Source organism: Oreochromis aureus, linkage group 3 (assembly GCF_013358895.1).
Source record: "Oreochromis aureus strain Israel breed Guangdong linkage group 3, ZZ_aureus, whole genome shotgun sequence".
Classification (NCBI taxonomy): Eukaryota; Metazoa; Chordata; class Actinopteri; order Cichliformes; family Cichlidae; genus Oreochromis; species Oreochromis aureus.
The window spans coordinates 123,801,748-123,873,836 of record NC_052944.1 but is presented as its reverse complement, the minus strand read 5'-3'; the positions used below and the strand labels follow the sequence as shown (position 1 = coordinate 123,873,836).

Genomic DNA, 72,089 nt, shown 5'->3' with positions numbered 1-72,089 from the left:
TCCGCAACGGTTTCTTCCCCCGCATATCAGCCCTCTCACCCGTCACCGTCATCAGCTGGGTGTCGGTGTGCGACCAACCCTTCACCAATGGCCTGGACGTTCCAGGGAGCACGCCAGGTCGTATCAGGGAAATGGTGGACCCCGTGTCCACCAGGGCCTGGCATGGCTGGTCCTCAACACAGCAGCTCAGGTAGAGTCCCTTGAGGTGCCCAACTCGGCCCACCACCGTGCATCGTCCTTGGAGGGGGGCAGGAAGCTGGAGCGGTGGTCCCCTCGTTACACCGCTCCCTCCCCGTTTCCCCGAGGCTGTGTAGTCCTGGTCTTCGGGGCAGGTGCTGGGCAGTCACGTGCCACGTGGCCAGGCTCATCGCACCGGTAGCAGCGGTCGGTCGGTCGACGGGGACGCCTCCGGGGCACCGAGGGTTGCAGCTGGCATATCTCAGCGACCTCCCCCTCCCCGTCGCAGTCTGCGACTCTGATTTGGGGGCTGTTTGGGGGGGCCTGCTGGTTAGGTTGCAAAGTGAACACCAGCTCGGCCCTCTCAGCCTCAAGGAGCTCCTCACGGAGAGTTTGAGGCATGGCCAGGCGGACGTGTTGGCGTAGTCGCTCTGGAAAAAGTCCTCGCAGAAAAGCATGCAGGCTAAGCTCCTCACGGGCTGCTGCTGGGAACTCCGGGTAGCCACGACGAGCATGCAGCAACACGTCCGCTGCAAAGGTGCCCAGGCTCTCCCCCGGCCGACGGCTCCGGTTGGTCAGCTGCTCTCTGCTCTGATCAGTGGAGTGCTGCTGCCCGAATCGCCTCTCGAGTGCTATGGTGAGGGCCTGGAGCTCATGCTGCTCTGACGGGGCTAGGTCAAGGAGTACCTGCAGTGCATCTCCTTCCAATGCTAGCGCTAGGTGTGTAGCAGCCTCTTCGTCGCTCCAGCCATTATGCCTCGTGGCTAGCCGTACTTGTGAGAGGTAGAGCTCTAGCGGGGTTAGCCCGTTGTATTTCGGTACCTTAGCTGGCGTTGCAGGCATCACTGCTCGCTGTCGGGGGCTCGGTGTGTCGGTAGACAGAGGCAGCCCATGAAGCATTGCCCCGGTGTCTGTCGCGACGGGCCACCGCCGCGGTGCGCTCGCGCCGTCGGGACCCGTCGGGGGACTTACATGGCCGCTCGCTTCCTCTCTCCTCAATCACCAGCTTCCCAAGCAGCGGATGCTCTCCTCGACAGCTTGCTCCAGCCTCCGAATGTCTCTCTCCATTATGGCGAGGGTGAGCAATCCCACTTCTGAGACCAATGTGGTGAGCTCAGACATGGAGGAGACAGAGGTTTCTTGGGCGTACAGCTGTTTATTTCTCTCTGCGCCAGAACACTGCCGCTACCTCATTGCTCAGCGCGGCAACAGCAGAACAACAACAAAAAGGGCGCTCTCTCACCGGAAACACAGTCGCCGAGAGAGCGCGTCACCCGTCACCATAACAACATGACAACACAAACATAACTGTAATAACAAAACCCCGAACAGCCCTGGCCCGCTACAATACACTATCAGTGTTGGGGAGTAACGTAATACATGTACCGCTGTTATGTATTTAAAATACAAAATATGAGTAACTGTATTCCGTTACTGTTGCCATTTAAAAAGGTGGTATTTAGAATACAGTTACTTTGTTGAAATAAATGGATTACACGGCGGTACTTCCCTGTTTCATATTGTTGCGGGTCAGGATTGTTTGGGTTTGTTTGACAGCTACGTTCTGTTGCCCAGCTGTAAGTAAGCTATTAAAATTCGACTGTACACTGTGTTCGTGTTTTCCTCCGAAACAATAAGTTCTGTTGGAGCAGCCTTTCAACACCTCTCTCTGTCTCTTGCTAGCAAAGTTGACCCAGACAACAAAGTAAAGCTAGTTTTCAGCTACGAGATGGACACGAACCCAACGTATTTGCCAGAGGTCCCTTTACTACGGTTCGGAGCCGCGGACCTTCAGTAACAGTAATAAATCACATTCACGTAGTTGTAAACAGCATGATAATATATTAAGTAATCCAAAGTATTCAGAATACGTTACTGTCATTGAGTAACGTAATGGAATAAGTTACAGAATACATTTTGGGGCACGTATTCTGTAATCTGTAATGGAATACATTTTAAAAGTAACCTTCCCAACACTGTACACTACATACAACATAGCATACACAGTATGTGATTATGGATGGAGATTGTGGAAATGCAATAAATAATTTTAACTTTTCTACCCCTACTATTACTATGTAAGTAATGGATATCTATAAGTATCTATATGTATAGACATGTAGATCCACACACACACACACACACACACACGTATACACTAACATACATATGCATACACATATACCTGCACATTATGTTTTCTTGTTTTTATTCCTATTTGTCTTTTTTGGTTAAAACTAAAAATATTCATATCTACCTGATTATAGGTTGATCAGCATTAAATAACTAACTGAAAGCTTAGCCTCATGTGAATTATGATTCTGTTCTGTGCTTAATTACTACAATACTTAATGCTGCTTCTCTGATTCAGGATCAGATACACAAATCTGCCAAGGTTGCAGCTGACTCACACACACACACACACACACACACACACACACACACACTCAGATCAGATATTACAGTAATTTTCACTCCTAAATCATCTCTCATTTAACATATTGATCAAACTTATACTGTGATTTATCTTTGAATAAGAATAAAGATGAATTACTATTAGCTAATATGGAAAAATATTAATAGCTCTGTTTTTGCCCTCTGATTATTTGTGGTGGACTTGAATCTCTCTCTACCCCACGTCAGATGACAATATCAACAAAAAGGTTATGTTATCTTGGTGAATGAAACCTTTGTTCTGGATATAACAGTTCGGGCTTCTCTTCAAAGTTTTGAGATAATTTCCATTTTTGTTAGTGCTATGTGAAAAAATTTAAATTGAACTGAACAGAATCCAGTCTTGTTTGCCAAATCAGTGCTCCACAAACACCAAAACATCACAGAGGAATTATTTAGTTTGACCAAGCATGATTGGTGAGCATCAGCCAAGTAAAACTTACCTTTGGACTTTAAAAGTTTCAGCTAAAAAGTTGTTCAAAAATACCTGAAAATCATTGTCAAATAGCAGCACAGCACGGTCTGAGAGGCTGAAACAGGGAACACAAATCTGCAGCTGCTACCACTTTTCCCAGGTAAGTCAACAAGTTTTACAGTTTCGATCCACCACCAACCCTACAAGTTCTGTTGGGGGGTCATGTGGTAGTGCTGGGATTACGTACAAAAACTAAAAAGCCATGAAGGGATTTCAGGAATTTAATTTTCTCTGTCACTGTGAGTTAAGGACCCACAAACTGACATATTTATTTCAAGTGGTCACAATTGATTATCATATGTCCATAAACTAATACTGGTTCATCTCATGTTTGAGCTCTACAACAACCCAGGTGACAATTTAAAAATTTATATATCTTAACATTTTTAACTGGTATTGTCAAATAAGCATATTGAATGTTGTACTGCACACCTGCTAATAAACAAAAAAAGTCAATCTCTAAATTAAACATGATCAGTGAGATATACTTGCTACTCTTGAACATTTCAAATTCACAGCAGGAGGAATATGAAATGAAATAAATAAAATCATCAAATCAGAATGATTGTATATTTATTATTGATCGATACAATTTATTTTTTTTTTTTATATGCCTATGGAGATTTTGGAATTAAATTAATTATTTTTTGTCAACTGCCATTTACCGATATGACCAACTGTAGTCTGTCCGTCCCACTATTCAGTTCAATTCAATTCAACTTTATTTATACAGTGCCAAAACACAACAACAGTAGCCTCAAGGCGCTTTATATTGTAAGGTAGACCCAAAAAACACACTGGTACTAAACTAAACTAAACTAAACTAAACTAAACCTATAAACAAGAAACTCAAAACAAAAACCAGAGACAAGAAAACCTTTCATAAATCCAGAACATCTTACTATTAAGTCACTGATTGAAGAAAACAAGAACAACCCCAGGTTTCTCTTCAGCACTGTAGCCAGGCTGACAAACAGTCAGAGCTCTGTTGAGCCAACCATCCCTTTAACGTTAACTAGTAATGACTTCATGAACTTCTTCACAAATAAAATTTTAATCATTAGAGAAAAAATTACCAATAATCATCCCACAGATGTAATATTATCTACAGCTACTTTTAGTACTATTGATATTAAGTTAGACTCTTTTTCTCCAATTGATCTTTCTGAGTTAACTTCAATAATTAATTCCTCCAAACCATAAATGTGTCTTTTAGACCCCATTAAAAGGAGTTTTCCTTTCTTCTGTCGTAAAGTGCTTGCTCATAATGGGTCATATGATTGTTGGGTTTTCTCTGTACGTATTATTGTAGGGTCTTCCCTAAAAATATAAAAGCGCCTTGAGGCGACTATTGTTGTGATTGGCACTGTATAAATAAAAATGAATTGAACGGAATTGAAATTGACAGAACCGGTGACTAGTGATGGACATTTAGGCCTGCTGTAAAATTGGAGGCAGCTCGTTCGCACTAAACCCAAATATCATTTCTGTCATCTCATCTGGATGAAGGCTGAAAACAACAACAAATTCTTCTCCTTGGCAATGGGACTGTGTTATGATTCTCTGCGCCCATATCCTTCCAAGGCCACCTGTGTGAGCTGCAGACTGTTGACTATGGCTTAACTGGGTGAAAGGACACTCTCCCAGTTGAACATAGGATACACATACACATGCTGCGTATGCGGATGCTGCTGTCTATACCGGCGAAGTCTCAACATTTACCCACACCTGTTTCTTGTCATGTGTTTTCATGGTGTCATGGTGTGAAAATTCATGTTTATTTTGTGCAGAATAGTTTTTGTTTTCTGTTCTCATACTTATCTCACACCAGGAGCTCAGCTTGCATACAGGTCTCTTTTATTTTCCTCCACCATTGTGTTGTACATTTCATTGTTTTCCTTTATGCTACCTATTCTGACCTGTCTCCCCATGTGACGTTTGTGTAATGCATGTATGGTCGAAAGGGTCCAATACAAGCAACTGCAAGTGACAAATAAAGGCTTCATCATTATAATTTCTTAAAAACCTTTCAATTTAATTTAGTGTCAATAACAGCAGCAGCAGCAGAAATGATTAAAACAGTATTTTCATAACCTGCAGTTCATGCCAACAAATGCTGGTTGAAGAAAGCAATGGCATCCCACAGAAGTGTGTGACCATCATGAGGAGGGCGTGCTGGGTTGCTGTGTATCGGTCTGGCACATACTACTGAGACCACTGTTTGTAAATAACTAAAAATGAACAGTTTTGTCTTTTCCTTTAGACTTCAATTATCTAATCCAATGAAACAAAATATGAGTAAATTGTTTGGTATTTGCAGAAAAATTCACACACGCTGAACTCTGCTCAGCCCACAAATGTCATGGTCCCGTGTCTGCCCGGCCAGCTCCACAAGGCCACATGTGTTTTGTGTACATTCTCCTCTCTCCTCCCTGCCAGGCGGAGCTCACTGCAGGCTCCGCCCTTGACACACACCTGCATCTCGTCAGGCTCTGATTATGGGTTGGACTCTTAAGGCCGGGATGCAGACAACCTCACCGCTGGAGAATTATGCTAAACACGTTAGTGAACCTCTGCCTCGAATCCTTAAGCTTTGTAGACTTGCTGCGATCTCTGTGTGTCGTATTTTCTCCTGTGCACAGTTTTACCCGGACCCGTGACCACCCTGTTATTTCAACTGCTGTAAAGAAGAAGAGCTAGCGTGTTTGTGACTCCAATCCCGGACCTCCCTTTCGGACCTAGTTACTAAACATGGCAGAACCAAAGAAGCGAAAGGTAGAAAGTGAGTGCAGAAAATTTCAGACACGGTGGGAGCAGGGGCGGATCTAGAGAAATTTTCTTAGGGTGGCATGAGGGTGGCAAAGAAATCAAATGGGGTGGCAAAATCAAAGCCATTTTTCCCCCCAAACACATATGCAGGTGGTTACATATAGTTATAATGATTCAAATGCAGTAAGTATACACATTTTTCATATAAATATAGTCTATAACTTAATTATTGTCTGTAGCCCACATAATTACACACTTTAGTACATAAAACATGTGAGTTTTGATGTACGGTATAGCCTGTATAATAAATAAATATGTAGCCCAATAAGTATAAAATCCAGAAAGCCACACAACATGGGGCGGTTCATTTACAAACACAAGTCTAACTTAAGTTTCACTGTTTTTGTTGAAAACCATCACATTGTTACAGCTTAAATTACACAAAATGTCAGAAATCTGCACTGTCATGAACAAAAATTTAAACCTAATTTTTCATGATTTGTTGGATTAACCCACTGAGGTCTGAAATACAACCGGACATTGTTGACTCCTTTTGAGTTTACGTTTGTATTTCACCCTCAAATTGTTTCATTTATTTTTTCCCCTTGCCTTGTTTGGGATCATTCTTTTCAGCTCAACTGAATTTAGTTGTTATTTTCACTGACATACTGCATTAGTATTACTGATCTGAAATCACACAAAGAACTTAAAATCCTAGTAGTATTTTTTTACTGTAAAAAAAACCACAGACATGCTGAGTAAATTTTTATAACTTGAAATGCAAATATAAATTGTACATTTTGTAAACATATACAGCTATTTATCTAAAAATGCAGCCAATAAACCTGCTGTTGTTGTCATTTTGTACAACCATTTCAAAATATTACTAAAACTAAAATGAGAGAACAATCAGGTGTCACAATAAGATGCTCCACAAATGGTGTGTGCCAGTAAAAAAAGTTTGTTCACCAAAAGACAGAGAAGAACAGCACAGGGACAAACCTGCAGGCCTGACAACAGGAGATGTATCACTCCGCTTGTTTTCTACTTAGTGACAGTGTTTACGTTGCAAATGTGCCTTAGTGACATTCATTAGTGCCCTCACTGACACACAAAACAACGACTACACAACAGAACAACTACACAAGACAACACACTAAGTATACACTCCACACTAAATGTCACAAATCTCCCACATCTAAAATCTCTCTTTCTCTCTCTCTCCCTCTCTCACTCACTCGCTCTGTCTTGCTGCCATTACCGTCACTCCCAAAACTCTCCCCGCTTCCTAAACAACCAAATCCCACTTGTTGACTTTTTTGTAATTGAGTCAACATGGTACATTTTCACTGATAGGAAGCGGTGGCTTTTTCCTTTCTTTACCGTTTTACACTGTCCTTAGAAAACCCTTAAAACACACACACACAATCGTGACGACAGTATTTAGAAAAAAGCGTGGCTTATACAGTGGGGCAAAAAAGTATTTAGTCAGCCACCGATTGTGCAAGTGCCTCCACCTAAAATGATGACAGAGGCCAGTAATTTGCACCAGAGGTACACGTCAACTGTGAGAGACAGAATGTGAAAAAAAAAAATCCATGAATACACATGGTAGGATTTGTAAAGAATTTATTAAGTGAATCAGGGTGGCAAATAAGTATTTGGTCAATAACAAAAATACAACTAACAACTAACTAACATAACCTTTGTTGGCAATAGGTCTTTACCAGGTTTGCACACACAGTAGCTGGTATTTTGGCCCATTCCTCCATGCAGATCTTCTCGAGAGCAGTGATGTTTTGGGGCTGTCGCCCGAGCAACACGGACTTTCAACTCCGCCACAGATTTTCTATGGGGTTGAGGTCTGGAGACTGGCTAGAGCCACTCCAGGACTTTCAAATGCTTCTTCACGAACCCACTCCTTTGTTGCCAGGCGGTGTGTTTTGGATCATTGTCATGTTGGAAGACCCAGCCGCGTTTCATCTTCAAAGTTCTCACTGATGGAAGGAGGTTTTGGCTCAAAATCTCACGATACATGGCCCCATTCATTCTGTCCTTAACACGGATCAGTCGTCCTGTCCCCTTGGCAGAAAAACAGCTCCATAGCATGATGTTTCCACCCCCATGCTTCACAGTAGGTATGGTGTTCTTGGGATGCAACTCAGTATTCTTCGTCCTCCAAACACGACGAGTTGAGTTTATCCCAAAAAGTTCTACTTTGGTGTCATCTGACCACATGACATAATCCCAATCCTCTGCTGTATCATCCATGTGCTCTCTGGCAAACTTCAGACGGGCCTGGACATGCACTGTCTTCAGCAGCGGAACACGTCTGGCACTGCGGGATCTGATTCCCTGCCGTTTTAGTGTGTTACTGATGGTGACCTTTGTTACTTTGGTCCCAGCTCTCTGCAGGTCATTCACCAGGTCCCCCCGTGTGGTTCTGGGATCTTTGCTCACCGTTCTCATGATCATTTTGACCCCACGGGATGAGATCTTGCGTGGAGCCCCAGATCGTGGGCGATTATCAGTGGTCTTGTATGTCTTCCATTTTCTGATGATTGCTCCCACAGTTGATTTTTTCACACCAAGCTACTTGCCTATTGTAGATTCACTCTTCCCAGCCTGGTGCAGGTCTACAATACTTTTCCTGGTGTCCTTCGAGAGCTCTTTGGTCTTGGCCATGGCGGAGTTTGGAGTCTGACTGTTTGAGGCTGTGGACAGGTGTCTTTTATACAGATGATGAGTTCGAACAGGTGCCATTCATACAGGTAACGAGTGGGGGACAGAAAAAAAAGAAATTTACCCCAAGTTACTAAACATGGCAGAACCAAAGAAGCGAAAGGTAGAAAGTGAGTGCAGAAAATTTCAGACACGGTGGGAGCAGGGGCGGAACTAGAGAAATTTTCTTAGGGTGGCATGAGGGTGGCAAAGAAATCAAATAGGGTGGCAAAATCAAAGCCATTTTTTCCCCCCAAACACATATGCAGGTGGTTACATATGGTTAAAATGATTCAAATGCAGTAAGTATACACGTTATAGTCTATAACTTAATTATTGTCTGTAGCCCACATAATTAAATGGTAAATGGTAAATGGCCTGTATTTATATAGCGCTTTTACTAGTCCCTAAGGACCCCAAAGCGCTTTACATATCTAGTCATCCACCCATTCAAGCACACATTCACACACTGGTGACGGCAAGCTACATAGCAAGCAATTACACACTTTAGTTACATAAAACATGTGAGTTTTGATGTTATGTACTGTATAGCCTGTATAATAAATAAATATGTAGCCCAATAAGTATAAAATCCAGAAAGCTACACAACATGGGGCGGTTCATTTACAGACACAAATCTAACTTAAGTTTCACACTGTTTTTTGTTAGAAAACCATCACATTGTTACAGCTTAAATTATACAAAATGTCAGAAATCTGCACTGTCATGAACAAAAATTTAAACCTAATTTTTCATGATTTGTTGGATTAACCCACGAGGTCTGAAATACAACGGACATTTTGACTACTTTTGAGTTTACATTTGTATTTCACCCTGTCATATTACGGCTGTGTGCAGACAGGAATAGGACCCAAGGTGCAGACTCCGGAGACAAAGCGGTGAACTCAAGACAGCTTTATTGCTGAACAAAGAATATCTACAAAACCTAAACTGAGAAGAATCTAACAAAACACACACAGGGAGCCACAGGAAGATACACACAGCATGAGGGACGACGCGACACTGACTCAAAGTACACAGAGGGAGCAATCAGGGAATGGGCAACAGGAGGGAAACACAGCTGGGGCAAATCAGGACTAACGAGACAAGGAGAGCAAAACCAGATACACTAACATGAGACATGGACTTTCAAAGTAAAACAGGAAACATTACACAGACTCACAGGCAGGCATTATAACAAAGGGAACAAAGACGTGGGACCAGGGCAGACACAGACAGTGACTGGACGTGGGGATACAGCAAACAGGGGAGACAGCAACTCAGAATCACAGATAGAAAACCAGAACACTAAAACTCTAACAGAACCCACCCAGAGAACCTAAACTAAGAATAATCCAAAAACCCAAAAAGCAAAACTAGAATATAATGAAATAACAAACTCAAAGAACCAAAACACAAACCACTGGGTTCGATGACCCAGGGATCTAACTACACCCTCAGATTGTTTCATTTTATTTTTCCCCTTGCCTTGTTTGGTATCATTCTTTTCAGCTCAACTGAATTTAGTTGTTTTTCACTGACATACTGCATTAGTACTACTATTACTATTAATGGTACTATTACTGATCTGAAATCACACACAGAACTCAAAATCCTAGTAGTAGAATAGAATAGAATAGAATAGAATAGAATAATCCTTTAATTGTCCCACAAGGGGAAATTTGGTTGTATCAGCAGCAAAAAAACACACATATACAAACAGAACAGGACACACAGAACCTAAGCACAATTTTTGCATATTTACATCATGCACAATAGTTAGCAGAGCAGAGTACAGTACAGTTGTTTAAATTAGCGTACACATAGTGTGCAAGTATTTTTTTACTGTAAAAAATAACACAGACATGTTGAGTAAATTTTTATAACTTGAAATGCAAATACAAAATGTACATTTTGTAAACATATACAACTATTTATCTAAAAATGCAGCCCATACACCTGCCGTTTTTTTTTTTTTCATTTTCTACAACCATTTAAAAATATTACTAAAACTAAAATGAGAGAACAGTCAGGTTTCGCAATAAGATGCTCCACAAATGGTGTGTGCCAGTAAAAAAAAAAGTTTGTCCACCAAAAGACAGAAGAGAACAGCACAGGGATAAACCTGCAGGCCTGACAACAGGAGGTGTATCACTCCGCTGGCTTTCTACTTCGTGACAGTGTTTACGTTGCAAATGTGCCTTAGTGACATTCATTAGTGCCCTCACTGACACACAAGACAAAACAACGACTACACAACAAAACAACTACACAAGACAACACAACACACTAAGTATACACTCCACACAAAACGTCACAAATCTCCCACATCTAAAATTTCTCTCTCTCTCTCTCCCTCTCTCCCTCACTCGCTCTGTCTTGCTGCCATTACCGTCACTCCCAAAACTCTCCCCGCTTCCTAAACAACCAAATCCCACTTGTTGACTTTTTAAAAAAAATTGGTGGACATGGTACATTTTCCACCGATAGGAAAGAGGTGGCATTTTTCCTTTCTTTACTGTTTTCGCTGTCCTTAAAAGCGCTTAAAACACACACACACACAAAAAAGCGTGGCGACAGTATTTAGAAAAAGCATGGCTTATATATATTATCATAACTCTGGATTTACTTGCCTGTAATTAAAATTAAAAAACTTTGAAGTCCGAACTTTCAATGTGGGCTGAAATAGAGACTCGGCGTGGCTGCAGCTTGTTGCTATGTCAGCTTAAAATAGTCATGTGATTTGGAGGTGCAGCGTGTCCGTGGACCACAGAGGGTTAATAACACTCACCTTCCTTCCATTTCCAGAGTGTAACATCCAACCACCTGTGCAAAATCCGAAATTCCCATGGTGTTGTTCAAAATGTGCTCTGGCACAATCACAAACATTGCTTGCTACTGAAAACAAGAAAAAAGCCGGTGTTCTGAGAAACCATCCTACTCTGACAAAACGTCCTACCCGTATTATAATTTCACGGTGACTTGCGACTAAACCTAACCCTACCCCTAACCATAACACTAACCATAACCATAACCTTAAAAGTATTCCGGATGGGTGAGAAAAAAAGAAGTTAATGCGGCGTTAGTGTTTATGCGCATGCGGTGCATCTGCGCAGAAACATTGGGTAGGATGTTTTTCAGGTAGGATGGATTCCCAGAACACCGGTCCTATATAGGCTTAACCATTTGTTAATGGTGGAGGGGAACACTATATGCAATATATTCAGTTTTAGCATTTATATTCACTGTTGACTGTAACTACGCTCAAACTGTTAATGCTATCTTAATTTAATAAACAACACTGTCATATGCAAAACTGGGGTGGCACTTGGGGTGGCAAGGGATCATTTTAGGGTGGCACTTGCCACCCCATACCACTCTTATAGATCCGCCCTTGGGTGGGAGAGTGAATATTTCTTCAAAAGAATTCATGGGGACATGTGTCTGTTTGATCTGCACTGAAACTGTGGCAGTTATGAAAGAGTATAATGTCTGACGTCATTATGAAACCAAACATCAGGCCTATGCATCCTACACTGGTGCTGAGCCAAAGCAGAAATTAAAGCAAATGGTAGCTGTCCTGCAATTGTCCAGAAAAAGGCTCCAATAGCAGCTATGAAGTCTCCTAACTCATCCATGAGACATGGCAAGCCTTTTTCAGATGGAACCTCATAAAACACGGCCTCGTTAAAGTCACGAAATAATGTGCCCAGAAAAAGTACCGCGGGACTTTGAGCGAGATCGATCAACTGCAGACCAGAAAACAAGCGGCGGAGGCCCAGACAAGTGCAATCAAGCGATGAGTTTATTGACAGCGGAGAACAATCCTCAGCATATGGCTTATTTGCTCTGATAAAAATATACTGAGTTCTGGTTTTATAGCAAAGAAGATCACGCCCCCACGTACACGTCAAATACAGTTCAAAAATACATTGTTTACAGACAAGGGTGCATCATGTACATCTTAATAACTATAAACAGACATATAACTTCTCCTTTCTATATCAGTTACCTTTTAAGGTGATAAACTTCAAGCTGCAGGGTCCCTGAAAGTTAATTATGGACCCTTGTCACCAATCTCTACACTCAAAAAACAGATTCAGGTCCTTCTTTCAAAAGCATACAAATTTTGTTAGTTGTTCATAAATGATATTAAAAAATACCAAATTAATTTGATTTTCTTTGTGTAAACCTAAAATTATTCTAAACCAGCAGAGGCTGATTCTGAACACAAAATGAATGAGTTTGTTGGGGCACTGGCGGTAGGGGGAGTACATTTTTGCACTTGGGCATTTGTAAACTCAAAGAAAAAAAATCAAGCCCCTCTTTAAGCTTAAACATTTTTTTTAATCTCACTCAACGCAAATGTAGCACTCCAGCGTTACTGCAATTATTATTCGTGTGGTGAACCTAAATTATTTTCTCTCAAAGCAGTCTTTGTTACAAGAACACAAAGTTATTGAGTTACACAACGGTCCGCCCTCTTCGAAAATTTTGCGCTCTTTCAGGATCACCTAAATGAATGCAGCTGCTCTTGGCCTCTCTGTACTTTTTGGATAAAACTACAACTTCAGGTAAGGTAACATATTATTTTTTTCATATATCCAATTGTGTACTTCTTTATGATTTGAATGTATGGCAATGCTATTTATCATAGAAGCTTGTAACAGTTGTTTTTTGAACTTTTGGTGGTGCTACCATTCTCTTCTCTGCTTGAATACTAATTGTTGACAATATAGACAGGTCTTTTCAAAAGTGCCTTGTTTTAGAGGAGAAATTGTGTAGCTGCCAACTTTATTTACTCGGAGGGTGTGCTAGCTTATTAGCAGCTAGCCAGCGACCATGTGCTCAATGAAGATGATGTGCTATAGCTAACTTCTTTCTTACTGTTTTCTTTTATAATCTAATAATGTGGTTCTGTGTTTATTATTATATAATGCCATTTTCTAGTAGAAAGTATTTTTGAGGTGTCTTTAAAAGCACTGCATAGTTTACTGAGGTGCTACCAAAAGCGAACCATGTGGCGGAAGAGTAACTGCAGCCAGCACAATCGCACTCCGTGACATTCAAACCTATTTATTATTATATAAGATTACGGCTCGTCCACAGGTACATGGGTATTTTTGAAAGCGGAGATTTTCCGTTTCGTTTTAAAAAATAATCCGTCCACAGATAGCATAAAATGAAGTAAGCGCTGCTAGGAACATCCCAAAGCAACAGGTGGCGATATATTACTAACCGTGTAGAAATGTTGGCCAATCAGAAGTCTAGAAGACTCGGCGAGAAATAGTAAACAAAGATGGCGCATAGCAGCAGAACCGAGTGGTATGTGTGGAGGGACAGTAACTGTGTGTACATGTAAGCATTTAAACACTGCATAGAGTACACAGAGTAACAGTATTTTGTCCCCCATTGTAGAAATTCATTTCACCGAAACAATAACTTGGCGCACAGTGTGACGTCAAAAAACGCGCACACCTTTGACGCTGCGTTTTCTCCGTTTTCCTCGTCCACACGTAAATGCAAAAACTTTTGAAAATATCCACCCTGGCAGGCGTTTTTAAAAATCTCTGTTTTCAAAAATACCCAGGTACCTGTGGACGTAGCCTTCGTTATTTATTACTTGATACCGCCTAGATTATCAGAAAATGCTGTGTCAGGGGAAGCGTTGGAAGGAGAGCGGATGACAGTTTGTGAGGAGAGCACTGTAGAACCAGTGAAGTTTGGCGGGCCATCGCGGAAAGTTATTCCCCAGGACAGTGAGCCCATATCGGATTGCCCTCGGAGGTTTCCCGCTCCTTATAGCTACTGGTTCTCAAAAGATGGCTCTGCAGGCGGTATTATTGAGCGACTCTGTGTAGAACTACGATGACATGCCGCCTAACAAATGCAGAGAGAAGGGCGTTTTGGGTCAAGCGTTTCCAGCCCCTAACTTAACTTATAGCTAATTGAAGAAAAACATGACCTCGTGAACATGCATATGTCACGGCATGCCCTCTCATAAGGTGAAACCGGCCCAAACCGCTTCAAAATAAATCTAACTAATACCTCTTCATGGATAATTACTGCCTTTTTCACCCACCTTTTTGTTGAAATTGTTGCATTCAAAGCGTAACCTTTTATGAAAAAAGTAACATAGGCGGATATATTTGTTTTCAAATACATATGTTTCTCATTTACACATTATCATTAGTGAAACCTTTCACAAATTGTCACTTGTTGACATTCTTCTCATGTTCTCTTTTAACTAGAAAATCTAAACATGCCTACTAATAACTGTTCTGTCTGACTGTATTGAACCTCTGCCACTTCTATCTGTGTCCAGAGCTTTTATTGTTGCCTATATTAGGGAAATATTCATAATGTTATTATGGGAACACTGTAAGGGACAAGTAAAAAAAAATCATGAAATTATTCTTTTACCAATTAAAATGTTTTATGATTTATTTTACAGCGTGATCTATTTTGAAGCGTGATCATCATTTTACATCACTAAGTCACCAAGTTATCTGGCAACTTCTAAGTGTTGGTAAGTAACACATTTCCCTTATTGTAAAACAGTTTTGGAATTGTATAAACTTATTTTCACTGATATTGTCTTTTTTTTCTTTCAGGTACTTGGATGTGGACATGTAAAAGCTGCAGTTTAGAATTATCTAGCAGGTATTTGTTGTTGAAACATTTTAGACAGGCTCATGGGCATATAAGAGGTGTTAGTCGCTTTCCCTGTCCGTACTCAGATTGTCCATGTAGCTTTACTACATGGACTAAATTGTTAAATCACACGTACAAAAATCATTCAGAACAAACAACACAAAACAAATCAGAACAATCTATTTTTCAGTGTCCTATTTGCTCACATGAAGAATATATTTCAGAGAAATTTTTTCCAACACATAAATACACATCTCAGGCGTCACCAAACTGTCCAATGTTTGTTTAAAAAATTGTGAATTTGAAACTAATATATACAGTACATTTCAGACACACAAATACAGAAAACACAACAAATACTCCTTCATGATTTTAGAGATAATATTTGTATCGTAATCATTTGATTCAGTCAGGGAGTTCTGAAGATGATTTGTTTAAAGCTGGGACAACAGATACTCTTCAAGAAAAAGTAGATTGTCATGAACCAGTAGAATTAGTTACTTCAGATTACTTTGAAGAAAAGAATTGCTTGCCTTTTACTGAAGTTAGAAAATGTCATTCATGTCCCAACAACAGTTGTTGATGAACTGCTGTCTGAACTCGATTACTTATTGAGTGCGGCATCTTTACATGTCACAAAAACAGTTATTTCTGGTGTATTTCAAAATAATCAGCTACAAATTGAAGAGTCTTTAATTGATGAGATTTCCTCTATTGTTTGCAGATCTAGTCCTGTTTGCGTAGCCATTGCAAGTGATGACCCTCTTGCTACTGCATATAAAAGAAAACAGTATTACTGTTCACATTTTGGTATTATAGAGCCAATAGAGTACATACTAGATGCTCAAAGGAATCGGACCTATCAGTACATTCCTTTATTACGATCTCTGCAGCAGTTGCTTTCTCAGAAAGATGTTCTTGAACTTCTTGTAGCCCAGAAGGGTCAAAACACGCAATTGACTTCTAAAGAATACAGAACAGTTAGAGATGGTGAGTACTACAATCAAAACAGTTTTTCTGTGGTGAAGAGTTAAGAATTGCTGTAAATCTTTATATTGATGATTTTGAGATATGTAACCCGCTTGGGACATCTCGTAAAAGCATAAACTCTGTGGTGTTTATTGGGTTTTGGGTAATTTACCACCAGGTTCCCAGTCAGCACTAACTTCAATTTATTTAGCTGTACTTTGCAAGTCAGATGACACAAAAGCGTTTGGTTTCGTGAAAGTATTGGAGCCTCTCATTCAAGACTTGACCATTTAGAAAAGCATGGTGTCTTTGTGTCTCAACTTGGTAAATTTGTAAAGGCTCTGTCCAGTGTGTAATAGCGGACAATCTTTCAGCTCATGGTATTGGTGGGTTTGTTGAGAGTTTTGCTGGTGGATCCATTTGTAGGTTTTGTACTGGAGACAAATCAAATTTCAGAATCAGGATGTAATGTCAGGGATTTTCCAACTTGAACCAGAGGGTCCATGAAATTCATGTCCGCTGTGCTCAAGAAAAGGCAGCTGCTGTTTGTGGTGTAAAAAAAAAAACGGTGTGTGTTGACAGAGAATCTCTCACATTTTCATGTCAGCACTGGATATCCCCAGATATTGTCCACGATATCTTTGAAGGTATTGTTCCCACGGAACTGTACGTTGTATTAACTTATTAATCGCCAAAAATATTTCACACTTGACAAACTTAACACCTTGATCCAGAAATTTCCATACAAATTTGGTGACAAAACAAATCGACCTCATGCCATACCACATACTTATTCTTCAAAAAACACAATAGGGGGAAATGCTCATGAAAATTGGTCCTTGCTGAGGTTGCTTCCTTTAATCATAGGGCCACTTTTGCCAGTTGATGAGCCAGCATGGCAGGTAATTCTACATCTTAAAGATATAGTTGAGTTGGTTGTTGCCCATGTCCACACAGATGAAACCATAGCTTATTTTGAGGCCAAGATCTATGATCATAGGCAGCTCTATCTTGATCTCTTTCCACATGTAAATCTGTTGCCCAAGCATCATTATTTGGAGCACTATCCACAAATGATTAAATGCTTTGGACCTCTCATTTCTCTATGGACCATGCGATTCGAGGCAAAGCATAGTTTTTTCAAGCAGGTTGCGACACATACAAACTGCTTCAAAAACATACCTTTCTCATTAGCTGTTAAACATCAGTTCATGATTGCCCATCAGACACATTCCTCTAATTACAAGAAGTCATCCTTGGAAGTTAGAAATGCCTCTGTTATGCCCGTTGAGGTTCTTAATGACAGAGTAGTGTCTGCTTTGATGGAAAGATACCCATCTATTTCTGAAGTTGCTCTGTTGAAGAAGGCATCCTGCAATGGTATGCATTACAGTCAAGGCATGCTTATTGTTCACGGAACTGTAAATGGGCTGCCAAAATTTAATGAGATCATTCAGCTGTGCATAGTTGAGAAGAAACTGTGTTTCATAGTTGAGGAACTATGTTCTTGGTACAGGGAGCATTATGGTGGATTTGAGCTGTCTACCCCATCCACTAGAGAGCTGGCCATAATTGAGCTTGGTGACTTGGAGGACCCATATCCCCTTGCGGACTACATTGTGGAGGGACTACGCTTGGTGATGTTAAAGAGATTCATCATTGTGAAGGGTAAGTTTTCTTCAATAACATAGCTTTTAAGATTTCTTAAATTTAGATTGTAAAGATTCTTAAAAAGAACAACCCCTCTGCTGGAGGATGCCTGACAATAAGCTCTGGAAAGCAAACTCTTTGAAGGTTTTGCTTATAGTTGTGTCCGGCATGGAACAGCCAGACTCTCCATTGTCGTCCTGGAAGCTCCTTTCAGCTCTGGGAGACCCAGCAGCACACTTTCTTAGGTGACACTGAAAAGTTAATAAAAATAACACTGCTGGGTTAGCATACCAGAAGAATCATACAAAGGTTTTAGCAATGTATGTGGTTTCTGAGCATGATGTTGATAAACCTAACTGGAATAAAAATCCCTCAAGAGCTGTATTTATGTTGAATAAATATGCCATCATTTGGCTGTGCTTTTCTGTTCCAGAGTAAAGGTTGTCCCATAATGGCAAGCCCTGTTCTCAGAATCATCTTTGGGGATGTGTCAGACTCAGGAAAATGCATCTGGGCTCTGGAATTCCAGCAACATTATCAGAACTCCATATGTTGGTAAAGACATTCTTGATTTGAAAGAAGACTTCCGTTTGCAGTACATGGATGAAGACTTTAATGCATTTATGAACTTAACTTCAATGTCTGATGTAAAAGATAAAGGCACACTGAAAGTGATATACAATCCTAAACCCACACTTGAGGAACAATTCATCACTTTGTACCCAGTTGAGACGTCCACAAACAGCAGTGTTTACACTTGCCAAGGAACTTCCAGCCCTGGGCCTTCTTTAGTTTCATCCTGCAGTGATGATACCTATACACATCAACCCCTCATTCATCACCAGATGTTCAACCGACAAGACAGTTTTCCTGGCCCAATGTGTTTGTGGTCCCTAAATTCACATATGACGTGGAATTGGAACTCCAGCAGAAAAATGCAGAATATGAAGCAAATGGCACACTCTTCAAGCCTGGCGTAAAACTGAAGGGAGTCATCCTTGATGGATTAGCTCAAGAAATGCTGAAATACACAAAATATCCTAAAGACTATCAATGTGAAGAGGTGGCAGCAGCACTGACAAGGACCCATCCTTGTTTAGGGCAGCTAGGATCTAAGACAGGATTTTGGGGATGGAAGCAATCTCTGAAGTACAAAATGCAAAACTATCGAACAAAGCTTGGGCGGCTTGGTGATCCTGAAATCCGTGTGAATTCCTTAAAGCACAAACGGGAAGGCCAAGGAAAAACTGCTGCCAACATCAAAAAACCAAGAAAGGCCGAGGTCTATTATGTCCCTTTACCCCCAAAAGGTGAAAGCACTGAAAGCTTGGAAACTGAAAGAGTGGCTCTACTCTCAGAAATCAAAAAGCGAGACAATGAAGCAGTGATAAAAGCAAAAATGGAAAGAACCTTCTCCCATAGACGACTAGAGATTGTGGAACAGAGGCCGATGATCAGAGATTTCATGAACAGATGGCCTGCCCTTTTCAAGGAAAGTGAAGTAAGTAAAATGCTTGTGTATCAACAAATTTAAGTATTGTTTGTTTTGTCAGTGCTTTTAACTATATTACTGAATATTTTTCTGTAGATGGACAGAAGATTTGAGCAAAAAAACCTTTTGTCTGTATTTTAGCCAAATTATAATAAATTTAAACTAAACTTTAGTGAAAAACGTAGTGGTCCTAGTGGTAAGGGTGGTGACTTGAAGCCCTTTTTCCAGCAGCACTACTTAGCCAAAACACCTCAGTACAGTGTGGGTTAACACAGCTCACATCAGTATAGTTTGTTTTCCCTGACAAATCTGTGAAGAAAAAAAAACACTAGTTAAGTGACATTAGTTCCAGTCATTATCTTTATTGGAGACAGAAATAACACTAGGTAATGTCCTGATTCGCAATTTTGAGGAAAAGACAAACGACTGCAGAGTCCCAGTAGATGTCAAAAATAGTGATTTTATTAAACACACATATATGTGGGGAAGAAGCGTATCGTTACACTTTCAAGGCCGTCTCCCCCGAACAAAAACAAGGAGTGCCCAGTAAACACCAGTATGTGGGCCCCACATGGGCTATGGGGGTTCCAAGTGGGGATGGGCTTACAATGGGCATCCAATCTGGGACCCACCTAGGTTAGCCATGTAGGACCCACCTGAGCCAGCCCAGATGGGGTATGTTCTATGGGCACCATATGGGTAATATATGGGAAGTTGCATGAACAAGCAACTGAGTTTAACGACCTTAGTTAAGTATAATTATTAGTCATGTGTAAGTATAAACATGAATTAAGATGAAATAACTGATAATAAATTATGCCAGAGGCAGCATATGTATATTTAATTAATAACAAAATATACATGTAAAATATATTAATATAAGTGAAACACAAAGAACAGATGTGACTTCAAATTGTAAGGCGGCTTAATAAAATAAAATAAATGGTTTTACATTTGAGTGGGAAAAAATTTCACTCCATGTAGGGTGATTTTCGAAATCTCGCGTTATTTCATGAAATATCACGAGGTTTTCTCAAACCGTCCCCCACCCCTCCATTCGGGAACATTCTTCATTTCGCCTTTGGACAAAGCTGACCGTTAAGCTGGCAATTTTTGGATTAAGTGCATCTTTGAGCTACGGACTTATTTTCTGCAATAAAGGTAAGAACTTTTGGACATAATTTGAATCCCTAAGTATAAATGAAATGTTTACAAAGTTATGATGCTGCAAAGTAAAGTATGGCACAACTGCTGGCGAACTTTTGCTAGCACTCAAGCAAGGCAGTTGAAATTTTTACGTAATGTTGGATTTAGCCAATTTTCACAGTTTGAAAGCATCGTCTGGTGTCCTGTATACTGTAACTAGCACCAAAATTAATTACTGCGTATACTTAACATCAAGTTGTACTTAAACATTATCTTGGTTTCTCTCTATGATTAGTATTAGTAAAGGACTGTATTAGACCAATTTAACGAAGTTCTAATTTTTAAGAGGAATATGGGAGGGTATTTTCACTATCAGAGCAACCAAAATTGCTTTGGTGTTGTCTTTATTAGCTTCATTCCTCACGGCTAAGTGAGGAGGGTGAGCCATGGCCATGAGCAACTAGTCCCCAGCTTTTGCCCCTGTGTCAGTAGCATGCACAGCAGTCAGAGAGGCAGATCAGTGAGCACTCTATTTCTGTAGAAGATATCATAATTTTTCTTGCCATTGTTCTCATTTTTCCAGAAAAAGCAAATAAAACATAGGTGATCTTGATTTGTTTGGGGTTTTTAATACACACTTTAGTATGCAACTTTATATGTGTAGTTGTTTTAGTGAGAACTTAATCAGAAATAGTGTACTGACTCTAGAATCTGCCTCTTACTGTTGTGCAAGCTCTGTACATGAGGAAACTGATTATCCGGTTGTTCATTGATGGCCTTGACGAATCCTACTTCCGGGCCTAAAGTAGTCTGCGTTTAATATGGCTTTTGTGTTGTTAACATGTTTAATGCTTTGTATTTTCTTCTATTTAATCTCAAAAGCTCCTAAAACATTCAGTGATCACCGTTGACCTCCTCTCGGCTTTTATTACCGCTAATCATTTATTTAAGCTCAGTTTTTAAAACCTTACGATGTAACTACAGCACAGCCCATGCAGCAGTATATGAATAACTAACCTCGTATTGTGGATGGATTATCTCAGTTGTTCTCCTGGTTGAAGTTTGGTCCGTTTACAGCATCCTGCCATGCGATTACATTTTTCCTGACCACGAGAACACTCACGTTAACTTTTATCGAGTGGAAAAAAGTTTGCTTGTTTATATTATGCTAACATAGCTGTGTAAGCTGCTAGCGGTCACGTAGCACATCGTTATATACCAGCTAGCCAAACTTCAGTAACCCTACAAAGCGTCACTGCTGTTTAGTTTTCTGTCTTCATTTATGTTGGAAGTGACAGCAGAGCTGTGCGTTTGAATTTTTTCTAAAACCCGCAGTCAGGACATGATATTGTATTTAGATGGAAGCTAGCGAGCTAACTTCCTGCTAACTTCTAACTCTGTTAAATGTCATAAATTCCGTTTTCATGGATGCCTGGATGTTAAACTCAATTGTTACACCTGGTGAGAAGAACGCTGATCATTTTATTAAAGATGAAAGACTTTAGACAGTGTTTTAACTCTCAGTAATGCCACAGTGATCATTTGATATATGGACCTCCAGCAGAGTTTAGGCCCAGACACGGCCAGTGACGTCAGACTGAACAACGGTTTAAAGCAGAACTGATCGGTCTTGTTGGGGCCACAGTGCCAACTCCTTTTACTATGATCATAAACCTGTGGAACAAATTGTCAAGCGGCGTCTATGAGATGCAAAGTATTCAGAAGAAAAGAAAAGAGAGGATGTCTGTTCCCTCTCCTCTTAAACAACCTCATAACTCTGGACCAATAACAAGTGATCTTGGAACTTTTAAGCAGTACAGAAAATACACTGATGGACAGACATATGTTTCTTGCTCCATGGGAGATAACTGTTTCAATGTAGGGGAAAATTCTTATTGTGGCAAACATTTTACAGGATTGCCAAGTTGTCAAAACACTGTGTCAGGTCTTTGAAAACTGTAATGCCTTTTCAGCTATCCATTGGACTCAACATGCCTTGGAATTTACTTTGTTTCAAATCTGTCTAAACAAATGCATCTTGTATTACTTGATGAATTAAAACAGAAAATTGTGCTTTTGCCACTGAAGTCTGGATATGTGGCATTGCCACTGCTGTACTAGTTGGCTTCTTTTGCTTTCTCCCAGCATGCTACCATTTGCAGTTGTTGATTTTCTGGATGGTGGAGGTGTATCCATAATTCCTTGCAAGTGGTTTACAGGACCAGCGGAAGATTCTTGTTTCTGGCCACCAGGGAGAGTCAATATCAATAAGGCTGTAAAGGATGGAGTTACTCCAGATGCAAACTGGTCACAGTACAGAGTTCGCATCTTGGGGAAAGCTGGTAAGAAGCATTTTTGTTTATTGCTACCAAATATTCTGTCATTAAAGACAGAACAAAAGATTTCCTGTAATTTCACTAACAACATTTTGTTGATGTATGTCAAAATTTACAGAAAAATACGAAAATGCCAGGGTGAAACTGCGGAGGTCTGAAGCAACCTCTGATCTGCAGACTGAGTCGGTTCTGGAAGCAGATTGGGAAAAGGGAAGCGGAAAAGGAGGTAATTATGTTTCTTAAAAACGCCTTAAAAGCAACAATTTATTGTGGTGATTATAAGAAAAACAAAAACAAACAGACAGCATCATTAGTAGCCCATTGCTGCTCACCAGATTTAGATATGATCTTAAAATAGCACTTTGTAACTTTTGACTTTTAAAAATCAGTTTTAGACTCCTTTTGATGCCGGACTATACATTAATTATTTTTTTTTTAGTTTGTAGGACTAACCAACTAAATTGTTTGTGGCGTTTTTAATATTTTTTAAAATTCATTTTAAGGCCAGTGATCCAGTCAAGCTCAGATGAGGATTGGGACAACGCTGCGGAACAGCCAGAGAACTCATCACCATCAGCAATGGAGAATAGACATTCAAGTGAAACTCCCCACCAGAACATCACTCATCCATTTGTTCGGCTACCACCACCCTCAACTCCTTCACAAGCAGTTCCAAGACAACTTGTACAAGCCACCAATACCAGCATGTTTGTACATGTTCTCTCTGGTTTGCAGCATACTTGAAGACGTAGGAGGTCAAACAACCTGATCAGCCCCACCTTCAAAACAACTCCAGTAGTATTTCAAATCTGATGTTATTTGTGAAAAAATGCACTTTTTTTCCAAGACCAATGGATCAGTAAATGAGTGAGAAGCTGTGTTTCAGTGCATTTTGTTTTCTTTTAAACTGTATAACATTGATTTGCTATTGTTTTGTGTATACTAGGGACCTTTTTTGTCAACTTGTTCTCTAAACAAAAAAATTATTTGTATAGTATATTAATCAGTATTGTAAAATAAAAAAGAATAACTGACTTTGTTGTACAGGTGATTTTAAATTTTACAGGTGATGTACAGGTGATGAAATTTTAGCTTACTGTATTATCCAAAATCCCATCTGGGCAAGCACACTTGGGGCCACCATGGAAACTGCGGACAAAAGTAGCTGGGTCCCAGGTGGGTAACCCAAATGGGCCCCAACTATCAGACCCACTCCTACCCATCTGGGTCCCACACTTGTTTTTTGGCTGGGCCTGATTTGGGGCCCATCCAGGGCCCGTCATTAACCCATCTGGGCAAACACACTTGGGGCCACCATGAAAACTGCGGACAAAAGTAGCTGGGTCCCAGGTGGGTAACCCAAATGGGCCCCAACTATCAGACCCACTCCTACCCATCTGGGTCCCACACTTGTTTTTGGCTGGGCCTGATTTGGGGCCCATCCAGGGCCCATCATTAACCTATGTGGGCAAACACATTTGGGGCCACCATGGAAACTGAGGACAAAATTAGCTGGGCCCCAGTTGGGTTTCCCAAGTGGGCCCCAAATATTAGCCCTGCTGCTCCCTATTTGGGCCCCACATATGTGTGTTGACTGGGTGGTATATATAACAGTTGATGACGAATAATATGCGTCAAACAGTTGAATTTACTGGAAATCTAAGTATCAATTCTCGTAATCTAAGAACATTCCCGTACATTCCAGCATATCAGACCCTTGACATCCTCACACCAGATGGTTTCAGTCTAATAAACGGTCACGTACATTGGACAAGTCACGTAGCACTTTTGAGCAAAACAAGCTGAGAAACTGTGAGTGTATGTGTGCAGGCCCCCCCTTATGTGTTATCCTCAGTTAACCTCAAAGTGCTGGGCCTACAGGCCTCCAGGCTGTGATTTTATTATATGTGGTGTGCTCTAGTGTACACAGATATGAAATCATCTTAACATTAGCTTAACTTTCTCACTTCCCCATAACTTCAACCCCCCAACTAACAACTTTCTAATGAACACCATGAATAACATGAATACAGTTAAACCTGCCATGAAAGATTATTATGCCATTAATATGTGATCAATGATAATGATAATGATAAATGATGATAATGGTGATAATACTGGTTATGAATAAAACCTGAAAAACAGAAAAAACATCCTCCTTCTCACAGTAAACAGTAAACAGTGTGAAGTATAATTCAGGAACACTACAGCACAATAATGGGGGTGATGTTCAACATGAACCACAATGAAGCAGGTACTAAAAATTTTGGGGAAAATAGCAAATCGTGCTGTTGGAAAAGGCTGTCTAACCAAACCACAACCATCTGAGTCATGCTGAGTAGTGCCGTTGGGAAAACCTCTATAACAGTATTGTGAAAAAAGCTAAATTAACTTTGAATGCTGTTGTCATGGAAAAAGGACACATGTCAAACTTAAAACTCAGCTACAATCAGTTTAGGTCTTGACAAACTTCACTGATGGTTCAAATGTTTAGCAACTTTCAGTGTGTTGATTCAGGAGTCTGTATTTAAATATAGTAAACTAGAAGTTTATGTATGTTTTATTTCCAGGTGAATGCAGAGTTCCTGCGGATCACTACAAAACCCCTGCAGGCAAAGTTCTTGGCTCAGCTGGACAATTTAACAGACAAGCTGATGAAAATTTTGGAGGGGAGCAAAGGAGCAAAGGGCCAAAAGATCAAGGATATCATGGCGATCAGTAGTTTGGTCAGTACTAATAATAAACCCATCAATTAAATGCAATCAATCAATTACATTTTTTCACCCTTTTTTTCCACCCTTGCATTAGTGTGATGACATCGACATAAAGAGGAGCATACTCTTAAAAGCCTGGTGATCTACTTTAATGAAGATCCAGACCTACTGTTCAAGGAGTATCTGATGCGCTTATCACACTTTATTTTCTAGCTTCAATTTGAGTTACACACACACACACCTATAGACACTTGAGGAGCTGCTACTCTATTTCAAGCCTCTCCCAAGGGGAGGTACATAATACCTAAACCCAAACTATTGATAGAAAACAGATTGATGGGTTTTATTCATGTTTGGAGTGTTTATAGAGGCAGTAGAGACCCATGTTTCAGCACAAAAGGATACAAAGCTGAGTTTTGCATAATATTTCCCCTTCAAGTGACAGAGCCCTTAAACCTGAAACATCCTGTTTTCAGACCACCTCCACTGAGGATGAGCGGTTGAGATCCACTGCAGCAACTGTCATGTGTATTTACACCATCAGAAGAAAGGCGTTCAGGAGCCAGAGGATGTTGGAGTTGTCATTGAAGGTACTACAGTTATGAACAACCTCGGTAGTGTCATCATGGCATTCATCGTCCTCTTTGGACTGATTTATGCACTTGATCTGAGCTATCCAAATGACCTCAAGTACACTTTCGAGTTTTGTCAGAAGATTTTAATGAATCTGGATGGACAAAGGCTCAGTACAAAGATGCAGCAAATGAAATTGAAGATGTTTGCTTAGGCAAACAAGACCCCAACACAAAAGTTGATTTTGGCCTTTTTATCTCTTTTGTTCAAACTGTGACCTTTTTTCTTTTTTTTTTTTGTCCATTCTTTTTTTTTTTGAAAATGGAAGTTGTCTATTTTGTCTGCTGTTCTGTTGTGAGTGATGTAACCTTGAATCTATACTACTATAGATAGATAAAATGACTGTGGGAATTTAGCTCAAAAAAAGTTTAATGGTTGTAACCAGCATCTTCTTTTTAATTGCTTTTGGGATTTTCAAAGAGACAAAACAAATGTTGACAAGTTTGGTGTCTTCAGTGTTTTAAAAATTGGTGTTCCTGTTCTTATAAACTTGTAAATGTTTGAATGTAATTGGTTTTATGGAAGTAAAGTTGAAAGTTTTTTTTATTTTATTAAAATACCTCCCTTTGGTAACACAAAAATGTTCTTAATGAAAACCTTATACGTGTGTGTGTGTGTGTGTGTGTGTGTGTGTGTGTGTATATATATATATATATATATATATATATATATATATATATATATATATATATTTCTTTGTGTATATGTATACATATATTTGTATTTAAGTATTTTGGGGTTGTTTAAAATGTTCAGTGACTGGCATAATATGGTGTGAATTGCAATGTTTAGTAGGTTATCATTGTGAATTTGCTGAAAACCTACCTGCAAGTGTTACTATAAATATATATAAAATGATTCTTACGTGAAATCGGATTTTACAAGTTTGTTTTCAGTTTTGCCTAGTAATTCAAAGGTGTGTGCTATTCAGATTTGATATTCATTTCAAATGTAAGGCACTTTTTTGTGAGCACTTTGATTTTGTTAAGGTTAATTTGACCATATGATATGTATGTTTATTCACAAAATATTCTGTTTCTGCGTTTAATTCAAGTGAATAAAACTGAGTTGAAAAAACAAATTCATTTTGTCATTATTTTAATAATTAAATTAGTTTTCTGGGAATTAAAATTATGATTTAGTTGAACTTAAAATAATAATTTGAATTTGAAAGAAAATCTAGCTCAAATGAATGACATTGTATTGAGTTCAACCAACCAAAACTTTTCACATCTTATTAATGTAATTTTCTTTCCTTTTAAATGTGTTTAAAAAATTGTGTTCTACTGACTCAATTTAATTAAATTGTCATGATGTATGTAGATTTGGTTGAACAAAAATAAATGTATTATGTGGAAAACCTGCCATCAATCAAATTGAGTTCATCCAATGACTAATTTTTATGAGTGTAAGTAGACAGAATTACAACAAGTCTCAAATAAGAAGCAGAAGACACGTGGGCCTTCGCTCAGGCCTGCTACTAGATTTAATATGTGTATTGTAAGCATGCATGCAATTAACCTGCTATGTTCTCATCTTCCCTCAACATGTATCACCTGGACACTCTCACCAGTGAAGCTTAAAACCCTTTTGGACGAAACATCAACTCTAAACAAGCACAGTTGTGCATTGTGTATAAAATGAACTCAACCTGTGAATAGAAAGAATGTGATGACAAACATATTCAATGCAATATGAACCCTGTAAAAATATTACTATTAAAATAATACTGTAAAACCTGTTATTAATGCAGTCATCATAAGGCAGATTATATGATAGCAATAAAAGAATCTCTAAATCCCAACAACTTCAACAACGTCAGCATGCTTTAGGTGAGTAAAAAATATATTCCACAGTACCCGTGTGTTAATGTGCAGGTACACATGCTTCAAATATCAATAATGCGCATCAATTCTGTCACTACCCTGCTTTTAGCACCACTTTCTTATATCGTTTATCTTGTTAACACACAGAGTACACAACGCTGTGCACAGGCGCCGCACACGCAAAAGTCAGCTGATCTCATCTGATGCAGATTTGCTCCTTGATCAAATGACATTTGTCCAGATTTTTGCCACAAGTGGCATACGATCAACACCGCAGCTGGATGCCCGATTTACATACCCAGCGCAGCTGATACTCACCAGAATAATTGACTAAAATTATATGCACTCCTGTTATTAAGTCCAGTGCAGTCTGTTAATGTTGATAATCGTTTCAAGCGAGCGTTAATAGATGTTTTGCTAAGCCTAATAACTTAAATAACAAACTTGAAATGTATCCATCCTATTTTCCCCTTTATTGTTTTTTCTCTGTGCTGTAACTCTTCTGTCTAAGAAGAAATCTGAGGCTGCTGTTCTGAGAATGAGCTACCAAAGATTTTCTGAATAAATCAATAAAGATCCATTTATGGAAATCTGTGATGAAGGCAGTTTGTCTTTAATTATATTCAACAATATAACACATTTGACCACTTTTAAGTGATTTTTAATACAGTAAAGTTAAGGTTATATACCTAATTTCTGGTAAGTGGCCCAGCCCTCCTATATTTTTATGTATGTGGCCCTCAGTGAAAAAGTTTGGACACCCCTGATGTAAATAAGCGTTGCTTTCCCTGAACCCTGCTCTGCGCCTGAGTCCTAATACACATGACAACAAATGCATTTTCCTTAAAAATGTGGAACAGGGAAGATAATTATTTCCAACAATATAAGATTTATTGATAGAAAGTATTTTTAAAACAAAAAGAAATAATTGACCAGACATAAATTTCCTTACTTTATGTGCTCAGTTTATACATTAGGTTAGAGGAATTTTAGGTCAGTGGGGAACCCTTTAACTTAATGGACCAGAAATAATATCAGGACCACAAGAAAATAGGACATTTTTCCAGTAGGTACAAATAATCAGACTTTGTTTAAGTTTAAGCAAAGAGATTTTAATAAAGCAATAATTAATGATGGAAAATAAAGAAAGTTATTAATTTATTCATTAACAAGTGCATTGAAAAGGATCAAAATGAAGACAACATCTTAAATACAGCATATCTTATTATAGCGAATTTACCTGAATTTCAGGAGCAGAGCCAAGGCTCAATACATGCCCCTTCCTGTTCTCTTTCTATAAAAGGACGTAACTGTACTGTCCAAAATATCGGTCAACACAGTTAGGTTTGGATTGATGCTAAGTAACAAAATGATTTCTCATACAACCTTATACTCAAAAACATGCTTTGTGTGTAATAAAACTTTAAGAGAACTGATGCTTTCAAAACACACAAAACCTTAAATAGCAAAGTTCATATAGTAAATGGCAATCCACACACATTTATTAAAAAGAATAACAATAAAATGTTCAAAATCAGTTTTGACTTGAAGCTGGACAAATATTATCAACATCGCCTGCTTTCTTATGTCAAATTGTCATAGATTTGGTCAGAATAAGAATCAAATGTATCACTCATCCCAACATCCTGATCCAAGTGCAGAGTTAGCATTAGCACATAACTAATAAATAAAATAAAATAAAAAATCAAACAGTTCAGCTACTTTGTTCCTGTTTCATGACCTGCTGTTAGAAGTAAAATTTGTGTTTCCGGCCAAATGAAACTATTTGTCATTTGTTTGTGTTACACAAAAACTTCAGACCAATTTTTTTCAAAGACTTACGACATGAGTTCAGTTTCAAACAGTATTCTGACAGCTTTTAGCACAAGTCTGTTACCATAAGATCCCATTAATACATTAATTGATGGCTGTATTCCATATAAAATCTGAGTAAATTTAACGAGTTGCACTTAAAAAATACTATATTGTGTGTTTTATTACAGCCATTATTGGAACTGAATCTGCTTCATGGTGTTATTTCTTTAGATTTTTTTTAATACAAAACACCAGAGAAGAGAGCAAAAATGATGCTAATGCTCCAGCTCATTACTGATGACCAAACCAATCCCTGTTGTCTAAACTCACACTCTTTAACCAGCATGTCCACTGATTCCTCCACCTCTCTGAAAACAAATGCCAAATGACCACATTCATCATCATCACTAATCCAGCTCCTCAGAGCAATCTTCACAACCTCTTGGTTGGTTCCATAAAAGTCAGAATAACTTTCTCAGGTAAAATCTGGCAGTCAAATGCCAGCTTTGACTGGAACCCTAAGTACAAAACATCTGTGGCGTTGTCTGTTGCACAGTTGTCTATGGTGACTGAGCCGTTGCTGAAAGTGAACATGTAAATGTCATTTCCATCACCTCCAACCAGATAATCTCCACCAGTGGACACCAAGATGTCATTGCCATCTGAGCCTTTGAGAAGAGAACTTTCATAACCAGAGACTAAGATGTCCGAATAGATGGTGCCGACCACAGTTTCCACATCCTTCAACACGTCGCCCTCAGCGTCAGCGTAGTGGCCTTGGCCCGTCAGCAGGTTAACATAAACCCCTTCACCCTTCTTATGATCACCCCGATAGAGAACCGAGTCTCTGCCTGGACCTCCGTCCACCAGATCAGCTCCTGGTCCAGGAAGGAAGACGTCCCGGCCAGAGTTTCCCATCAGTGTGTCATTTCCATCTTCACCATAAAGAGTGTCGTCTCCTCTCCCACCAATCAGGATGTCAGTTCCATTTCCTCCTACCAACGTGTCATCTCCATCACCTCCATCCAAGGCGTCGTCCTTCCACCCACCAATCAGAGCGTTGTCTCGGTTGTTGCCTATTATAACATTAGACTGGGAGGGGCAGCCTTGCACTGTGTGAACCTCTGACAGATTTCTCTGAGTGCTGAGGTCCAAACGACAGTCCACCTGAGACTGTCTGAGAGTCACTTTGAAAGCTTCTACCTGATAGAAAGAGTCACCTGCAGATGAGTTTAGAGACTTGAGTTTGAAATGGGCGCCATCAGAGCTCTGAAATTCTACATGCTGATGTTTTCACCTTTAGCATAATTGCGGAGAACAATTCTAATCTTTCCTCATTTTTCATGATTCTAACGTGAATATCCTCTGATGAGTCCAGTATAACTCGACTTCCATCAAGAAATCCATATCTACCAACACAGTGTCAGTTTTCTGATCTTCTGCAAAGTTATCAATGATTACCATGTTTTCATCCACATGTTTGATTATGTAAGTGTCTTTGCCTTCCCCTCCTATCATCAGTGCCCCCCCGGTGTGTGGATCCAGTAAATTATCATTGCTGTTTCCAACCATGATGTCAAATCCTGAGGAGCCGTACATTTCTTTCACTGATTCAACATCATTCATAATCATCACTTTTCCTTGGTAGCCACAATATCTATATTCCTCTAAATAACTGCTTCTGTAAGTGTAACAGGGCAGTCTTTCACTATAAATTTGTATGTTGTGGAAATCTGACCTTGGCTGAAGTGGTTCAGCACTCTGGTTTCTGTAGTCGATGGTTAAAGGCAGCATTAAATCCCGTCCACAGCTGCTGATGCTGGGCTTCAGTCCAGCTGTTACTCCATCACTGGTCTTGATCTGCAGGTGCTGATAATTCTTTGATTTAAACCAGTTCTGTAAAATAATAGTTCTTCTGCCCTGTACCTGAATGATGACGCTCTGACCTTCACATCTACATGTTATATGCTGATATTGTTCTTTAAGGAAGAGCAGGTCCAAGGTTAGATCTGGTGATAGATTGTTGATGGTTTTCAATCCTTGTCCTACTGTGATAACGTACCAGTCCTCTCCTCCTCTCCCCTCAACGAAATCGTCTCTAATCCAGGGGCGACAACGTTGTGTTCTTTGTTTCCTTTGATGACATCGTTATAGTTTGACCCGGACCTCTGTCACGCTGTCCAAAACCTCATCATTCTCAAGGTCCACCCTCAGAGGAGACGGGGAGCTGCTGTAGTCAATGCTGAGGCTCTTTATACATGTGGTGAAGATGTTCCTCTGCAGGCAGTCAGCCTTGTTATCTGACACTGTGAAGGTGATCAGATCCTTTGTGATGAACAGTAAGTGTCTGTGTGCTGATGATCTGAACCAGTTCACTACAGTAACATGAAACACTGTGCTGTCATGTTGAGCCTCTAGATGAACATCATCACCTTCTACTCTGACTCCAAACATATGAAGATTTGCTTCTACGATGGCCAGGTCAGTTTTCTCGTCTCTGGAGTCATTTTCAATCAGCACAGAGGAAAAGTTTCTGCCTTTCACCATGTAAATGTCTTCTCCTTCAGCACCAATGAGACGATCTCGCCCTCCTCCCCCATCTATCAGGTTCCTTTCTCCATTTCCAATGAGTTCATCATCATACTGGGACCCAAAGATGTTTGTAACTGTACGTAAAAGTGGCTGTGATGCATCAACAACTGCACCTTGTTTCTCAAACATCTTGTTAATTCCTCTGGCCACCAGCTGAACTGAAGAAACCACCGTGGAGGAAATCTCAAATAAGACTCCGTCTCCTGACATCATGTCCATGTGACGATAATCTTCTCCTAAAAACCAGTTTTGTATTCTTACAGTATGACTGCCCTCATACATCAGCACAGCATCGTTTCCTGACTTAGACACAGAAATGTGGCTGTAGTCGACACTGAAATGCAGAGTGTCTTGTGCTCTGGAGGGATCGTAGTTGTTAATGATCATTTTCCCTCCATTCTCAGGAATGATGTAAGTGTCTTTTCCTCCTGAGCCTTCAACATAACTTCTCTGTGGACCGAGGAAGAATGTGTCATCCCCTGGTTCCCCATAAAGTCTGTAATAGTAACTCAACATGACTTCAATCATATGTTCGTCCTGTGATTTCTGAACTGCAAAAATTCGATTAGAGTCTCTGTTTCCCCTGTATGTCCCATATCTCGAATAGGAAACAGCTTCATAACCTGAAACCACTGTCACAGATCCAGCTGGTATGAACATGAGTATTTTTTTTTCATATGTTTTGTGCTCTAATCCATGTGACTCTCCCAGACCAAGAATTATATCTTTGCTTCCATCTGTGTTAATGTTCCAGCATTGTCTTCTTGGACTCTCATCACGAGAAACAAAATAGTCCATGCAGAGCTCAGACTCACCCTCATCAGCGAGGCAGAAGTTAATACCTCCTCCATTCCAGGAGGGCGCCAGCAATAAAATCAATGGCTGTCGTTCCATCCTGTTGCTTTGTGACTTTATAATATTGGTGATAATCTGAGATCTGTGCAACAAGTCTTCGTCCCTCCTCAATTTCATCATAATGCCAGTCATAAAACACACTAGCCACTTGTATAGCAAAGTGCATGATCCCTTTTCCAAAGCCAACAAAAACAGCTGCTATTTTGTCCAAAACTCCAGCGTCTGCTGGGAGGCTGTTCAGTTCATTCTGGATGCCCATGTAAACATCATCAATGGCCATCCGCACTACTGATAGAGCCAGATTTATAGGTGCAATGAGAGGTTCCAGTTCAGGCTGAACAAGCTCAACAACATCTAACTCAATCGTGGTAATATCTAACGCAGCATCAATGTATCCCAGAGCATCTCCTCTTTTAAAATCTTCTATCACATTGTAGATCCCAAATCCAATTCCCACTATGGGTATAACGGTCATAGAGGCCTTCATTGCAGGGCTCCTCATGATCACTTTTGCGATTCTTGATTCTGAGGTCAAAGCTTTGCTTGCAATAGCAGATGTTGTCATAGCCGTCACTCCATGAGCCGTCTGCAAAGACCCCACCACACCATCTTTGATGTTTCCCTCTTCAAAACACGAGCAGTTCCTTTCAGTCCCAGCATGAGACCCAGAGCTCCAACAGCAGTTCCAGTCCTCTCTACATACTTGTTGACCTGATGGGAGGATGCTGAACTGTGCTGCTCCATCTCATGCACTGAAGTCTCAATGTTCTTCCACATCTTTTCACTGTAATGTTGACTCTGTGGAGATAAATCAACCCTGAACTCCACGGGCTCAGCACCAGCTCTGTCTGACAGGAGCTTACATACAAACTGTCCGTTTTCTATTCGGGCCGTTCCCTCCTGAAGCTGCATTCCTGCCAGAGTTTCATCGTATTTGTCCTGTAGTGCAGCATGGACCTCTTCAGCCAACGATGCAGATGCTCTCGAAATAAGATTCATGTTTGAAGGTATTTTCTAATTCTGAGGCTGAATTCAGGTCTCGCATTGTGACATAGCCATCATCATATCCTCCCAGTGTTCCAGATGTGGAAGGTCTCCCAACATCTCCAGATGTTTCTACAATACTGGGAGATTGCTCAATGTTTTCTTTGTAAGTTTTGTAATCATTTAAGAAGGAATTTTCTTCATTTGAGTTTTCATCAAATATTTTGTATTCCGATGCTATTTTGGCAATTTGTTCATGTATATTATCATTATCACTAATGTCATGTTTGTTTTTGTTCCACTTATCAAACAGGTTATATTCAAATTCTAAGCACTCTTCTTTTGAGTCAGTGAATCCCCGTCTGTTTGTATCAAGCCAGCTTCCTCCTCTTGCCATTGAATGTTCTTCAAATAAAAAGCCAGGCCTTCTTTTTATATTGATTTAAAGCCAAATCCAGGGCCATAAGAGTCAGTGGGAATGTTCGGAAATTTCTGGCAGATTCAGATATAACCGATGCTGTGAAATATGTGGTGAACCAGGCCTCACTGGACAGTTTTTCATAATCTGTCTTCCTTCCTTCCTGCCTTCCTTCAGAAACATCTGTGTGGTCGCCAAGAAAAACATTTTGAGCATATTTAGCATATTTTTGTTTTGTTGTTTTATCTCATTACTATTCTTTAGATTTTTAAAATGTTGTCTCGCATGTCTGTGTAGCTTTCTTTGCCCGCCTGTTCATTAATACATTTCTTAATATTATCAATTACATTATTGTTTCCTATTTGATTGTTGTCAAGCTTTTTCCAACTGCATACACATACAGATCCTGAGGTTAACTTCATATATCCAGTCATTGATCTTCAGGTATGTAGTCTTTTCTTCTCCATTCTTTGCATAATGACGTATTATATTTCTAATGTCTTCTCCTGATTTAATCTCATAACATTCATTAAGAATGTCTTTTACTCCATTTTGATCCACTATCTTGTTTGTGTTAATTTCAAATTTTCCATTTCCCTTTGTTTCTCTTCTCCATATTAAATATCCTTCTATTTGTTCTGCATTGTTGACACTGATTTTCTCTGGTACTGGTTGATCTGGTGAAAGATTCCCCAAGACAGAGCCTCGAGTTCATCAATGGCAGATTTCATCTCGTTAACTTTAGTTTGGTCAGTCTTCTTAAAACCTCTGGGTTAACAAACCTCTTTGGTTCATCTGGCCAGCTGTTTTCTTTTATGGCATTTTGTTCCGTTTTTTGATGCCCTTTTTTTCCTCCACCCAGAAAGTTTCCTTCATTGGTAAAAATAGCCTCTCCTTTACTTCCAGGCTCGTTTCTCATTATTACATCTCCGTTGCTATCAAGTATTGCCACCACTTTCTTGCTGTCGTCTTTATGTCTCCATTGCAGCCCCTCTGGAGAGATTTCCTGAGTGATTTTCTTTCCTGTGTGTGTGACTTGGGCGAGGCGTCCCTCACATGAAGCTCTGTCTTGATGTTATTTTCATGGAGGTCCCTCAGCAGAGTTTCTCTGAATGATCGGTCTGATCCGACCTCACAGGCCACCACACTCGTTGTTTTGATTTTATCACTGCCTCTGTTTGTCCTTTCAATGATTTGTGCCACATCTCCAGAACTGTATCCTGACAGTCTCATTTCTCCTGCGTTGTCTCTTTTACCATGACCTACCAGCACCAGTCTGCTGTCCTCTGACAGAGACACTGGTTCACCGTGGATCAGTTTGGGTCTTTGGTTTTCATCAAGAACATAGACAGAACTAACTTTTGGATGTTTCTCATACAAATATTCAGCAGCTTTTATGACCACAGGGTCATTTTCCATCATTATGATCTGCTGGTGGTCATACTGTGTGCTGTGATCAGCTGGTCTTTGTGGGATTTTGAAGCTGGAAACTGAGTCAGGTCGATCCATCACCTCGTAAATCTGCTGATTGTTTTGGTTGGTTTCTCGACTGTTTGGAGGCAGCGGACATAAAAACCGAATGAAGTTCTGTTGGAACTGTGTGGTTGTGTTTCCATCGAGAGAAAAAACTGGAGCCGCTTCCAGAGATGGTTTCAACATCAGCTTTGCAAGTGAAGATCCATCAAGTCCAGACACAGTTTGTCCATCTTCTGAAACACTTCCAAATATTTTGACCACAGTGTAGCTGTCTGCTGCTGGTACACAGGAGTCGTTGAACAGACAGTCTTTGGTGACTTTCACGGAGTAATGAGGATCCATGCTGTATTCCTGCTGGACTCTGTCACTGGTGGATTTCTCTGTGTCGGTCATGATCAAGTTTTTGGTTGTAGCTGTGTGAGATCTCTGAAGCACCCAGCAGCCAGTCTTGGACCTTCTGTTTGTCGATATGTGCCAGGAAGGCGTTAAAGTCCTGAAAAATAAAATTACATTACATTTCAACTATACAACTACAGTCAGGTCCATAAATATTCGGACATCGACACAATTCTAACACTTTTGGCTCCATACACCACCAAAATGGATTCCAAATGAAACAAAGAAGGTGTGCTTTAACTGCAGTCTGTCAGCTTTTATTTGAGGGTATTTACATCCAACTCAGGTAAACAGTGTAGGAATTAGCACAGTTTGCATATGTGCCTCCCACTTCTTAAGGGGCCAAAGGTAATGGGACAGAATAAGAACCATAAATCAAACATTCATTTTTTAATACTTGGTTGCAAAGACGCTGGGTTTTCATCCTGGTGATGCTCTGCCAGGCCACCACTGCTACCATCTTTAGTTCCTTGTTGCTTGTTCTTGGGGTATTTCCTTCAGTTTTGTCTTCAGCAAGTGAAATGCATGCTCAATCGGTTCAGGTCAGGTAATTGACTTGGCCATTGCAAAACAGTCCACTTTTTCCTTCAATTCCCAGCAGTTTGCTTTGGGTCGTTGTCCATCTGCACTGTGAAGTGCCATCCGATGTGTTTTGGACCTTTTATCTGTTCATTTTAATTGGGGTAATGAGGGAATAACACACACCTGGCCATGGAACAGCTGAGAAGCCAATTGTCCCCTTACTTTTGGTCCCTTAACAAGTGGGAGGCACATATACAAACTGTTGTAATTCCTACACCGTTCACCTGATTTGGATGCAAATACCATCAAATAAAAGCTGACACTCTGCAGTTAAAGCACATCTTGTTTCATTTGGAAACCATTGTGGTGGTGTATAGAGCCAAAAATGTTAGATGTTGTTGTGTCGATGTCCCAATATTTATGGACCTGACTGTATTTCACATACGAGGGGACTATTTATTAGATTAAATTGTAATTCTGTAATTAATCCTGTAGTGAACTGGCAATTTGTCAGGATTCAAGGATTCAAATCATGATCCTTGAGAGCCTGAGAGCCTGGTTTATCATTGCAGAAACAGTTTTGGAGCCCTTGGGTCCTCCATAACTGGGAGTGATGAACTCACCTATTTGTAATTGTCTTATTTTCTGATCCCTACTTAAGAGATCAGGAAATAAGAGAAACTTCACTATGAAGCAATTATTCTGTTGACTTGTGTGTTGGAGGCCTGGGCCAACAACTGAAAATCCTTTAATGTCAGTCTTGCTCTTTGACTTTTTAAATAAGCCTACTAACTTTTATTCTGACTCAGTGATCTGAGTCTGATTTGCACCGAAGACTATGAAAGTGTCAGGAAACAGCTGTGTGTAGGCAGGAGATGACCCCAAACTACAATTCACGACACAGGGACAAACTCAAAAGGCACAGCTTTTTAACTGGACAACAAGGAGCGATACAAAACTACACTGGGAGAAACTAAAGCTAAGGCACAGGGAGACACAGGAAAATGCACACAACCATGAGGATGACACGACACAAAACAGAGAGATTCTGACATAAATACACAGGCGTAATGAGGGAAGTGGAAACACATGGGGAGCACAGCTGAGGACAGTTACACATAACAAGTCAGGAGGACACAGAACTAAAAATACTGCAAGATGCGGACATTAAACGTGAGACAGGAAGGACACAGAGATGCAGACAGGACAGGAGGAGAGAGAGCACGGGAGAGCACAGACATAACGGGCTGGGGAAACATGGAATAAAACACGAGGGAAACAAAGTAGAAGAACTCAGATATACTGAGGGAGACACAGAGGGTAAAGGCATGAAGGGAACTCTAACAAACTATAGCATACAGAATAACATAGTATACAAGTGAACTAAAAAATAACACGGAATTATCAAAAATGTACCTCAACTCAAAACACTGGGTCAAGAAACCCAGGATCATGACAGAAAATATAATAATTAATGGCTACATTACCACGGAAGTTGTATTTTATTGTAGTATTTTATTTGTGTAGTCACAATACAAAGCAACACAGACCTCAAGGAACTTTATATTGGAAGATAAAGACCCTATAATAATACAGAAAAGCCCCAACAAGCAGAAAATTCCTTGTGACGGGGTTTCAAACATAAGTCCTGTGGGCCAGAATCAACTTAACAAAGACTCCAATCCATCCCACTGGATGGCTTTGGAAAATTTGAAGGCCATAAAGTTTGGATCCGTTACCTAAATACAGAGTAATGTAATTTGATATTTTGTTCGAGTTTGCTGAAGTTTAAACCAATAGCTCCTTGTTTTTTTTTTCACATTCTACCCTGCTGATGTGACTCTTTATATAGCGATTGGTTGTTATATGCTATGGTTCCTCATATATGAGGGTTAAATAAGCTACTTTGCCATGCACAGAAAGAGAGCAGACATAAATTCAGTGTTATCAGACCTCACTCCGCAGATGTCACCGACATTAACCATTGAGGGGTTCGGGGGAGGGAAGGGGGTGTGGCTGTTGCCGCACAACAACCAACACATAAACTATGCCATTGTCATTTTGAGTGAACTCATAACCATAGAGATGAATAACGGTGATGCTCAGTACTCGTTCCCTTATAAATCAGTGTTGAGTTTGCTTGGTTACCTTTGTGTACGTGCATTATCCGCTTATCTAACGTAAAATATATGGCTAAGTTAACAGTGGTATCTCTAAATGTTAAAGCCAGAATTCTGCCTTTAAACGTGCAAGCATCCTTGATTACCTACATAGGCAGAAAGTGGATATAGCGCTTTTGCAGGAGACCCACCTCAGATAAGTGGTTGTGAGGAAAATGCAAGATAAATACTATATAGCTATTGTAGCTTCAAGTGATAGTTCTAAAACTAAAGGGTTTATGATATTGATGAAGCGTAACACTAATATATAAGTTGTGAAAATTATGTCTAGTTTATCGGGGAGGTGGGCGTACTGCTGCGTTATTTTACTGGGTGAGAAATGGGTACGCTGATTCACAATAATCGAACTGGCTTCATGAAAGGCAGGTTAGCGTCTAACAACATAAGGCGGCTCCACCATATTATTGATGAACCTACATTTAGTATATTTGTGGGACAAGACAGGGATGTCCACTCTCCCCACTCCATCAATACGTAAAAAAACAACTTCTTTATCCCTGTCTCTATAGGGTGTACAAAACACCATATTTCATTATATGCCGATGATGCCTTAGTATACATGTCAGTTGACCTTACCACCTTAGTTGACCTTACCCACACACCCCCATAGTGCCGTCTGTAGCCTCTATTGTTAAAAACAACTATTGTGATAGTCTAAAAAAGATAGAAAAGGACATTAATAGATCGACGCCCCTGCACGTGTCAGTGTCAGCTCAGATCGCTGTAGTTAAGACAATGTATTACCAAGAATTAATTTTTTAAGTTCAATGCTCCCTTAAGCCCCCCCACCAGTCGACTGCTCAAGTCAAAGTGGGATATATTACAAAAATCAAAAATCCAGACCAGAAGGAGGATGGGCAGTCTCAAACTTCAAACTATATCATTTGGCGTTCACGTTGAAACATATCAGGTAATGGTTGGATCCCGATGCATAGGCCTCATGGTTAGACACTGAAAAACATCTTGTAACTCCGATCTGACTACAAGACTTTCGTTGCTCTGGGATTTCACTCAAACAGTGCGACAGAAGCTAATAATTTAGTGCTTAGGTGGCATGACAAAACTATCACTTGCTAACTGGGTCCAAAACCTTCGCTAAAGGCCCATGGGCTTAAACCCCTATCCAGGTGTTAGAGGATTTAAATGGTACAAATTCAATGCTCAGTTTCCAGGAGCAGGTTACTCGTTATAGTCCCACAGCAGTTCCTATTTCATTATTTTAGATTACGCTCGGCACTCAAAATTGCATAATATTCAGTGGGGAGACAATTTAATTACAGTCAATTGTAGAGCTGTTGCAAAACTCTCCTAAGAGAATAGTTGCATTTATCTACATGAAACTATTAAAGCAGTTAAAATCCCAAAATTTTTCTACTAAAGAATGGCAACAAGACCTGGCAGACCAACAGGAGAAGATAGCCTGGGCCAATGTCGCCAGTTCATCAAAGAATCCCAGCAACCAATTTATCCATTATAAGATACGCCGTAAGATACGCCGTAAGAGATTCCAGATAAAAATAACCTCTCATCCTTACTGAACATTTTGCTCGACAGCTACTGTTGGAAACTTAATGGATTCTTTATGGGATCTCCAAAAGTTGAATCTGTTCATCTGGACGTGGCGTGTTGTGGGAGAAACGTTTAAATCACTCATCCAAGTGACTTCTTCAGTCAAGAACTGTTCCATGTTCTGACTATTTGACTGATGTTCTCATTATTTTCTATTTCACAAATGGTCAATTTCACCCCAAATATGTACCCCTCTTGTTAGGGTTTAAATTACATAAAACTGCAATATTATTTTTATATAAATAAATATACTCATAAACCTGTTTGCACTCCGTGTTTTTAGGGTCAAATGCTTCATCCAGCGCTATGACTGGGCTGAAATATTGAAGACATCAGGATGGGTTCGAAGAAGGCAGACATAACAATCACTTGTTATTGTTGCTGTACAGCCGATGAGGGCGATCCTTTCTGTGCAGACAGATGCTTGATTTCACACAGGGATCCATTGCTGTGACTTGTCATTTTAACTGCCAAAGCAAATTAAATCTTTTTAAATGACAGTTATTTCTCCTGACTTTCTTCTGAAAATGTGAACACAGCACTCTCCAAAGAAGTCTCTAACTCCACTGGTTTGACTATATAGGGAACAGTCATTGCACCCTTAATCAGGGAAAAACCACCTTAGCCTCAGTTCTCTCAGCCTCAGAGAGCTGGAGGTGAAAATCACTGTTATTTGCATGAAACTGAGGTCATTGCCCATTTTCATTTAGTGTTGCTAGTTTCAGTCATTTTGCAAATGTGCTGTTTATAAGGTTGATGAAACCTCCAGTCACCTGCGTCTGAAGAAGTCACGTGAATGAGTGATGTAGTGTTTACCCCCATAAAATGTTACATCCAGATGAAAAGAAACAACAAATGCAAAATCAACAAATGATGAACATGAATACAAATGCAGACAGCCACTCACCCTCAATTTGGGTCATAAATATTTTGTACTTGTCAATCAGACTGCATAGTTGTGAAGGGAGTTTTGCAACCTTTTAAACTGAAATATCTGAAAATTCTATGTTTGTGCATCAATGGATATGAATTTTGTGTCTGTAAAAAGATTTGTGTTGGTAAAAATTATTTAAAATTATTTATGTGTCTCTGCTTACAGATACAAAGCAAAAACTTAAACTTGCAAGTACAATTTTGACCCAATTTTTCTTCCTTTCAGCTGATTGGTCAATATCATGTCAATCAAAAATGTAAAAATCAACCAAAGAACAGATGGGGTTGGCTGGCAGAGTGGTGCTTTACTGACTTTCTGTAAAAGTAATACTAAAGAAATAATGGTAAATGGACCAAGCATAAAATTTTCAGATATTTTGGTTTACAAGATTACAAATCTCAGTTCACAACTACGCAGTCTGATTTACAAGCACCAAATATCTATGATTTGAGCCCATGTGAAAGAACAGAGAGAACAGATAGACACAGGTAATTTTGTCACGGTCCTGAGTCTGTGGACTCAGTGTTTTTCCGTTTGTATTAGTTATCCCTGATTTCACGATGTGTTTTTGCTAGTCTCTTGGTTTTGATTTCTGTTTCAAGTGTTCCTAGCTCCTTAGTTCCTTAGTGTTTCTTGAGTTCTAGTTTCTAGGTTGTGGTTCTGTGTTCCTTCTGTTTAGTGTACCGACATCCCTGGCGGTGTGTTCCCTTTGTTCTCTGTCAGCTATATCCCTAGTCAAGTCTGCGTCTGTTATGTTTCCTTTTTACGTTGAAAGTCTGTCCTGTGTCAGTGTATGGAGTTTTGCTTCCCTTGGTCTTGTCATGTCAGATTACTCTCAGCTGTGCTCTCCTCCTGTGTCTCATTCCCTCATTATCCCTCAGTGTATTTAAGCCCGGTGTTTCTTGTTGCTTGTGGCTGGTCCATCTGGTCTCCCCAAGTCTCCCTGTGTTTCTGCCGTATGTAGGTTTTAGATCAGTTTAGGTTTCTGTTAGTTTCTTCGTATGTCATTCTCTGTTCCTCCTGTATCCTGTTCACCTCACGAAATAAAGCTCACTCTCCACATCTACGTCAGTGCCTGCATTTCGGTCCTTGCCACAACCCCACACATCTGCCATCGCAGCCGTGAAAAATTTACTAGGCTGATTTATAGATTAAAAACATGGAGATGAGTAAAGGACAAGCTGGATGCAAAAGTAAAAAATAAAAACAACAAAAATATAAATAATCAAGACCCATAGAAACTAGAAAAACTAAGCTCAAGAAACAGTAATTTGGAACTCAGTACATAAGTCCTTCTAAACCTCCAAAGAAGAGAAAAGTATATGCATATAGTTATTTGGGCTGGATCCTTAGTTATGCTGCAATAGGTCTAGGCTACTGGGGGACTCCCATGATGCATTGAGTATTTCTTCTTCAGTCACTATGTGTTTATACACCTCTCTTCCTGTCTTCCTTGACTCACCTGGATGTTATAAAGGAACTTTCCTTCCTGTTGCCAAAGCGCTTTCTCATTGATGGTTGTCTGATTGTTGGGGATTTCTCTGTATTATTGTAGGGTCTTTTTGTCATTTTTTTTTTCCACAAAGACACTATATGAATCATAAATCACTTGCCTACTATAGCTCGCCCACAGACACTTCAAAATGTACTTTTCTTTAATGTATGTTCTTTATTTTACAATATAAAATGCTTTGAGGTGACTGCTGTTCTGTTTTGATTTAGTGCTGTATAAATAATTAATAAATAAAAGTTGAATTTAACAGATTTTTTTTTTCATGAAAGTTCACCAACCTTCTCCTTTGTAATGACAAATGCTGTGAAGTTCTCACAGTCCTGATGTCCATCCAGCAAACTCATTGGGTTTTGATCATCCAACCTAATGCAAGGTGAACATGTTAATATTATGGAAGTACAGTTGTGCAGCATTATGTTTGCATTTTATATCATACATAAGTTAGTTACTATGAAACTCACAAGTCCTAACTAATGCATATATATGTCAGCTCGTTTGGCTCTTGACGAAGGCGGTTGCACTTTATCATCTCCCTCTCCCTTATCTTTCCTGCTTGGCTTCTCAATGTTCTTGGCTGACAACTTCCTCCAACTTAATGAAGAAAAGATTGAAGTCCTTGTATGTGCTCCAGACAGACATGTTCCTAACATAATGAATGCTCTTGGTCCTCTTTCAACATTTGTGAAATCGTCTATAAGGAACCTAGGGGTAACCTTTGATTCTGCTCTTACCCTGGACGTTCACGTCAAATCTCTGGTTCGGTCCTTCTATCATTTAAGAAACATTTCTAAATTGAGCCCTATCATATCTCATACTGAACTGGAGATTGTTATTCATGCATTCATTTCATCACGATTGGACTAGTGTAATTCACTGTTTACATGTCTAAACAAAAACTCCTGGAGCATCTGCAAGTTGTCCAAAGTGCTGCAGCAAAGCTTCTGACAAAAACATCTAAGTACTCTCATGTAACACCGTTGCTTATACAGCTGCACTGGCTCTCTGTTGAATTCAGAGTCCATTTTAAGATACTGGTTCTGACCTTTAAAGCTCTTCAAGGAGAAGCACCAGCCTACATCATTGAACTTTTACAGCCCTATGTACCTAGGAGGTCCCTGATGTCATGTGATCAGGGCCTACTTGTTATTCAACATACAAGGCTTAAAACCAAGGGTGATAGAGCTTTTGCCACTGTGGCCGCCAGACTGTGGAACTCTCTTCCTCGGAACTTAAGAACTGAGGACTCAGTGGTCTCTTTTAAAAAACAACTAAAACACATCTTTTAGAATTGCATTTTGTTAACTTTTGTCTGTTTTGTTTTATACTTTGTGAAGAACTTTGTGAGCTTTTTATCTAGAAATGTGCTATATAAATAACATTTCAATTACTTACTTACTTACTTGTCTAGTCTCATATTCTTTTCTTTTTGCACTGGAAGACTCTCAAGGTCTGTTCTCTAAAAACTAGAAGAGGAATTATGGATTTGATCAACTGGTCCCTAAATGCAATTAACACCCTATTCTCAAAAGAAGCCTAGTTTCGGGTGAGCCCGAGTTTCCCGGAGGGCGTTCCCTGCTGGATACACGATGGATGGGTGGAAGAAATGGAGGGCCGTGTGCCTGGCGGGACTGTCGGTCGAAGATGCTGAAGATATCTACATATTCATGATAATGGGGTTCTTGCTGATATGAGCTGGCTTGGCCCTGACTTATCGAAGATTAAAGAAAGCGAAATCAGCTGGTCAAACCCCACAAGCCTGACTGCTGTGATGGAAACGATGGGACAAGTTGCGACTTCTCAAAATGGGCTCATTGAGCGCAGCACGGATAAGCTCTTGGAGAAGCTCGAGGCTATCGTGAGCACTCAGACTATGCTCTTTGAGCACAAAATTGATAACATCTCGAAGAAACTCACGGCTCTCCAACAGAAGATTGAGAGACCAGTGACGGACATGTAGATCAACTGTAAAATTGACATGCAATTGTTCCCATTAAAGGAAAACCACCATCATTTCATGCGGTTTACTATATCGGCACCAGCTGTTGTCTCAAGGCTGGAGCTGGAAAACAAAAATTTCTCCCTGATAACAGACGGTGTTTAGACAGTTCCTTCTCATCCTACACACCCCAATCCAGGATTCCAAACAGCTTTGAACGCCTATCTCCGAAGCAAAAGTCAGGCGACAGGTCTAGGCTCAGTGCTGGATTCATAGCACTTGGCAAGATGGCTGTGTCTACATCGACTTACCTCTCAACCCTTTTGGTTTATGATGTTGTGATGTGGAGATGTATGTGCTCTCTGTGCAGAGGAGGGTTTTTGTTGAGTAGAGGTCTCTTTTTCCCTCCTCCACTTGCCCATTGTATTGTGCATTTCATTGTTTTTCCAAATTACTACCTGTACCCGACCTGTCTTCCTATGTGATGTCCGTGTGTCTGTGTATGGTCGGGGGGACAAATAAAAGGCTTGCTTGATTGATTGATTGATTGATTGATTGATTGATAACTCATCCAGAAATACAAAAGTCTAAAAGGAAACTCTAAATAAAAAAATAACAAAATACTGGACTTGGATGGATTGATTCATGGATTAATTGTGGAGCAGGAAAAATATCACATACAAATGACAAAATTATAATTCCCTTGATGAAAATTAAAGTTTTTGTCCAATTATTCCCAAGTGCTTTAGAGCATATATTTAGAGTACATTCTTTGGAAATGCTAAATGATTTCTAAAGAAACCCAAAACAGAATTATTAAAAAAAAAAAAACAGGTGAATATTACTAGACCCCCCCAAAAAAAACTGACATTTTACCCATAGAAAAAAAACCCTCCCTGGTATGTCCTTGTCCTTTATGTCCTTTATCTTTGTAAAGCTCAAAACTTGTAAAATCAAGTTAAAACTGAGGGTTCAGTTTACACACAATGTAAAAACTTTTAAAAGAGTTTGATGGCTGCTAACTTTCTGCTTCTTTTTTTTTTTTTTTTTTTTTTTTTTTTTTTTTGATTCATATCAAATTTTATTTTATTCAAACAAAGGTCAGAAGCCAAGCAGAGCAAAAGACAAATAAGAAATATGTGGAATTCCTTGCTCTTAAGTACAGGAGTCAGGTGGTGGCAGGAACAAACTACCTCATCAAGGTAATTATTACTGTCATATTCATTATACATGTTCTTCACATCATCCTGAAGAAAAACATAAAAGAAAAGCAATTTCTGGACAGACCCATTACATTGAGCCTCAGTGTTGAACACACAGAGTGGTTTCACTCTCTCCACTGCAGGTTCATGCTGGAGGAACCAGTTACCTTCATCTGCTGGTGTGGAGAAAGCTTCCATTTGAAGGAGGAAATGCCGTCCTGACTCGAGTACAAGAGCATCACCACAAAGACGATCCCTGTTACCTTTCTAATGTGAGCTTGTTTCAGCTCCCTTTAAAGATTTGCATTTGTTGTGTTTAAAGAACTTTACACATCCATATTCCATTGAAGTCAAATGTTATGCATAGAATAACTTTATATTTACAGTAATTAAAACAGCTAATACAATGTTTACTTTAAAACAAATGAAGCTGAATGAAAAAATTCACAAATAAATAATAAATAAATATTTATTGGGATCATCTGTTTGCCATTTATCATGTAATTAAATCACTTGCAACCAGTAAAAGATGTGGAATGAGTCTTTACTCAAATACTAAGTGAGGTATACTTAATAAGAATAAGAAGAACTTTCTGCTTCTTAATTCAGATCAAACTGAGGTCATTGTACTCGGCCTTGAAAGTCTTAGAAATATGGTATCTAACCAGATTCTTACTCTGGATGGCATTACCTTGGCCTCCAGTAAAACTGTGAGGAACCTTGGAGTTATTTTTGACCAGGACATGTCCTTCAACGCACATATTAAACAAATATGTAAGACTGCTTTCTTCCATTTGCGCAACATCTCTAAAATTAGAAATATCCTGTCTCAGAGTGATGCTGAAAAACTAGTTCATGCATTTATTACTTGCAGGCTGGACTACTGTAATTGATGTATTAATTGATGTCCTAAAAACTCCCTGAAAAGCCTTCAGTTAATCCAAAATGCTGCAGCAAGAGTACTGACAGGGACTAGAAAGAGAGAGCAGATTTCTCCTGTTTTGGCTTCCCTTCATTGGCTTCCTGTTAAATCCAGAATTCAAAATCCTGCTCCTCACATACAAGGTCTTAAATAATCAGGCCCCATCTTATCTTAATGACCTTGTAGTACCATACCACCCTATTAGAGCACTTCGCTCTCGCTCTGCAGGCCTACTTGTTGTTCCTAGAGTATTTAAAAGTAGAATGGGAGGCAGAGCCTTCAGTTTTCAGGCCCCTCTTCTGTGGAACCAGCTTCCAGTTTGGATGCAGGAGACAGACACTATCTCTACTTTCAAGATTAGGCTTCAAACTTTCCTTATTGCTAAAGCATATAGTTAGGGCTGGACCAGGTGACCCTGAATCCTCCCTTAGTTATGCTGCAATTGGCATGGTGCTGGGTCGTTGACCCAGCGTTTTGTGTTGTATGATTATTTTCCTCGTTCTAGTTATTCTGATTTTGGTATTCTGTGTCCTCCCCTTGTGCCCTGTTCGTTTTCTGGATTTCCTGTTTTATTCTGAAGGTCTGTGTCTGTTGTCATCGTGTTCAGCTTGTATCCTCAGGTCGTCTTGTGTATTAGAATCAGCTGTGCTCCCACCTGTATGTCATTACCTGGTCTCCTTGTTTGTGTGTGTATATATAGTGGGTGTCGGTCTATGCTCTTTGTCGGCTCGTCTCATGTTAATCTGCGTTTGTCTGTGTATCTCTGTTCCATGGTGCTTCGTTCCTGTCTCTGTCTCTCTCTGCCCCGCAGCCCTTTTTGTATGGTCTCAGGTTTGTTATTTAGTTTTTCCCAGTTTAGGTTCCCGTTAGTATTCCTCATGCTCCGTTGTCTGTTTCTGCCACTGCCACTTGTAAATAAACATCACTAGTATCATCAGTCGGCTGCCTGCATTTTGGGTCCTCCTTTCATTACTCAACACGACTGCTGCCCCAGCCGTGACAGCAATAGACGTAGGCTGCCGGGGATTCCCATGATGCACTGAGTTTTTCCTTTCCAGTCACCTTTCTCACTCACTATGTGTTAACAGATCTCTCTGCACTGAATCATATCTGTTATTAATCTCTGTCTCTCTTCCACAGCATGTCTTTATCCTGTCTTCCTTCTCTCACCCCAACCGGTCGCAGCAGATGGCCCCGCCTCCCTGAGCCTGGTTCTGCTGGAGGTTTCTTCCTGTTAAAGGGAGTTTTTCCTTCCTAGTGTCGCCAAAGTGCTTGCTCATAGGGGTCATATGATTGTTGGGCTTTTCTCTGTATCTACTGTAAAATTTAAAGCGCCTTGAGGCGACTTTTGTTGTGATTTGGTGCTATATAAATAAAATTGAATTGAATTGAATTATCAGTGGTACTAAAAGTAGTTGTAGATAATGTTACATCTGTGGGGTGGTTATGGGTAATTCTTTCTCTAATGGTTAAAATTTAGTTTGTGAAGAAGTTCAAGAATTCATTACTAGTTAATGCTAAAGAAATAGTTGGCTCAACAGTGCTGACTTTTTGTCAGCCTGGCTACAGTGCTGAAGAAAACCTAGAGTTGTTCATATTTTCTTCAATTAGTGATGAATAGTAAGATATTCTAGCTTTGCAGAGGGCCTTCTTGTTTGATGTTTAGTCATGACGCTGGATTCATGAGTCCTTCCAAGCTTTGTTTACTATGTAACTGAGCAGACATTACCTGCAAGCAGCTAGACTCCCGGGACAGGGTCCGGCGTTAGATATTTTCTCACTGCGTGCATGCACAGTGTATTACTTTGAACAGGTTTAGGAAACCAGCATTACTGAACAATACTAATCAGATGTAATCAGATGTTCTACATCCCCTTTCTTTAGCTTAGGACTGTATAAATAACAACATCTTTAGCACAATGCATTAACAGCAGATACTAATCCATAACATTCTAGCCTGGACATTAACGATCCACTTCAAACCTCGAACTGTTTCATTGGTAAGAACATAGTAAAGATTTGACCATGGCTACATCACGTTACATATGGTGTCCATTACGTTGTTTTATTGTTTGGTTGTTTTCATTTTACAGCCCATCTCTTATGCCTTAATGTTCATACTTGGGGTTTGGCTTGCTAACTCTCCCAGATCGTGTAATGTAGGTTTTACCTGCCGACAGGGGGACTGGACAGGGGCCTGTGTCAAGTTTTGTGTGAGTATGTGTGAACAGGTCTTTGGATGTGCTGTGGCGAACAGGCAGTTGGTGGTTGGGCCATGGTAGAGTTATCGTGGGAATCTCCGTGTTGTGGTGGTGGTTCAGGGACTGGGAGGATATGCCTGCGGTTCCACCTCTATCCTCCGCCTCCTGACTGGACAATGTATGATTTGGGTTCCTTGCAGTCTTCCTTGATAGTCCCTAAGGAGTCATGTCCATGATGCGTTTGCATCCCTACAACCTCACCTGGCATGATCGGACGGAAGGGTCTGCTGGACTTGTCATAGCATTTCTTTTGTGCATGGCACTTATGAACTAGGCTTGTCTTAACAGCTCTGTTGTTTTGGGCCTGGGAATCAGCAGATGTTTACACATAGGTAGTGTAGTGCATGCTCGTCTTGATATCAGCCTTTCAGCTTGAGAATCTAGTGTGTGATCTTGTGGAACATTGAGGAGATTGAGTAGGTTGAGGAAGACATCTGTTCTTTGACCTTTCCATCAACTGCTTTGCACTGTTAACTGCAGCCAGTCCACTGACCTGCAGGTATTCTTGTCACATGAACAAAGTCCCAGGCCAAAGCAAAGTCTGTGAAGTGATCACGCCCAAATTGACCATGCGGGTTAATTCTGCTTTAACCTTGTCCTGCATTGGTACTGGTATTTTGTGTGCAGGCTTTACTATTGGCGTGACTTCTGGGTCTATTTTCATGGAATAGGTAACCGGAAGCTTACCAAGTTTATCTTCGAAAAGGTCTAAATACTCTGAGAAGATCTGTTCTGAAAAGTTATTTTTCTCATCCATGGAGGACAACATGGTGGACTTCTTTGTTCAGTGTGATTAAGTCTAAGCGGAGTGAGTCTGGTAGAGCAAGTAGAGGTTAGGCGACTCGTTTCACTACAAAGAACTGCAGAGGGTATTCCTTGCCTCAGAGTGGCATGAGAGTGTTGCTGTGCCAGCTGTTGGAAATTCCTCACCTCCATATGCCACCAGTTTGGTTTTCTGTGATGGCAGGAGTTTTTCATCTTGTTTCAGTTCTGCAAAAAGGTCGGCCGGCATGGCATTACATTTGATGCTGGTATCTGATTTAAGTTTTATTCATTTTTCATTGATATGCACAGTTGTACAGAAAACAGTGGTTCACAGTGTCTATATTGATGCCATTTACAAAGAACATTTCCTCCTCGCTGCTGGGAGCTTGCATTTCAATGTGGTTTACAGACCTTTTTTTAAAGCCCCTTGCAGCATTTCTGGAAATGATTCCATTTTTTGCATTTATGACATTGCGGGCCATATGCTGGGCATTTATCTCTTTTTGCCTCATGGCTGCCCCCACAGTTGTTGCAGTTAGTTATTGCTTGAGCGGGACTCAGTTCTGGTTGTGTTGCACACCACTCGTTGCCTGTCTTTCTCTTGAATTTGTGTAGATGTTTTGTCTTTATTATGTGATGCAAGGTATCCACCTCTGCTGCCATTTGTTTTGGAGCTGCTAGAGCTTTTGTATGTCAATTTGTCTGTTCAAATAGCTAGCACATTTCAATTGCTTTGCTCAAAGTTAGGTCACTGTTACGCAGCAGTTGCTTTCTCATGTTGTCACTAGTTATGCCACCAACGAGTCTGTCTCTGATGAGCTGGTTTTTAAGCTGACCAATTCAGCAACTGCCTCCCTTATTTTTCAAGTCACTCACCTAAGGCTCTATTGTTTCATCTGGTCATTGGTGGGTGTGTAAGCGAAGGCGCGCTCCTACTCGATGGCTTCAGAGCCGTCCAGGTTTAGCAGGACGAACGCTCTAGTTCAAGCATCCTTATCGGAATGGGGAGTGGCTATGTAAGTGTCGTATTCTTGCTCGGACACACGCCATTTCTCGGCAACGTTCCCACTGAACACCAATGTTTCTGGTCTACGGAATCTGTCCAACATGGTCGTTGATGCTTAATAGCCTTTGCTACGATAGTTGAACAATGCTAGCTGGTCACTCGCTCGCTTTGTCTGCAAGTGCTGAGAAAACTATAGCCGTACCACTGCGTTGGCAGTTCTTTAGCACACGACTAAACCACAACTTCTGACTGCATGTTTGATGTTTAGTAATGACGCTGGATTCGTGATTCCTTGCAAGCTTTGTTTACTATGTAACTGAGCAGACATTACATGCAAGCAGCTAGACTCCTGGGGTGGGACCAGCCATAGACATTTACTCACTGCGGCGCATGCTCAGTGTACTACTTTGAACAGGTATAGGAAACCAGCATTATTGAACAATACTAATCAGATGTTCTACACTTCTTATAAAGCAGCAAACTTTTTCTCCAGGCTAAATGATGATCTTCTAAATTTGTGACACGCCATTTCCTCTCCAGCTTAAGAGTTATCTGCTTTAGGCTACGTGTTTGAGAATTATACCACGGAGTCAAGTACTTCTGGTTTGAGGCCTTAGTTTTCACCGGAGCTAGAGTATCCAGAGTCGCATGCGTAGTGAGGAGGTAAAATTATTACCAAGATGATCGGCCTCTGTTGGAGTAGCGTTCAGATAGCTGCTCTGTTCTGTTGGTACAGGCCATTGAAGATGATAACAGTGGGTGGATTATATTCTTAAACTTAGTTACAGCGCTTTCAGTCTGGTTTCTAATCGATGTAAGTAAGTAAGTAAAGTTTATTTATTAAGCGCTTTTAATAGACTGGTAGTCACAAAGATTAAAATAAACAGTACGATAAACAGCAAAATGCACAATATAAGAGGTTAAATGTAAATTAAAAATGTAAAAACTGTTGGTTAACAGAAAGCTTGTTTAAATAGTAAAGTTTTTAACTGCTTTTTAAAGGATTCCACAGAGTCAACCAAACGTAGTTGTAGTGGTAGACTGCTCCACAGCCTTGGTGCCACAGACTGAAAGGCTCTGTCCCTGGAGACAACAAGCAGCAGTGTATTTTATAAGAAGCTTGGATAAATAATCTGGGGCCTGGCCATGTACTGCTCTGTATGTTAAAACAATAATTTTAAAACGAATTCTAAAATCAATTGGCAGCCAATGTAAAGAACATAAAATAGGAGTAATGGGAGCTATACAAAATGGCTGCTCTATTTTGTATAGCTTGGAGGCAAGAAAGAGATGAATTATCCAAGCTGGTAAACGGAATTACAATAATGTAAACGCGATGACACAAATGCATGGACAATTTTTTTCCAGTTCAGCTAAGGAGGCCGTGTCGCAGTTTAGAAATATTCCTTAAATGAAAGAAACAGGAACGAGACAGAGATTTTACGTGTGAGTCAAGGTTCAGAGAAGAGTCAAATATTACTCCAAGATTTCGAATATTTGGCTTAGCAGAAGAACAGAAAGGGCAAGAACCTGATTGATTTTAGAATATAGATCAGGAGGAGCTATGATCATGGTCTCTGTCTTGTTCATGTTTAAAACAAGAAAATTGTTAGAAAGCCAATCAGAAACCTGAGTTGAGCACTGGACTAGGGTGGACAGCCTATCCAGTTGATTAGGCTTAAAGGACATATACAGCTGAATGTCATCGGCATAGAAATGATAAGACAGGTTACTAAAAGCCTAAATAATGCCAGCTAAAGGAAGCATATAAAAAAAAAAATAATGGACCCAAAACTGAACCCTGTGGAACCCCACAGGTTAGGGCAGCAATGTTAGAGGACAACCTGTCGGTCCTAACAGAAAAGGTCTGAAAACTGCTGTTCACAAACGCTGTCCATATAATCTGATTGAGCTGGAGCTGTTTTGCAAAGAAGAATGGGCAAGGATTTCAGTCTCTAGATGTGCAAAGCTGGTAGAGGCATACTCTAAAAGACTGGCAGCTGTAATTGCAGCAAAAGGTGGTTCTACAAAGTATTGACTCAGGGGCTGAATAATTACGTACACCCCACTTTGCAGTTATTTATTTGTAAAAATGTTTGGAATCATGTATGATTTTCATTCCACTTCTCACGTGTGCACCACTTTGTATTGGTCTTTCACATGGAATTCCAATAAAATTGATTCATGTTTGTGGCTGTAATGTGACAAAATGTGGAAAAGTTCAAGGGGGCCAAATACTTTTGCAAGCCACTGTATATATATATATATATATATATATATATATATATATATATATATATATATGTGTGTATGTGTGTATGTGTGGGTACCCGTGATCAGGTACCCTGCTGGGGTAATAGGCTGGCCAAAGGAGGAGATAGAAGCCACTGACATCAAGACAAGAAAGCTCCTTACCATGCATGGAGGGTTTCACCCCAAGTCTAGCACCCTGAGGTTGTACGCTAAGCGGAAGGAAGGGGGCCGCGGACTGGTGAGTGTCAGCACCACAGTCCAGGATGAGACAAGAAACATCCACGAATACATCACGAAGATGGCCCCAACTGACAGTGTGCTCAGTGAATACCTCAGGCAGCAGAAACCCAAGAAAGAGGAGGGAGACGAGGAACCATCATAGAAGGACAGGCCCCTGCATGGTATGTACCACCGGCAGATAGAGGAGGTGGCTGATATCCAGAAATCCTACCAGTGGCTGGACAAAGCTGGACTGAAAGACAGCACAGAGGCACTAATCATGGCAGCACAAGAACAAGCTCTGAGTACAAGATCCATAGAGGCTGGGGTCTATCACACCAGGCAAGACCCCAGGTGCAGGCTGTGTAAAGATGCCCCAGAGACAATCCAGCACATAACAGCAGGGTGCAAGATGCTAGCAGGCAAGGCATACATGGAACGCCATAACCAAGTGGCTGGCATAGTGTACAGAAACATCTGTGCCGAGTATAACCTGGAAGTCCCAAGGTCAAAATAGGAGATGCCCCCAAGGGTGGTGGAGAATGACCGAGCTAAGACCCTGTGGGACTTCCAGATACAGACGGACAAAATGGTGGTGGCTAACCAACCGGACATAGTGGTGGTAGACAAACAGAAGAAGACGGCTGTAGTGATCGATGTAGCGGTTCCGAATGACAGCAATATCAGGAAGAAGGAACACGAGAAGCTGGAGAAATACCAAGGGCTCAGAGAAGAGCTCGAGAGGATGTGGAGGGTGAAGGTAACGGTGGTCCCCGTGGTAATCGGAGCACTAGGTGCGGTGACTCCCAAGCTAGGCGAGTGGCTCCAGCAGATCCCGGGAACAACATCGGAGATCTCTGTCCAGAAGAGCGCAGTCCTGGGAACAGCTAAGATACTGCAAGAGGGACCCTCAAGCTCCCAGGCCTCTGGTAGAGGACCCGAGCTTGAAGGATAAACCGCCCGCAGGGGCGTGCTGGGTGTTTTTTTTTTTTTTTTAATATATAGATAGATAGTTTCAGCAATCAGTGAACAGACAGACAATGATACCAAACTGATTCTGTATGAATACAATATGGTATTTTCAATACAGGTGTCAAATTATTATTAAAACTGATACAGATATATGCACATAGATCGATCTATCTATCTATCTATCTAAGAGCTACTTTGATCTGTTTAGATCTAAAGTATCCAAAGTTGAGCTCTAATGTTTCTTCACCCTTGTGTGTGTGATATCTGATTTCCTACATGCTGACAGAGCAGAGCAGCAGTTTGTGCTCACAGATGGTGACGGTGTGGAGAGACGGTGGTGTTTCCTCAGAAGAACCAGCAGAGTCACAAAGGACACGAGTCCTTCTCACCACCTTGACTTGCTGACTGATGCTCGTCTGCACTGCACAGAGGAAATCAACTGACCGAGGTTTGTCCAGTGACGTGTTATGAAATGTATATTTGTTTTATGCTTACAGATATGTTTTTCTTGACAGAGGCTCTGCAGAGTTTAGACAAAGCAGAGAAAATATGTGCTTTACATTTTACTGTGATTTACTGGGATATTTGTTGCCTGATGTTCAGCAGGAATGGAGAAATGGAATCAAAGGGAGATGTTTTTGATGTTTTTGTAATGATGTAAGTAAATCTTCAATATTATTTATTTGCTTGGTTATATTAGGAGTGTTTCTGGGTGAGGGAGAGAGGAGTCATCATCCAGGTAAAGTGATGTGGATCAGTGGATACACTTGTCTCCCCTTTAAAGGGGACGATCTGAGTCATCCTTAAATGTTAGTGCTTTCAAATACACAAACATTTTTAAAGGACAAAAACGAACATCCAACTTTGACTGTAACACAAAATAAATCTTTGCATGTGTGTTTTCAAACTCTCAGATGGGCAGGATATCAGTCTTGGACTGTCTAACCTGCAGGACCAGCACTGAATAACCACCACACATGAGCATGTTCCTGCAACATTCAGCATCTGATCTGCCATCTGTGTGCTTCTGCTTTTGGTAAGTAGAGTTACCTAACTACAGCAACTCTATACACATGCCATCCATTTCTAATGGCCTGGTTACTTCCTGTCAGTTATTTTAGAAACCATGTGGTCACCTGACCTAACACTGTTTCTTCTTCTTCCCTTAATGTTGAAGTGTCAAATGTCCAACAGCTGGAGAGGAAACTACACCAGTGTACTGGGATGTTTCATCAACACGTGCCAGATGCTGTTCCTTCATGGTGACATCACCAGAGACAGCCTCGCCCACCTCAGGACCTCGCCATTGATCATGATGATTATAATCGGAACTAAGACTGTAAAAATCCACGACCAGAATGTTTAGATGCTTTCTAATTATTAATGAATACTGAGAGCCTCTTTCTGTGTTTTGTCTGTTTTGTTTTGTTTTTTACCTCATTTGTTACTAACAAAGTTCACCAAACTCACACAGTTTACATTCTGTATGTTTCCATCTTTACCAGCCACACTCTACCCGCAATTAAGCAAATAATCCTTAGAAATCGTTGCTTTTCTCTTTTATAATTGATGATAATTCAGTGAATATACTGCGCTGCTTCCTTTTGTTTCATCTCACATTGCTTTAAGTTTTTCAGTGTTCAGTTATTTTTTACTGCTGTTTGAATTCTCTGTATGTTTGACCCTGTAGACTGTTTGATGGACTGCTTGTCTTCCTGTTTGTAACCGCCGCCTGTTTTTGACTAAAGGTTTGGATTTCTGACTTTAACACAGCCTCTGCGTGTCCTCCCTTTGTGTCCTCTTCCTCTGTGAATGTGTTGCATGTGTCACAGATTCATTTATTAACAGCTTTCCCACAGTCAGTTGCATCACCATTCATTCACAGCACATTTCAGAAGGATTCAGATGAATACAGTGATCTTATAGTCAGAATTATCCTGACAGACTGTAAATTATCTTTCATCAGGTCAATTTTAAAGTTCAGTATTTCAAAGCAGGCGTTATGAAGAATCATATTGGCATTAGGACTGTAACAATATGTACTTACAAAGTCAAAGTTTTTAATTATGCTAGAATATTGGAAGACAATCAACTTTTAGTGTTTTCTGCATATTAATTATACTGAAATAGAGACGGTGACCCTAACTGTAGAGAAGCACTAAACAACTGACGATCTAACAAACATTATTGGCCTGAGCCGTCATGCACGGTCAATTCAATTCAATTCAATTCAATTCAATTTTATTTATATAGCGCCAAATCACAACAAAAGTCGCCTCAAGGCGCTTTATATTGTACAGTAGATAGCACAATAATAAATACAGAGAAAAACCCAACAATCATATGACCCCCTATGAGCAAGCACTTTGGCGACAGTGGGAAGGAAAACGGTGAGTCTGATCCTGTGCTGTGAGAGTCTGACAAGCATGTTTCTGGTCAGTTTGGAAGAAATAACATCACAATGTTGATCTTTTTTCAATATTCCTTCTCTTTTACACCATAAACTGTGATCAAAGCTACTTATGTTCACAGCATGTAATAATACTGACAGTTCAGGGCATTGTGGTCTGTTGAGCTAGGGTTAGGGTTAGCAATTCAGACATATGTAATCAATCTCTTGCTGGATATAACAAACACCTAGGAATTCATATTATAATTTGATTTTCATGAAATATTCATATTCAGTATCAGTCATTTTATATTATAACCACGTATCCACCCAGGCTCATGGTGGGGCAGGGCTCCTTGAGTGAAAGGTAATGTACACCCTGACCAGGTATCCAGTCTGTCACAGTTGTTTTCAATATTTGGTTCTAAAATATGAGTGAAAACAAAAGTCCAACTAGGATTCTTGCGTATGATGGATGAAGTCTGTCTTTGACTGTATTGTCCAGCTGATCCATCAAACCCCCAGCAGGTGAACCTTATTCATGACATAACACAGTAACAATGTAAAAAATTAAACAGCAACAGTCTAAATGTAAAGTGCATTCTAAACTCCTCTTCAATAAATTATATGGATGTGCAGTGAGTCATTCAGGACTGTAAAACGTGAACTACAGAACCCAGAGTCTTCATCATTAAATCTCTGGTTGCTTCATTTTTCTATCCTATATCAGATACTTTAAAGGTTTTAGTAAAGTTGCATTCTCATGGTGAGGCAAAGTGCTTTATGTGTGTGTGTGCGTGTCATGAACAGCTATAAAAGCCCTTTAATTACAGAACAAAGCGGGGTTTGAGTTGGAGTTACGGCAGACTGGCGCTACTTCTAAATGGAACACAGCCTTCCTACGGCGGACAGCTAATAACAGGAATCGGACGCGCGGTCCACCCTAGTCCACAGCAACCACCATAGCAACAGCCTAGCATGACTTTAAAAACATATTCTGTCTTCATAACTATCAAAAACGTGAAATGATTTGCAAAGCGTGAAAGTGTTACAGCTGCAGAGAGTCATGGCGGCATCTTTGGAAGCTGTTTACATAGCTAATAATATACGATGTAACCATGGAGACAGTCAGTCACGTGAGCTAGCGTGTTTACTACAGTGAATAAGGTGATTGTGTGCACAGCGTCCACAGGCTGCAGAGGGTAAAGACATTACTTCAATATTGTTTTATATTTATATATATTTGCCTTCTGCTGACCATCACCTCAGGTTCACCATTAGTTTCAGCATACAAATGTCTAAATATGAACACATTCAAAAAACTCATGTCTCAGAAATAGGCACAGCTGTTCATGTTTGTCATTATAGTTTTATTTGTAAGAAAATTGTGAACTTCAAATTGTGTATCAAGTCAAAGAACATTTGACACGTCTGAGTCATTTCTTTGCCCTATGAGAGCTGGAATAAATATATATCCTGACAGTTACAGTTGAAACAGTAGAAACAGGTAGAAATGGGATCGGACTAATCTTTGCTTAGTCAGACACCTCCTGTGTTGGCCTTAACCCAAATTTCCCTCGGGGTCAACCTTCAGGATCAATAAAGTTTTATTGAATTGAATCATATTAAATAACAAACAATAGCACGATTTTGCATCCATTTCCAAATCGTAGTCAAGCTGCCCAGTCTCATACATAGGTAACAGAAATGTCTCAAATGTAGACGTGTACAGTCTAGTGTAAGCATTAAAAGATCATAAAGGAAACACTAACATTTATGTGAAACTAATTGTAATAAAAAATGAGCAGGTGCTTTATAGATTTAAAAGAAAGAATCTGAAAACAACACTTTTTTGGTCTAAGTGGTCAAAGTAGAAAACAGAACTGATGTTCAAGAACAAACTGTAGCTGCACTAATATTACACATCTCCATTGTTGTGGTGAACAATGTTGCTTTTAAAACCACATGCAATGTGTGACCATGACTGTCCACTGAGACCATGAACGCCACTTCGCTGAAGTCTTCTTCTTCTTCTTCTTCTTCTTCTTCTTCTTCTTCTTGCCATCAGAATGGAAGCAGACACAGCACGAGCTGCTTTGATCTACTGAAAGGAAAAAGCAGAACATATGAGCTGAAACCATTCAGATAGAAACAATCGCTCAATGCAGTGTCTCACGTAGCTTAGCCTGTTACAACTGTTGATACAAGCTAAATATAGTTAAAACACAGTGTCAGGGAACTCCAGTGTGGGAACTAGCGGCTTTAGGTTTGTAGTCATTTAACTTTCATCCATCCATCCATTTAATTCAGGAGGAAGAAATGTCAGGTTGGTGCAGGCTGGTTACATGCATTTGGTCCCATGCTGTCTTTAACTAAATGACTTGGTTCACTTTATGTCTGGGCTGTATGTGGGGTTATATCATGTTATTTGGGTAGGAGTACCTGTCCCCTGTTAGGCTTAGAAAGTTTCTCCATAAGCAGAGCTTCTAACTCTTATAGCTTTTAGCACATCTGTAGCTGTGCAGGCTGACAGGTTTTTGGTGGCTCTTTTTACCCCACACTGGTTGTGAGTGTGTAAATAGCCCCACTAGTTCTTTTGGGTTGCAGTTAACTTGGGAGGAAGGGGTGGGTCTGCCAGGACTAGATGAATAACAATTATCTGGGATACATAAATTTCATAATGCATGCATATATCTCTATAAACCTGGCCTGAGGGCTGCCATTTTTTACATTCAGTTATTTCTCTTAGAAATGTTGGATCTAAATAATGAATGTGTTACAGTTAAAGTGACACTGGTCAGTGTAAATGGCTCATTGGGACAAAGAAACCTTTAAATTAAATATAGATATCGATTGTCAAACAATATCAAAGATGTAAAAGCTGTTTACAGTCAGAATTTATAAAAACTATGATTGTAAATAAATTCAAACTAGTGAGCTTTTCTCTTTGTGCTGAATATCAACACTGTGACTTCTTAGGCTGTAAGCTTTACATCAGCACAGTTGTAGAAGCCACACTCAAAATGTCTTTTGATAACAAGAAAAAATACCTTTTCAGTCCACGGCCTGAAGTTCTTCTCCAAACATCTTCTGCCATCGGCTTTGTCTGCTGGTTTGAAGACAATAAACCACAAAAAGATGAGTTAGTCACTTTGTCTGCATCATGCAGCTCGAATGTGTCGTGTAACGATGTTGAATAGCCGTCGTTATCCCTCTGCTGTGTCACTAAGATTGTACTGTACAGCATCTCATTGATATGTGAGGAATGCTAATATAACACAATAACAGAGATCTGGTCTTACATCATTAAAATATAAAGGGCAGGAGATATTTAGATATTTTTATATTTATATTATATTTTATAGCTGACAGATATTACTAAATAGATAGAATTTACTAAATAGCTGGATGAACATGAAAAATATGTCCATAATCACAAATGACCATGAGAGCCAGTAGAATAAATTCAACTGGACACTCAAAAGACGTCCTTAAATGCTCTTTAAGTGGCAGAACAAACAAACAAACAGTTAATCGTTTACTTGAGATGAAATCTGCTCAGCTACTTTGAAAACAGCTTCTAACTGGTTCCTCCTTTAACAGGATGACTGCTCAGGGTAAGGCCATCATGCAGTCCAGCAACCTTTATGGTCCTGCTTTGATTCACCAGGAACTATTAGGGAACCTTTCAGCGCCTCCTGTGAAAGACACAGGCATAAACACAAACATTTATTAACATGTTCCACAGTCTTCCAGTTCGATTTTCTCATCCTGTGGACAACAACGTACAGAGATGCAGGTTTATGTTAACTTTTGTAAGGTTTCTTTACTGAACATATCCAGCTGCAGCTCCACTGTGATCCTGAACTGGATAAGCACTTAAGAAAATGTGTCAATAAATGGACAAACATCAACTTACTATATTTATCCAAACAGACTGGACCAATAATGCTTCACTGAGTTAGAGACTTTAACAGACTCTTCTATGTAAGAATGTCTCGTGATAGACCTGCAAACTTGACAACAAAGGTTTTTCAGACTACATGTAGCTGTCCTCTATGTCAGCTCACACATTTACATTCATGTCACACTTATTTCTGCTTTCCCATTTTTATCATTATTACTTACATTTTGATTAGATACCTTGAGTTTGTAAATGATCAGATTACATAATTGGAATACAATGTATCCAATTCAGGGTTGCGGGAGGATGAAGCCTATCCCAGCTGATACAGGACAAAGACAGGCTGCCAGTTTATCGCAGGGCTAAGACAATACGTGTGACAGAAAATCCACTTAAATGTTTGATATTTCTAATAATAATCATAATTATGACTATTAATTAAAATATTATTTAAAGACTTCTTTATAAATACATTTCGATTTTTTTTATAAACCCTAGAATATAAACCTGAGCTGTTTCAGATTCTGACCTCTGACCTCAGTGACCAGGCTGTGTCCTCACTGCAGCTCCCTCTTCACACTGACGAATGAAACTTCTGTGGAAGAAAAATCTGGAATTTTTTATTTCCAATCCACTTAAACTATTAAGGATTAAGCAACAGTGCTCATCTTTGCTCTTCTGAAATCTGTGTTAAACAACAACAAACATAAATTAGTAACAAAAATACAGCTGAGTAGAAGCTTTACACACCACCAGCAGCCATAACGCTAAATTTTAATCTTCAAATGTTTCTGAGCCGTCTTCAACCTGCTTTTAACACATTAAAGTCCCACAGTCAATGCAGCCTGACTCAATCCTAAATGTTCAGCACACACAGAGACACAGAGGGACTGTTTAAAGTTTAGTGTTAACCTGAGTCACTGATCATTTACAGTATTACAGAGTCTGGCAGTCTTTGCATGATGTCCACGTCACTGTAAGTTTCTAGCTGACTCTCAGGTGTGACAGGTGTGCCAGCAGGAAAGAGTCATAAGAACCTGCATCCTGAGGTTTGTCATGCAGGATTAAAGGAGCCAGGCTTTGTTCACACAGCCATAATTGTATTTTACACTGACCCTGGGTCAGTATAAGTATCATACAGTTTAAACGAAGCACTGAAACTTGCACATATTTATTACAGATACATTGAAGCTAATCGGGATATTTACTGTTAATCTGTGGCTGCGATTAATCACTTTACTGGAAACTTTATTAACTAGTAACTTCATCAGTCATGACAGAAGCTAATATTTCTGTGCTAACATCGTTTAAACAGTAACAGCTTTACTACAATATAAGCTAACGTTTACACCGTAACTTTAAGCTAGCACCATAAAGACGGTAAAACGTAATAATATCTACAAATGCATCTTAAAGCTGTTATATTAGCACTCGGTGTATTACTAACATAACCACATTAACATTATTGACACTCGCTGACTTTTAATAGTCATTCTATAAATGCTGTCCGTTTAAATGGTCTTACCTGTAACACTGCTGTATCCACCGGATTCCAGCCAGAGTGGATTCTGGAGTCTTCCACGCTCCTGTTAGTGATCCTCCATCTGGATGGATGATAACAACCTTCTGAACAATCTAGCAGGTGGATGGCCCATATCTATGGGACTGATTTCTGCTAATAACGCCCATTGTATGGACTGATAACAGCCGAAGCGGGTGAATAAAGTCACCCGGTCGCTAGCTGTGCCATTACCCAGCATACACCTCTCCTCCATAAATGCAATAAACGATACAAAAGTAATGGCCTATAATTAATTTATCTGCTGTATCTGATGTTTCTCAGGTAGTTGTTTACATTATATAATATATTGTGTTCAGTACACGTCACTACAATGTGATTTCGGAAATACAGCATATAAATATACGGACAACAGGCTCTTCCGCGGCAATCTCTTGTCGTCAATAAACAACGTTTAGGGTGCGCTATAGTATTCAATAGGAGGACCCTGCACGTCAATTCTCGATGCGAGGGGGGTACCCTGCGCGTCGATAAGTGAAGCAGAGGGAGCCTGACCATGCGTCACACATTTGACGAGTGAGAACGTGTTGGATGATAACAAATAAGACTGTTTTTTCAGTTTTCCAGCTAGGGTGGATAAGCTAAGACACCCACCTCGATTAAATAAGTTGGGAGTGTTGATTCATTCAAACTAACAATCAACCTGCTGTAACCTTGTTTCTGTAAGGCAGAGTAAATAGATTTCTTGGTCAGTTATTAATTCATGTACTCACATGACTTAGAAGAGAGACAGATAATGTTTAATAATATGGATTTCACTGTTTTACTCTTTGGTGCAGTTTTAGAGACAACATTGTTATTTCTTTGTTGTTGTTATTTTTTAATATTTAAAACATTATTTGATTGTTTTTTGACACTACTAATGGTGTTTCCTATCTTCTTTACATATTTAAATTTGAATTACCACGGCAAAAGATCTCACAATTTAATGTTTATTTAACAATTTAACATTTATTGTTCTATCTTGATGGAATAGAATAAATATTGTAAATGAATGATTTTCTACTTTCCAGTTTGTCTTCATTGAGTTGTCAGTATTGTGACAATAACTCAGACTGGAAGTAATCTTCTTTTCTTTTTTTTAACCTGTCCCGTTTGGCTCTTTTGCCATCAGAATTATTGTCTAAAGGCGAAGAAAGATGCCCAACGGATTTACTTTACCAAATGGACCATCCCAGCCTTGCTGTAATGGTCTATTTGATTCACCTTTATTGTTTATTTTATTTTATTTTCACTTTGCTAAATATGGGACAGACTTGACTGGGGAAAGAAAGGGAGAAAGAAACAGGAAAGAAAAACAGCGGAGAAGAGGGACAGGGATAAAGGGCAAAAACAACAAAATAAGCAGACAAAAAATACATATATCGATCACCTGGATCACCTGTTGAGAAAGAAAAAGAGAAAACAAGCAGAAGAAAAAGAGAGCAATATAATAAACAACATCATGATGATCTATGGAATATAACAGTAAATACTAAATATTAAACGTTATTGTGCAGCACGTAAGATCGACAGCGCACAGTGTGCTTTGAGGTAGGAGCCAAAAAGGATGTAGTTTGTGTGTGTGAGCACCCGTGTGTACACCTGTGAGCATGGACGCGCTTGTATTTAAAAGGTTCCTTCATGTACTGATCTGCTAGAGGGTGTGGGGGGCCACAGCCCCGTCCTCCAGGGCATGAAGCAGGTATGGAGGAGATCAAAACTCCAGACATCCAGAGGCCCTCAGAACACAAGAGACCAAGGAAGACCAACAGAGGGGCAGTCGCGCCACTATCCCAGAAAGAGCTGAGGAGAGCCCCAGATGAGGGGTCACTCAGCAGCCATGAGCAGAAGCCAGGGGGTTGCAGTGACGTTGGTTTCATCTCTGCTCTCAGTCTTTACTGTATAGGTGAAGATAGAAAGACTGAATGGATCTATAGACTGGAAGTCAGTGTGTAATGTTTTCCTGGCTAACATCAGCTGTGTGCAGCTTAGTTCTAGACAAACAACACAAATCTGCCGCTTCATAGTTCACGGTAACGGACTCACAGCTGGACCAACGAGGCCGAGCGTATCCGGCATTCTGAGCTACGTTCGTGTTGTGTACTTATACGCTGTATCCCAATTCAGGGTCTGCAGCTTTGAATTTTATGCTGCAGTTATTGATCCATCATGTGTTCATTGATTGACACTTTGATGATGACTCCTGACATCAGAGATGTGAATGATGAAGATGGTTGAATGTGTGCTGCTTTGTTTTCATGAATCCCATTGAAAACACACTTACACTTCCTCAGACCTGGTCTCAACCATTGGACTATAGCAGGCTCCACCCTGAAAGGTGGAGGGGGTCAGACCAGCACCATCTCTTTCAGCATGTACACATGGCCCTTACATGGCTCTCATACACATACTGTTACACACTGATAAAGGAACAGTCCAACATTTTCACAAATACACTTCAATCCATACGTGGATCAAATGCTGATGATTTGGACTCATCCTGGATCTGTCAGCACACCACTGTATTGAATGAAATATGACTGATTCAAACTGTGACCTTCAATATCTTCATATTCCTCTTCTGTTTAGCTGGAGAGGTCACCTCCCTGCCTTTGCTGCCAGCTGTTTTTCTCCTCTTGGTGTCAGTGCGGTTACTGTACATGACCTCTGACCTCTGAGTGAGTGCTGCGTTGTTTTCATTTGTTTTAATGCCACCTGACAGTTTCTTTCTTTCTTATCTTTTTCTTCTCGTAATTTTTATAACTAATGTATTAGTAATTGGACTCTGCAACCATGTTCTACCGTTTGTGCTAGTTCTTGTCGTTTTTCTTAGTTTTTTCTACTTTTTCACCCGTGTCTGGGGACCTAGAGCAGGGATCCTTTGTTTACAGTAAGGATCAGCTGTTAGCGCTGCGTCCGGCAGTGGAACTGCCGGGCGGACAGACTCGACATTCCCAGCTTGCTGAGGAAGAAAAGACAGGGTGTCGTGCTGGGAAGGAGCGCCATCGCCCGAGAAGGAGACATTATCGACCATCTCTTCCTTCTGTAATCATTGGAAACGTAAGATCTTTGCCCAATAAGATGGATGAACTCATGTCGCTAACCTACGGTGGCCCTGAAGTGCAAACCACAAAAACAAATCACAAAACGCACAACAAATTGAAAAGCGCAAAACAAATTGAAAAGCGCAACAACAAATCACTTAACGCAAAAACAAATCACTTAATGCAAAAACAAATCACAAAACGCACAACAAATTGAAAAGCGCAAAAACAAATCACAAAACGCACAACAAATTGAAAAGCGCAAAAACAAATTGAAAAGCGCAAAAACAAATCACTTAACGCAAAAAAACAAATTGAAAAGCGCAAAAACAAATTCACTTAACGCAAAAACAAATTGAAAAGTGCAAAACAAATTCACTAAACGTAAAACAAATCACAAAACGCACAACAAATTGAAAAGCGCAAAAACAAATTGAAAAGCGCAACAACAAAAACCAAACCGGAAGAGGTAGGTACCAATGCTGCAACAACAGGCATCACTGATTGGATGATGGATCCGGTAGCCTTTTGAACCGGAAGTTGTTCTGCGAACGCATTTTACAAACATGAACGTTACGAGTGATCCACACGTTGCTTCCGCTATTCGGGAATATTTTGATTCAGGGCATACATACGAAGTTATTCTGGATATGCTCAAGACTAACCACGAAATTTCAATTACTTTACGTACACTGAAGACGCATTTAAAAGAAGCAGGACTGTATAGACGTGGCAACTACTCTCCTCTACCTGAGGTGAGGCGTGCCATTTTAAATGAGCTTCGAGGACCAGGACAATTGTTTGGCTATCGGACCATGTGGCAAGTTCTCAAACAAAAACACAAGCTACATGTTAAACGTAGTGTAGTTATGGTGTTGCTAAGACAGCTGAATCCTCAAGGAATCGTTTCTAGAACTCGCAGGAGGTTTACAAGATGCACGTATCACTCCATGGTACCCAACTACATATGGCATGTAGATGGTTATGACAAACTGAAACCCTTTGGCTTTGCCCTGTCAGGATGTATTGATGGGTTTTCAAGAAGAATGATGTGGCTTGTGTGTGGAGCATCAAACAACAATCCAGCCGTCGTTGCTCATAATTTTATAAACTGTGTCAAGAGTCTTGGTGTTATACCAATGAGATTACGAACAGACCTCGGGACAGAGAATGGGACAATGGCTGCTATTCAGTGTACCCTCCGTCACGCCGCATGCGGATCATTACGCCGGTTCCTTAAGCCACAATTACGGATCGTCAACAGGGAATCAACGCATCAAGTCATGGTGGTCTTTTATTAGAAGAGGAAGGTGGGTACAGTGTGCCTGGTAGAGTGGAAACTGATAAGCAGTGGTTTTATAAATTTTGAAAACATTTGTTTAAAACGATTTGTTGAACCCATTTATTTTAAAACCAAAATCAAGTCGGCTAATTAATTACCATAATTAATTATGTGGTAAAATTAGTCGTTTCCATTGGCCACCACAGGTGTCAATTCTATTGAATAGAAATATGCATCATTTTGAGTCATTTCTGGCATGGATCGAATTAGAATAGGAAGGACCTTTCCTAAACCACTATAAAATAACAAAGATGTTTTCTTAATGTATTCCCAGGTCTCAGTTTTGGATGGACCTGTTTGGAGACCTAAGAGATTCTGGAAACTTTAATGGAAGCCACGAACACCAATGCTTGTTGAGATTCTGCTTCATCAATGTACTACAGAAAGACCTGGATGAATGCAAAGATCTCTGGAACAAACACAGGATCCGTCCAAGCAGACTTGCATCATGTCCTGGGGAATTCCAAATGAGCTCTATCTCTTGCCTCACAGGTAATTCACATCTTCACTGAATAAATTAAGCTTTTGCATTAAAAAAATTTAGTGTGAAAGCATAAGTTGACCGTCACAATTATTTTGTCTATTGGTCTACTAATCTGATCATACTTGCCTTGCAATCGTAATTTATCTTAGAAGCATGCACTCACCCTTGTATTACAATCATTATCATCTGTTTTGAAGTGTTAGTTGAAGTGTAATTTTGTGCTATCTGAAAAAAAACAATATTAAGAGATGATTGCAGCATATTAAAAATTTTAATGAACTTTGCAGTTTCAGGTAAAAGGAAGAAAACTGTCAGATTTCTACACTTTGTAGCTAAAAACAGCTACATTTATTTATTGCTTTGTCCTACAAAATTAAATAACCGTAACCTTCAGTTTTCCAATCTACACTTGTTCAAAAATAAAACGTTATGTTGAATATTAAATTGCTCTACAACAATTTTGCTGGATGACAGTTTTAATTACACAACTAATTATGATAGCATTATATTTTTATGAACAGTCAATGCTACCATACAGTTATATATTGTAAACAAACGAATTTGGCATTTTAAACCATAAAAACCTTAATTCAATTTCCTTTTGCAGATATGGTTCAAGGGACTGTGGATTTGCTGTTGAGGAGAGAGAACTGGATGTATTTCCCGAGGGAGGCAAGCTATTGAATTGTGTGGTGACCCAAACATTGAGGAATATCTACACCACACTGTACAACAAAACAGACTGGAGCAGCCACAAGACTGGGAGTCAGCCACAGAACTGTATCTAGCCCTGAAGAATGTAGCTGGATTTTAGACACTAACTACTGAACTCCTGTTTTTAGTGTATGTTCCTCTTGCTAAAGTGAAACTTATATTGTTAATATCATTTGATATACAGCAACTGATTAGAATTAAAACACTCAATGTTGAACCACAATTTAAACTTTCAAATGTGCCAAGAGCAGCAGAGTTTCAATAATGGGTGACCTCTCAAAAAAATAATTAAAAAAATCCCTGAGATACCGAGTCAATGAAATCTTCTGTAACAATTTATTTAAATCACTCAGTGAACATTAATAACTGTCATGACACTTAAGACGTGTGATTTAAAAATTTCCAAATCCAGGGGAATTTTGTATTCCAAAGTCCATATTTGCCTTAAAGATTCTGTATGATTCAGAGAGTGGTAGCTTCAGTGCATTTGCACAGGTGTTGGCAACATGAAAAGGTGAATCACTCGAAAACTTTAGGCATGGAGGTGGTGTCATCCCAGCTGGTGGAAGTGCAGTCAAGCCTGTTGCAAACATTAATAATTCTTCCAGTGACACAGCTGTCACTTTCTCTGAAAGAAGAAAGTAAACACTGTAGTTCATTTTTTGACTATGCATTCCAGGGAATCACCTTATTTCTCCTTTAATAAAACAATTTCTAATCAATAAAATTTTAAAAGCAAAGAAAAAAAGCATTCATTAAAAACCTTCACAATCAAGCAGATAATCTGCCCAAAAGCCAAGTGTTAGCGCTTCCTTCTGCCGCCTGTTGCTTCCTGCTGGGCTGATACTTGGTCTGAATATATTCTCCAGATCTGATGCAGTCAGGGTCTTGTAAGTCAGGTATAACAATGGGGCCAGAACACTTGGATACTGCTGGACTGCAGTGAAAAAATGAAGACTGTCCAGTCCATCTTTAAATCTGTTAAGAATAAACAACCTGTTTTAATTGGTTTAAAGCATAAAAATGAATTATTGCACAGTTTGCAGCAATGTGTGTACCGGTAATTGCCCATAGATAGAACTTTAGTCAAAAGTATTAAGACAAATTAAAAAATAAAAAGTGTCAATACATTGTCCTTTAAGAAGCTATAACAAAGAGTTCATCTGGATTTGAACATTTTTGTTGTGACACTAAAAGTATCAAAAAAGGGATCATGTCTATAAATAACTGAAAAATAAACATGTACTATGACTGACTATCTGTGGTCTTAACAATCAATAGTGTGTAGAAAATATACATAACTATATATAAAATTGTCAACATTTTAAAAAGAAAACCTGTTGTAAATATATGTTTATAATGCATATTAAATTAGACTTGGAAAAATTTCCACCAAATGTATGAAGAGTTACAACATTAGGAAATTGCTGTGGTGGTTTATGCAAACATACAATATGACAAATATTTCTGAGCATGCAATAAATAAAAAATAAAATTGGATAAACTGTGCCGATTTCATACCCCCCTCAGTATCAGAGATATTCAGCATTTTTATTGATTTTTGAAGGCTCACAGAATATTTTGTTCTGTGACAATGTGAATTCTAAAACCACCACAACAAAGAGGACTCTTTCTTCTTTCAGCAGCAAAAAGGGTGTGTGAAGATGTTTTCAAGCAGATCAGTGACTTTGATATAAATGTTTCATGTTTCAATGATTCATGCTACATCTGAACTATGTTTTACTACTATGAAAGCAAAAACCAGTAAAAAAGTACTTTGACAGTTTTTTTTTACAAAAATGGTAATTTATATACAATTTCAATATTTGAAAAAATATTAGAAAAAAGCAGATTTATGACTCAGATACTCTGTATGTTTGTTCACAATGAGTAATATGATTAGAATTTAGCATTATTTTTACATGAATTATATTTTGAATAATACATGTCAGACAAGTCACTAATTACCTTTGAATGGCACTTTCATTTTTCTCAATGATGTACCATTTGAGATACTCCTCCACGAAACCTTGCTTTTCACAAGTTTTAACACTTCTGAGGCATCCAGCAGTTTGGAAGATAGTACTGTTTTGCAAAATTAAATTTTGCAAAACTTCATCTGATTCTGCTTCTAGAACCTATAAATGGGAATTTTTTTAATTCAGAGCAAAAGAAAAATATATAAAATATAGAATATATGTAAATGCACACAGACATACACATGCGTATCCTTTTTCCACCTATTTTGAAAGAGCAGCCAAAACTACCAATGTAAATTAACATCACAGACCTTTCTCGGACTAGAAGAAATTCTACAAAAAAGGTTCACCTGAGAAATAATGAACTTCGTAAATACTATCTTTTTAAAACTATTGTTAGTGTGAATAGAAACGAAGGATACAAAAGATCTTAATAATGTAATAATTATCCAAATCCTTGGATTCAAATCCACAAACCTGAGATTGATAACCCAGTATTTCAAACATTGCAGGATTAGATAGAAATGATCCTGATCCTCTTTGCATTTGCATTTAGTATCTACAAAATCTGCATGTTATTTATTTAAAATTTGATTTTTTTCATATCATCAATTACTCTTAATGTGTGTCAGGGCTGGACTGGGACAAAAAATCGGCCCGGGCATTTTGACTAGAGACCGGGCCACCAGGATAGAGATTGAAAATGTGACGTCATTCAGGGGTAAAACCGCAAAGGATTCTGGGAACTCGTGGCAAGAAGTACTAGCGCACGCAGGCTTTCAATTTAACTCAGTTACACAGCGATAAAAAGAAACCCAAAAAATGGCAAGAAGCTGTTGTATTATTAACTGCAATAGCCGGTCGCATGACAGCCACGGGAAGCCGAAGGGTAAAGAGATCGTTTTTTTTTTTTTTATCGGATTACGTCGTTGAAGAGAATTTTTTTAAGCCATGTTTCCGAAGTAAGAGCCAACGGATGGTCTGGATATACCAAATATAACGTCTCAGAACACTCTCACATGTTAGTCTGCTCCAAGCATTCCCACAAAGGTCAGTGTTTTGTAGTAGTTAATACGTCATTTTTCATAACATAATTGGTGATATAGGTTACAAGCAAGTCTGGCGCTAAACAGAAATTGTCGCGCTATGCTCCTTTGTTTATTGTGCATAAATAGTGAATTGTCCTGACACAATATTGCGTTTCGCTTCTGTTATTACCACGGTACATTGACAAAAACATATACTTTTATTCACAGGATAAAACAGTTGTTTTGTATCACTAATTGTCCAGTGCGATTACAGCAAACAATATTATTGTCACTGCTACATTTCTGTAATGCCTACCAGAAATTATTTCCACTACTAATTAATTACCGTTGAGCTCAAAGGTTATATTAATAAACGGTTAACGAATGTGTATTTATGACGAGGATTTGTGAGACTGGTAAACTTACCTTTGTTTGTACGATGGTCTTTCGTTCTACACGGTGCATTTCAAGGTCCTGTACCCATCCGTCGGTAAACTGTACCCGGGCTTGTTGCAGTGACCTGAAGTTACTAAACTTCATGAGTGTATGCACTCACCCAAGAACCGTATAATTATAAATCTGAGCGTGGTGAAAGTTGGGCAGCACGCTAACGTCTTTTGTCCACTCTGTGTGCTCGTGAGGGTCTGACCCTCTCACCCTTTGATTTTCTCCTCGTATCTTTTCTTTGCCTTTTCGTCGAGTCTGTCTTTGTACGGTCCGGCATTATTCTCCTTCGTTTTGTACATTCCTTTTTTGTGCGGCAAAGAAAAACCAAGAAGGTATTGGAACCGGAGAATGAACGTTTTGCGGTGATGCAAATGCTTGCGTTTGATGTGGT

At 39.7% G+C, this 72,089-nt stretch overlaps 1 protein-coding gene, 4 long non-coding RNA genes and 1 pseudogene across 6 annotated transcripts; 4 read left to right on the top strand and 2 right to left on the bottom strand.

Moving 5' to 3' along the window:
- Nucleotides 1-18,896: 18,896 nt before the first annotated feature.
- On the top strand, nt 18,897-26,344 carry LOC120435255. Its single transcript, XM_039604432.1, has 3 exons — nt 18,897-19,370; nt 25,414-25,569; nt 26,102-26,344. The coding sequence occupies exons 1-3, from the start codon at nt 19,026-19,028 to the stop codon at nt 26,342-26,344; spliced, it is 744 nt and encodes a 247-aa protein (XP_039460366.1). The 5' UTR covers nt 18,897-19,025.
- On the top strand, nt 20,454-23,030 carry LOC120438024. Of its 2 annotated transcripts, none has more exons than XR_005611597.1 (3): nt 20,454-20,522; nt 22,694-22,849; nt 22,962-23,030. It is a non-coding gene; the product is annotated as an uncharacterized LOC120438024 (long non-coding RNA). The 2 variants fall into 2 exon arrangements; XR_005611598.1 differs by having other exon boundaries at nt 22,653-22,849.
- Nucleotides 23,031-23,721, top strand: LOC120438025. The gene is made up of 2 exons (XR_005611599.1): nt 23,031-23,069; nt 23,347-23,721. It is a non-coding gene; the product is annotated as an uncharacterized LOC120438025 (long non-coding RNA).
- Nucleotides 26,345-55,005: 28,661 nt separating the features above from the next.
- Nucleotides 55,006-56,350, top strand: LOC120438029. Its single transcript, XR_005611605.1, has 3 exons — nt 55,006-55,254; nt 55,721-55,842; nt 55,984-56,350. It is a non-coding gene; the product is annotated as an uncharacterized LOC120438029 (long non-coding RNA).
- A 2,928-nt stretch (nt 56,351-59,278) lies between these two features.
- On the bottom strand, nt 59,279-60,758 carry LOC120438030. Its single transcript, XR_005611606.1, has 3 exons — nt 60,738-60,758; nt 60,246-60,301; nt 59,279-59,296 (listed from the first exon to the last, which is right to left on the bottom strand). It is a non-coding gene; the product is annotated as an uncharacterized LOC120438030 (long non-coding RNA).
- A 7,878-nt stretch (nt 60,759-68,636) lies between these two features.
- Nucleotides 68,637-72,089, bottom strand: part of LOC120435254 — a 7,867-nt pseudogene continuing 4,414 nt past the window's right edge.

Coding starts and splice junctions, on each gene's coding strand:
- LOC120435255 (XM_039604432.1), top strand. CDS start 19,026: ATGCAAAACTATCGAACAAAGCTTGGGCGGCTTGGTGATCCTGAAATC. Junction 19,371..25,413: donor CCCTTTTCAAGGAAAGTGAA/GTAAGTAAAATG, acceptor TTTTATTTCCAG/GTGAATGCAGAGTTCCTGCG. Junction 25,570..26,101: donor TCATGGCGATCAGTAGTTTG/GTCAGTACTAAT, acceptor TTACACCATCAG/AAGAAAGGCGTTCAGGAGCC.